The 71,390-nt window shown below is 41.3% G+C and overlaps 5 protein-coding genes and 3 long non-coding RNA genes across 10 annotated transcripts in view; 2 read left to right on the forward strand and 6 right to left on the reverse strand.

Moving 5' to 3' along the window:
- Positions 1 to 16,749: 16,749 nt before the first annotated feature.
- On the forward strand, positions 16,750 to 19,885 carry LOC131016494 (uncharacterized). The gene is made up of 3 exons (XR_009099024.1): positions 16,750 to 16,989; positions 18,943 to 19,006; positions 19,542 to 19,885. It is a non-coding gene; the product is annotated as an uncharacterized LOC131016494 (long non-coding RNA).
- Positions 19,886 to 27,041: 7,156 nt separating this feature from the next.
- On the reverse strand, positions 27,042 to 27,521 carry LOC131018721 (uncharacterized). The gene has a single exon (XM_057947429.1). The coding sequence runs from the start codon at positions 27,519 to 27,521 to the stop codon at positions 27,042 to 27,044; it is 480 nt and encodes a 159-aa protein (XP_057803412.1).
- A 3,290-nt stretch (positions 27,522 to 30,811) lies between these two features.
- Positions 30,812 to 32,155, reverse strand: LOC131018722 (uncharacterized). The gene is made up of 2 exons (XM_057947430.1): positions 31,517 to 32,155; positions 30,812 to 31,426 (listed from the first exon to the last, which is right to left on the reverse strand). Exons 1-2 carry the CDS (start codon positions 32,153 to 32,155, stop codon positions 30,812 to 30,814), a joined length of 1,254 nt encoding a protein of 417 aa, XP_057803413.1.
- A 15,175-nt stretch (positions 32,156 to 47,330) lies between these two features.
- LOC131018723 (protein VACUOLELESS GAMETOPHYTES-like) lies at positions 47,331 to 47,888 on the reverse strand. Its single transcript, XM_057947431.1, has one exon. The coding sequence runs from the start codon at positions 47,886 to 47,888 to the stop codon at positions 47,331 to 47,333; it is 558 nt and encodes a 185-aa protein (XP_057803414.1).
- A 2,864-nt stretch (positions 47,889 to 50,752) lies between these two features.
- Positions 50,753 to 52,831, forward strand: LOC131016495 (uncharacterized). Its single transcript, XR_009099025.1, has 3 exons — positions 50,753 to 51,083; positions 51,152 to 51,387; positions 51,461 to 52,831. It is a non-coding gene; the product is annotated as an uncharacterized LOC131016495 (long non-coding RNA).
- A 6,476-nt stretch (positions 52,832 to 59,307) lies between these two features.
- LOC131016496 (uncharacterized) lies at positions 59,308 to 60,551 on the reverse strand. The gene is made up of 3 exons (XR_009099026.1): positions 60,463 to 60,551; positions 60,211 to 60,298; positions 59,308 to 59,789 (listed from the first exon to the last, which is right to left on the reverse strand). It is a non-coding gene; the product is annotated as an uncharacterized LOC131016496 (long non-coding RNA).
- Positions 60,552 to 61,893: 1,342 nt separating this feature from the next.
- LOC131016497 (uncharacterized) lies at positions 61,894 to 64,900 on the reverse strand. Of its 3 annotated transcripts, XM_057945197.1 has the most exons (4): positions 64,314 to 64,852; positions 63,881 to 63,977; positions 63,200 to 63,792; positions 61,894 to 63,126 (listed from the first exon to the last, which is right to left on the reverse strand). In XM_057945197.1, the coding sequence occupies exons 3-4, from the start codon at positions 63,639 to 63,641 to the stop codon at positions 61,997 to 61,999; spliced, it is 1,572 nt and encodes a 523-aa protein (XP_057801180.1). In that variant the 5' UTR covers positions 63,642 to 63,792; positions 63,881 to 63,977; positions 64,314 to 64,852; the 3' UTR covers positions 61,894 to 61,996. The 3 variants fall into 3 exon arrangements, with proteins under 3 accessions (XP_057801180.1, XP_057801179.1, XP_057801178.1); XM_057945196.1 differs by having other exon boundaries at positions 63,200 to 64,012; positions 64,314 to 64,900; XM_057945195.1 differs by having other exon boundaries at positions 63,200 to 63,977; positions 64,314 to 64,856.
- Positions 64,901 to 71,377: 6,477 nt separating this feature from the next.
- Positions 71,378 to 71,390, reverse strand: part of LOC131016498 (receptor-like protein 48) — a 5,040-nt gene continuing 5,027 nt past the window's right edge. The window contains exon 2 of the mRNA XM_057945198.1: positions 71,378 to 71,390. This exon is cut by the window's right edge and continues 946 nt beyond it. The gene's annotated coding sequence lies outside the window, so the exon portion shown is untranslated.

Raw genomic sequence — 71,390 nt, forward strand, 5'->3', positions numbered from 1 at the left:
CCACCTCAAATGAGAGCTGAGCCAAATGCTGCATCGATGGAACTTATCAAAGATCAACTTTACAAAGTTTGGGAGGCTGGAGGAACACCCCGTGATTTTGTGATTACTAATGATGGATCGTCGAGTGCCAAAATGATGACAAAGGTTGCAGTGAAAACTTGGGCTGAAGAAGTGGAGAGGGAGGAATCCCTAGCCACAAAAAACTAATTGGTCTTATGAATATTCTGGTTTGGAACATCCGCGGCATCACGGATGAATGTAAACTTATTTTAAGGGAGCACTGTTGCTCCTTCTCGCCTCTTTTGCTGGGTATCATTGAGCCCAAAGCAGCTTTTCATAAAACTCCCAGCAGTTTCTGGAAATCTCTCAATTTGATCTCTTGTTTTCAAAACTCGCGTGTTAATATGTGTTCTAACATATGGATTTTTTCACAGCCTGATGTTCGTATTAATGTGATTTTTGCTTCGGATCAAGTGGTTATTATTGATTGTGACTGGCAGAACAAGACCTTTCCTGTGGCAGTTGTGCATGGTGCTTCAACGTACTTGTTGAGACGTTCTCTTTGGATTGATATCCTGAATCATGTAGTGAGCAACTATGTGGTTCTGGGAGATTTCAACGCTGTTAAGGGAGCACATGAAAGGAGCAGCAATTGCAGGCCTAATGTCACTGCTTGTGAGGAATTTGGCAGTTTTATTAATGCTTTGGGTTGCATTGAGTCGCCCACAATTGGTTTGAAATACACGTGGTCGGGAAGGCGTTTCATGCCCTCCCACGTGGAATCCAAGCTGGATAGAGCTTTCTTCTCTGACAGTTTTGCTAATTACTGGCACACGACTTTCACTCAGATACTCCCAAGGAATACTTCAGATCATTCTCCTCTTGTGTTGTGCTGCCAGTCGACACCTTCAAACAGCAGGAGGTTTTTCCATTTTCTAAATATGTGGACGTTGCACCCGGACTTCTTGAATTTGGTGAAGGCTTCTTGGTCAAAGACGGTGAATAACTCTTGCCCGATTTATACTGTTATGGCCAAGCTGAAGAGATTGAGAATGGAGATTCACAACTGGAATAAAAGCACGTTTGGCAATGTGGATACGCTGATTATGGAGAAACAACAAGAGCTTTCGGAGATTCAGGAGAAAATCGCTGTTGAGGGCTACACCGAGGAGCTGTTGGATAAAGAGATTGTGGCACAAGCTAGCATTAATGCTACGCTTTCCCGGAAGAACTCCCTGCTGCAACAGAAAAGTCGTGTAACTTGGCTGCAAGATGGGGATCGAAATTCTAACTTTTTCCACAGTATGCTCAGGTACAAGAAAAAACCTCACATCATTTCTCACCTGATGATTGATGGGGATACGTACGTCGATCAGAATAGAATTGGGAATCACATTGTGGATTTTTTCACTAATCTTTTCACTGAGAATTCTCATTCCCAGGCGGATATTGTGGATGTTGAGGCGGTTTTGGACCATGTTATGTCGGATCAGAATAACTCTATGTTGTCCGCCATTCCTAATGAAGAAGAGATCACGGCTGCTGTCTTTCAAATGGACTCTAATAGTTCGCCAGGACCTGATGGTTTCTCTGGAAAGTTTTTCCAACACTGCTGGGATATTATTAAGAAAGATATTTGGCGCACTGTCATTACTTTCTTTTCAAAGTCTTATCTTCCGCTTGGGTGCAATGCTAATACTCTCATTTTGATTCCTAAAAAGGAGATTGTTGCCTCGGTTGCTGATTTAAGGCCAATTGTGCTTTCGAATTTCTTTTTCAAGATTATTTTGAAAGTCTTGGCGGTTCGTCTGAGTGTTGTGGCTGCTCAACATGTGTCGAGTAATCAATTCGGTTTCATTAGCGGAAGATCGATTCACGATTGTATCTTGCTTGGTTCTGAGGGAATCAACTGTTTGAGACGTTCTAGCGATGGTCAAAATATGGCGTGTAAAGTTGATATTTCCAAGGCGTTTGACACTCTGAGGTGGGATTTCCTTCTTAACGTTCTTAAAGTCTTTGGTTACAATCATCGGTTTATTAGGTGGATTGAGGTTATTCTTTCGTCGGCTCGGCTCTCTATTCTGTATAATGGTGAGCTCCGTGGTTTCTTTGGATGTTCGAGAGGTGTTCGACAAGGAGATCCGTTGTATCATATTCTGTTTGGAATCGCAGAAGATGCTCTTAGTGCCCTCTTCCATAATTGTGTTCGCTCGGGTCATCTTGCTCCTATGAATTTCAGTAGAGGCGTGCTTTTCCCCGCGCATCTGCTCTATGCTGATGACATTCTTATCTTCTGCAAGGCCACTAAAGCTAATGCAAGAACTCTGCTTAAAATCCTGAATTACTATGGGGATATTTCTGGTCAGGTTTTCAGCCCTTCTAAATCTCAGATCATTTTCTCTGACCGAATTGCTGAGAGAACTAAGAGACAGATGACTCGGATTTTGGCTCTTTCTACTGGTGATCTGCCTTTCACTTATTTGGGAGTCCCGATGTTTCGTGGCAAGCCCAAAGCTTCCCATCTTCAGGCGATTCATGATCTTATTGTTAATAAATTTGCTCGCTGGAAAGGTCTTCAGCTCTCCATGGCGGGTAGATTGTGTTTAATTAACTCGGTGATTAGTAGTTCGCTCACACATTCTATGATGGTGTTTAGATGGCCCAGCTCTCTTCTGAAAAAATTTGGATGCCAAATGCAGAAATTTTCTTTGGAATGGTGATGTTAGTAAGCATCCTTCTTGCTCGGTTAACTGGAATAGAGTTTGTGCTATAAAGGCCGAAGAGGCCTTGGAATTCGGTCATTTGTGACTATGAATAAGAGTTTCCTTATGAAAATGGCTTGGAGGGTGATAGAAGGGAATAGCTTTGGTTATGATATCATTAAACGCAGATATCTTACTCCATACTGCAAAGTGAAAACTGTGGCTCCTTCTTCAGTGTGGAGTGGCTTGCGTGAGGAAGCGAGTGATCTTATCTGGGATTCTTTCAGCTATATTGGTAAAGGTGACTCAACTCTCTTCTGGTTAGATGACTGGCTTGGGTATCGCCTTGCGGATAGATGTGGAGTTCCTTTCTATATGGAAGATTCTCTCAATCAGACTATTGCGGATTATTTCTTTTATGGCGTTTGGCATTTCACTCAGGAGTTTGTGAATTCTTATCCGATGGTGGTCTGTGACATTCTGTTGTTACTTATTGGTGATTCGGACACGCGGTATTGGAAGCCTTCGTTGCAAGGCAAAGTGACGGCTGCCCTTGCTTTTTCGCATCATGGGCATAAATTTCCTAAGGTTTCTTGGGGAACTTGGATTTGGGAGCCCTACATTCCGGTTCGTCGGTCCTTGGTTTGCTGGCGACTGCTTCATGATAGAATGCCGACTTATGATAGACTTATTAGACATGGCATGATTATGCCGAACTGGTGTCCCATTTGTGATAGAGATTCTGAGACGTCGGAGCACATTTTCTGGGATTGTGAGCTTGTGCGACCTATCTGGAATAATTTCTTCAATTGGTTTTGCTTCCCGGAGGCTCTGTATTTGGCTGATATTCACAGCTTTTTGGTTATTGCATGGGGTAGAAAGCCGAGCTCTCAGATAAGTAATTACTGGAAAGCTGAGATTATTGTTATGATCTGAGCTATTTGGAGTCAACGCAACAAGTGTGTTTTTGACAATTATAAGTTTTGTCAGAGGTGCATCCTTCATGTGGTGAGAGTGGCTTTCCTGAAGATGGAGATGAACTTTAAGAAGCTTGGTCATATGGACAATAGTTGGGCGGACTATATAGTTTTACGGAATATTGGTATTCAAGGTCGAGCTGCGCCACCGCCTACTTATATTTCGGTCAGTTGGTGGCCACCTACGGCGCCATGGATGAAAATCAATACAGATGGGTCGGCTCTGGGCGCGCCGGGTGCTATAAGCTATGGAGGCGTTTTCCGGGACCACTGGGGATGGGTTCGTGGATGTTTTCACTACAAATATAGCATGGGCTATGCTTTCGAGGCTGAATTGCTGGCCGTTATTATGGCCATTCGCATTGCTTGGGCGAGACACTGGACTATGCTCTGGATCGAATCGGACTCCACTTATGTTGTTGGTCTTCTTCGTGAAAATTCTAAAAACGTGCCTTGGCGGTTTAAAGCTTCTTGGGAAGACATCTTGAACTCTCTGTCCTCGTTCTAACTGCACATTACACATATCTTTCGGGAAGGAAATAAGGTTGCGGACTTAATGGCGAATCCTTCACGTGATGAGGGATGGTGGCCTCATGAGATTGAAGAAATAAAAAATGCTGCTTGACAGGATATAGCTGTACATTCTTTTGTTCGCATTTCCCGTTAATACCGGGGATGGCAGCTGGGTTGTGGTGTCCTTCTTGGAGGATTTTGAGGGAGTGGCGGATGTTACTTTGTTCTGGCAGATGAGTTCTGTTGGAGTGGAGCTGGTTGATCGGCGTTGGTGACTCAGCACTTTGATCGAAAATATGGTAGGCATTCTTCGCTGTTCTGCTCAGTCAAACACTTGGGGTTCGGTGGCTGCTGTTCTTGTCCATTTTTTGTCGAACACATGGTGGGCAAGTGGTGCTGGTTCTCGGTTCTCTGATACGCTGGCGTTTCCGTATAATTTTGACAGATCCGGTGCTTGCTTCTGGTATCACGGCTGCTGCTTGCTTGGCAGCGCGTTTAGACGAAGTTCCTCAAGGCGATTTAGTTTTCGGCAACGGCATCTCACCGGCCGAAACTATTAGCTTCTCATCCTTGGTTTTTGTTTGTGTGGTAATCTCGGCGACGGAGTATAACCGGCCGATTTTTTACCCCTTTAGTTTTGAGTTTGGTTTCGTGGTAAGCTCACGGCGACGGCGTATAACCGGCTATGTTGCTTTCTTTCGTTTGTTTATTTTGTTCGAGCTAACGGCGACGGCGTATAACCGGCCGTGTAGCTTCTTCTTTTTGGCAATTTGGCGACGGCGCTTCACCGGCCTTTTGCCTCCGTTCTGTCATTTTTGTTCGGTGAGAGCCGGGTTGGTTTGGGGACGATGGTTAGGCCGGAGTTCCGGAAACTTTCCCTTCCGCTCTCATCCCCTTTTTTACCTTTGTTTAGACGGGTACTCTTTTTCCTTTTTACGGTTTTTCCCTCTAGGTTTTCCGTAAAAAGATTTTAACGAGGCTCGGCCCTTAGTCTGCTTTCTTGTGCTTTCAAGGGTTTCTTAGGTTTTTCTTCTCATTTTTTAATAAAATCGCAATTTAATAAATAAAAAAAATTGGTGATGATTTTGATGTAGTGGAGAAAGGGTCCCACCACTTTTTGAGATGAGTGGTTGAGATTGAATTTTGAGTGGTGTTTTTGTAAATAAAGAGTGTTAGTAAGTATTAAAGAGGATGGTGGGGCCATTGCCATAAAAGGAAAGTGACATAATCTTGGCGGACGCCCAATATAGTAATTGTGACATAATCTTGGCGGACGGAAGGAGTAATAATTTACTATTTTATTCAATAGTCCATAATCCCCAAATTAAATACCTTATATCCTATTGATGCAACCCAAGGTTCGTTGTTAGTGCCAGAACCGGTGCATGTTCTTGTCGGACCAATTACAAGAGCACGAGCCAAGAAGTTTAAGGAGAGCTTGATGAGCTTCGTCCGAGAAGTGTGGGATCAAGAGTTGATGAAAAAGCCCATTGGAAATGGTGGAGTTGGCGAATTGGATAGCCCACGTTTGATTAATCTTATTACGTGCGAGTGGGCCCAAGCTTCAAGACTTTATTTGTTTTTAAGACTTTATTTATTTTGTTATAAGCCCATTAGTTTTTCAGCCTTGTTATTTTCGAAATTATGGGCTTGTTAGCTGATTAGTTAAGTTAGGGTTTTATTTAAGTTGTTTCCTTTTTAGACTAGGTTTAGTTTTCGCCTATATATAGGCTTGTGATGGACGAATTTCAGTAGCTTATCAATTACGAATTTTGTGAGTTTATTCTCTCTTGACTTTTTCGAGTTCTTCTTGGTTTTTCTAAGACGAGTTCAATTATTGACGTAATGGCGAGTCAACCTACACTCGTCGGGTGTCAATCATCGTCCTCGAGTTGCTGCGTCAACATCACGCTGCGGTATAGAGAATCAGTTCGCCTACATCATTCTGTGGGTTAGATTCAGAGGTTTTGGAATATTCCATTTATCGTTCGTTTTAAGTCTTCCGTTTGCGTGTTCGATTGAACAGTCAACAAGGATCGTATCACCTATAGCCCTCAAACAATTTATTATTTCAGCAATTTCTGCGAAGATTACATCATTCACTCATCCCCAATCATGTCTCGAGAGTTCCAAAACTTGAAATTTCATGATGTTGAACGCTCCCTTCTTCAGAGTAAATCAACAAATAGGAAATTTTGAAAATGTTCCTAGCGGCATAAATCAACATGTTTGGATTAAGTAATTAATTTACTCGATCTTTTTCATTTCTGGCCCTCAATTTGCGTTCTCGTGCACTCGATGGTATTGTCTTAGGTTTTTTGTTCATTTTCTTTTCGTTAATAAAATTCCAATTCAGCAGTCAATCTTTTTCGTTTTTCTTTATTGTTTTATTCTTTTTCCTTTTCCATATGATAATGTACTGCAGATTTACCGAAATGCTTTCTGATGAACAAATTTCTATAATCGAAATCACTGCAGATAAACTAGAGGGGACCTTATGATGATATATGTTGATGATATGTATTAATTATTCTCGATTCTATATATATATATATATATATATATATATATATATATGAAGATTTATATTATCTTTTGGGTCAAAATTTAAAATACCCACCTCTATAACTTATCTATCAAAAATACCCACTTTCATAACACGTCTTATAAAACTACCCATCTCACAATTAATGAAAAAACTACCCTTTAACAAATCCTCTAATAAATCATCATAATACAATTCCATGTTCAAATCGGAAATTGTCGGTGAAGACTTATCAGGCCCAACATGCTTCCGTAACACTTCAAAATTAATCTTAACATAAACCAACATTATACCTTTAGTCGACTGGTCTTCTTCAGGAGTCAGTGCTGGTTACGTTTTACGGACCGTCTGCCCCCAAGGCTCCGTCCAACCACGCACTCGCAAGGGATGGTTGCAACCTTCCTCCTTCACTAAGTGCCGACGTATAATACTATGTTGATAAATGAAAGAAAATTTTCTACAAAACCGGAAAGTTGAGCAAAAACAAAACGTTTATAGAGGAATTATAAAATATTTAATTTATTTCATAAAATCTCCCTCAGGGAGGAGACAAACTTGTCTAGCTACTCATTAGTAGCTAATACTTGTGTACATAAAATTAAAAGAACTGAAACTTATAAAACTAAAACTTTGAAAACTAAAATATAAATATTACAAAGATAATTTTCTAGAGAGAGAGAGTGTGTTGTGTGAAGTTGTGATGATTTTCGATGATTTCTTCCTCTCCAGAGCTCGGGGTTTTATAGAGGTTTGCTGCCCTCTATAATTGTTTGGTAGTTAGCCTTGGATTCCTTCTTCGTGGCCAGCTAACTTGGATAGTGACAGCCACCTTCTTTTGTCGGCAATAATTGCCGACACCAACTATGCCTTCACATGCCTCCGTGGTCCCCTACTCCATTATTCACTTGATAATGTTGTAGGAGGGGCCTGCTGCTTTTATCCTCCACTCACTTCTGCTTTTGGTGAGTTGTCCGCCTGCATGATAACCCACTCACCTTTGTCATTTTCTTTTTGGTGAGTGGGATTCCTGTTGTGAGTCACATGACTCCCTTTTCTCTGTCGGGCATCTTACTTTTTTGGTGCCCGAGAGGTGCTCGTCCACGTGGAGTTTTGTGCTCCTCATGTTCATCAGATCGGAATCTCCTTCGATTGGGTTTTGGAAGAAAACCCTTTTCGAACTCCGGTTCGTTCTGCGTCGGACATTCCGTGCAGATATGATCGTTCCAATGACCCAAGTGAGCCATATTGCAGAACTTGCAACGAGTCTCCTTGTTCCCCGCAATCTTATTTTGCCAGAGCGTTTGCCTTTTTTCTTCAAAGGCCTTCTTAGCAAATTTGGTGGTGGTTCCTGTCATAGTGTTTAACAAGAACGATCCCAGACTTGAATTCTGGAAGAACTTAAATCTGGACTTGACATTGTCCATCTCCGTGAGACAGACCCACAGTCCCCATGCTCGTCTGGTGGAGATTTGATCCTCCTTGTATGTGGCGGCGATTGAGGACTGATAATCCGGTGCCTTGATTCGGTTCAGGGCCTGGTTGTCGGGTCTTCGAAGCTTTATGAAATGGAAAGCTTCGTGGTTCCCCTTCCCTGCTGGTTCTGGTGCTGCACTGAAGAAGTATAGCTCCAAAACATCCCCCCGTTTGAGGGACTCATTGTTTGCCCAAGCATCATACACCGTCTATTGGATCCATTTTGGTAGACCCTTAATTTCGGTAAATGCTGGAGATATGGTATAAACTGAAGCCAGAGCTCCAAACTCATACCATTCCCTAACGTCCTGCGGATGGGCGTCGGTGGTCATCCACACCCTCGGATATTTTTCTCCGACATCAACCTGGCAGTTTCCCAGGTTAATGCCTTTCCTTGTGTTGAGTTTCTCCCATCTGCTCTGGTACAGCTGCCAAGAAGGAGACATTCCAACAAAATTAGTATCAACCTTAGATTTGTCCGTCACCGGCCTAAGGCTGATCTCTCCCTTTTTTTCCCCAGAAGTGGAGGGTTGACATGTTGGTTCGGGCGGTGAAGCCTTAGCAACATCTTTTCCTTGAGGATCTGGTTTTGACACCTTAGCCTCAGAACTTGTGCTAGGGGTACTCGAATCCCCTGCTACCGATAATCCGTCCAGTACGGTAATGCCTGCTTCGATCAGGGGAGCCCTAATCCCGCGCAGGAGCGGCATGTGGATTGCCTCATGAAGATGTATCATCTCCTTGAGACATTCTCGTATACGGTCAGACACTTTGGCTTCATCAGCCGACTGTATCCGTCCAGCTTGTTTGGCATGAAGTACGCACTCTTGCCATTCTTGTTGTAGCATCTCCATGTTTTCTAGGAGCTGCCTCTGGTTTATGATGATGGCGTCAACCTCAGTTGGCTCCATCCCTTGTTAAGAAATCTGCAAGAACATTATCATCAGATTTCAGAATGACAATATCAAAATCATAATATTGGCATTCATCTTGCCATCTAAGTAATCTAGCCTTTTCAGGTTTAGATTCTATTTTCTTGGTTAAGAAAGCCTTAACGTTAGTGTTATCGACTTTCAAAACAAATTTCTTTGCAAGTAAGAATAGCGGCCATTTTTTGAACGCCTTTCGGACTACATAGAACTCCTTCTCGTTGATGTGCCATCGCACAGCCTCGTTATCGAAAAAGAGACCACTACAGTATCTGCACGGTTCCTCTCCATAAGGGGTGATTTTAGTAAGCACGGCTGCCCACCAAGAATCACTCGCGTCAGTGTATAGGACTAATTCGTCCTCGTCTTGTGGTATTGAAAGCTTTGGGAGATTTTTGCAAATCTCTTCTAGCTTTATCATGCCCTCGCGATGCTCCTCCTTCCATATGAATGGAACATCTTTCTTCAGTAGTGGACTGAAGATTTTCCTTTGTTCTACAAGGTTTTTGATGAACATCCCTGCAAAGTTTACAACTCCCAGAAAGCTTTGAAGCTGCTTCTTTTCCTTGAGATTTTCTGGAAAGTTCTGGACCTTTTCCACAATATGATCTTGTAGAATTATTCCAGACTCATCGATCTCAATTTCCAGAAACTCCATCTTCTGGGTTGCAATGACTGCCTTCTTTTCAGACAGCACTAATCCTTCCTGCTGACAGACCTCCGCAAAGATCTCCAGATGCCTGACATGTTCATGAATGGTTTTTGATGCAATAAGTATATCATCAATATAAACAAACATGAATGAAGAATAATCTTTGAAAAGATTATCTATCTTCCTTTGGAATATCTGAGGCGCGTTGCCTAGCCCCATTGGCATGACATTCCAGACATAGTGTCCTTGTGGAGTTGAGAAAGCTGTGAACTTCTTACTCCCTTCCTCTATGCGAATCTAGTAAAACTCTGATTTGCAATCAAACTTTGAGAATTTCTGATGCAATTGATGAGGTGTTCTCTGCTTGGGATGAAATATCCATCGAACTCAAGAATGTCATTAATCCCTTTGTAATTAATGACCAATCTTGGTTTTCCTCGTTTGATCTCCCCATGATTTCTCACCAGAAATCCAGGACTATTGTAAGGCGAGTTCCCTGGTTCGATCAACTTCAAATCAAGGTGTTCCTTGATTATACTCCTCATATCCTGCTGATCTTGAGCGTTCATCAGGATAGGTCTGAACCTTACGAACTCATGCTCCTTTCCAGTTTTGACTTTCAAGGTAGCTTTGAGCTGGTTCTTGTTCCACCACGCCAAAGGATCCTCATGATAACACTTCTGGATTCTCCTTTTGACATCGGCTATGGACACATGTTCTTCTTCCTTAATATCTTTATGTGATATCAAAGAAACTTTGAGGATATGTGTTTCTTCCTCGGAGAGATCTGAGAATCCCTCGGTTCTGCATTTGAGCAGAATATCTCTGAATCTCCGTTGATCCTTCATTTGTGGTCTCCGGAGTCTGCTATCATCACCACGCTTGCTGCAGAATTTGACTGGCATCGAACGATTAAAAGCTCCTTCGAGCCTTTGCACAATGATTTTGTGGTCACAATTGATTGTGAACACAAGCCGTCTGGCTTCATTGTCCTGTGTATACCTTTTGAAGGTTTGCAGAAAATTGTTGCCGAACAAAATATCTGCTCCTGTATCATGGAAATAGATAGGTGGATTCTTAACCTTGTACCAAGGTGTTTGTCCTGCTCCGCCTATCAATATTTCTGTCTGTTTTACTCCTTTTGATAAGAGCAAAATCTTCTTTGAGAAATCCCGTCCTGCAATTCGAGGTAGTTCTTCTTCCACTTCTGTTGGAAAGACTCCTCGTTTTGCTGTACAGATTCCTACTCCTGAATCAATACAAGCAGCAAAATATTCTGCTTTGACTTTCTCGTATAACATCCCTACAGAGATGTAGATCGAGAATGGGCTTGTCATTGGATCAGCAACCGCCTTTCGCCAATTGTGATCTCCACTCCACTTGCTTCCTTGACCATGGTTGATAATTGTCAAGGAAATTTCATCCTAAGATTACGACGTCTGCTTCTTGTCCAGCTTTGCCTTCGATCTTGATCTCAAAGGCTCCAATTTCCAGAATTTCAATATATCGATTGCTTTTTGGATTATCCAAATAATACAACGTATTGCAAGGAAATTAATTTTTCCTTTCGGTTGTATCAATTTCTGTGGAAACATTTCTCCATCCTTCGGGGCATTTGAGTTTCACTCTTATGCCTAGAGCTGATGTTTCCTGGATCGCCCTTCTTTCATAGGAATGAGAGAAACTTCTTTCTAATGGCCTTGAGGTCAGCCTATCTCCTTGGAACGATAGCTTTGGTGCTCCCAATCTGAGATTTTGATTATGTTTCAACACCTGCTTATCTCCAACTTGGATGTCGATTTCCCTTATTATGGGAATTTCGACTCGGTCAAGGCTTACTGTGGTAAAGCATAAATGAACGGTGATCGTTTGTTTGGTGAATTGTTGTAGAACTATGAATTATACCTAGTGTTGCTCGAGAGTTGAGAGAGAAAAATAAAGTTGAGAGCACGAAGGCCGATTGCTGTTGTATTGCGAGTGAAGATAACGTAGATTGACAAGGTACACGTCGGTAGCTATTTATAGATTACACGTAAAGGATAAAATGGTAACTTCATTGCCGGAGCATGCGCCTTGCGTGGTCAGGGGCATAATAGTAAGATTTCCCTCAGGCGGGAGATTTTCCCGCTCTTCTGGTGGTTCCTCTGGCGAAGACCGTTGCTCTGGCGAGAATGGCTTCTCTGGCGTAAGTGACTTCTCTGGCAAGAGCCATTTCTCTGATCAGGAATGATTTCCTTGACATATCCGCTCCTTTGGTAAGGTCCATTCCTCTGATAAGACGTTTCCTTTGCTCTGCATATATTACTCCTCATCAGCTACTCCCCCCTCTGGTCTGACTAGTTCGCTCTGGAGCAGAGTAAACTAGTCAGAGTAATCACTCGCGTGGCTGACGTCATTCGCATTAACTGCCCGTCCCCTCACAGTGTACTTTCCCGTGTTTCGAGGTTACGTTTTACCCTTCGCGTCCTTTCGTCTCTCCGTATGGATCCTTGACCGTTGATTATTTCCCTGATGCCACGTGTCATTCATCCCGCGTGTTGGTAGTTGCCCGCGTATGTCACACTTAGGCGATTCAAATCCTCACTATTCATCTTCTTCCATTTCACTTCTTCGCGACTCTCTCTCAATTTTCGGCGATCCTCTCCTTGTTCCGGCGTATTTCCTACGACCTTTTCGTTCCAGTCTTTACCGTCGATCTTTCTTTGACTTAGGTAACTCGCGTATCCTCCTCTCCCGATATTTGTGTTTAGTGTAGAGTGATTTTGAGATTTGTTGGTGCTCTGATTGAGCGTGCAAACCCTAGGATTCTTAAGTTTTTTTTTCGATCATGGCCTCTACCTCCATCGCCCAGCCTGACTTCTCCCCTTCCCCTTCTCCTCCCCTGTAGCTTCTCCGACTAACTCTCCTCCTCCTTCTAACCCTAGCCTTTCTCAGGATTCCCCAGCATCGTCTGAGCCTCCTGCTTCTGCCCCTAAATCACCCAAGATCATTCCTCCATCGCGCCTAGGTGTGGCGGTGATGCAGAAAATGTTTGATAGATGTAAGCGCCCGGAGGGCCTAACCTTCGAGCCTTATTCTAAGGCTTCGGAGCCCTTTACCAAGCTCCACATGAATAAAATCCCCCTCTTCCAAGCCCAGGTGGATGCTGGCCTTAGGCTTCCGTCTCCTCCCCTCCTAGTGCAAGTCTGCAATCACTTCCACATCCCCTTCTTCCAAGTGGTCCCCTCCGCTCTTCGGAGGTTATTTGCATTTTATATTCTTTGCACGGCCCATGGTGTCCAAGACACCACTAAATTGTTTCTTCAGACCCAAACTATTAGGTGGCAGGGTCACCCCCTGTATAGTTTTGCCGCCCGCAAAACCTACCCCACTACCTTCCTCAACTCCCTCAATTCTCATGACAAGGGATTAATATCCCGTTATTGTTATGTGAAAACCAATCAAGGCTCCTAGCGTCAGTATGATGCCCAAGAGCTGTAGTGGCACGAGTCCCGAACCACGTATAAGCCTCCTGCTCTCGGAAAGCCCTCCGATTTTGATCTGAATGTACTCAACTTCCTTAATTCCCTCAATGAAGATGCTCCCTTCCCCTGTAAGAAGCTAACCGAGGATAACTCAGCCTTAGCTGCCACCGGACTGTTTCCCTTGTATCCTCCTGGATCTATAGGTAAAATAGGTGTTAGCATATATGTGAAAATTACTTATTACCTTGTCTTTGTTGGTAAAGTTCTATTTATTTGCAGGGATGTCGTGGAGGAGCAAGTGCAGGGCTGTTCTCTCATCTGACCGTCCCTCTAGCGAGGAGGGACAGGGCTCTGGGCAGCCCGTGGATCCTGGGGTGGACATCTCCCGGCTGGTACCTGTGGTCCCCGAGGAGACCGCTTCTGTGCAGCACTTCCCCCCTGGTAAGGGGAAGGACATGGATGTGCTATCTATGTTCAGCCCGGACAGTCAGAGGGCAGGGGGATCTGGTTCTGGCCAGGCTGGGGGGCAATCTGCCATTCAAGTGGTGGACATTGACGATGATGTGCCCCTCTCTCAAGCACTTCACACCATCCCTACTCCCGACTCCCGCCTAGTCCAAAGGAAAAAGAAGGCTGCCACGTTGGCCCTTGCAGAGAAACGGCGCAAGGAGAGCCTGCAGAAGGGCAGCAAGTTCGCGCGGAGGCGACCTCCGTAGATGCTGGAAGGGGCAAGGCATTGGCCTTGCCTGCAGGGGAATCAGAGGCCTCGGGTCCCAAGCCGATCTCGTCCCTAAGGGGGTGTGATTTTGTCCACACCCTACTCTCCCACATTCATCCCAAGGATAGGGAGGCCATACAGAAGATAAAAAAGGCTGCGTTGGCTAACTCACTCAGCCGCCTGGTGCTTCAGGTGCCCTGCATTATTCAATATGTTCGAATGATTTTATTACTAACCTCTTAATTTCTCTGCCCTGACATTTTGACTTCTCTGCCCTGACATTTTTCCTTCCTTTCTTTGCAGCTGGAATCCCAGGTCGGAGAGGTGATCCAGTGCATCGATGACTACGGTGCACTGGAAAATGATTTGGAGGTTGAGAAAAAATGGACAGCGGAGCGCGACGAGGAGGTCGCTGGTTCTGTGGAGCGGTTTAGCAAGGCAGAGGCAGACGTGGCTGAGCTGCAAGCTAAACTGGCTCAGGTGGAGGTGGAGAAGGCCTCCTTGATCTCCGAACTGGCGAGAGCCAAGAAGGAGGGCCACGAGAGCCTCGCCAAGTTCAAGGCGAGGTATGATGAGGAGTACAAGGAGGTCAAGCGTGGCTGGAAGAGGATTTGCATGGGTGCCCAGAACCGTGGCTACATTCTGGGGGCCCGGGACCAGCGCCTGGAGTTCTTCTTGTCTCCCCAGGGCCAGCATTTCCTGGGTATGATGCTGGAAGGTACACTGGAAGCCTTCCAGCGGACTCCAGATTATTTGGAGGGTTTTGGCTCCATCTTCGCCTACGTGATAAAGCAATAAGCGATCAAGGCGTTGGAGATGGCAGGCGTGTCCGCGAAGCAGATCGCGGCTCTGGACATGATGGCCCTGATGGAGAACATCAAGGACGAGGACTTGAACCAACTGCTGGGGATCACTGATGATTCCCCCAAGAAGCCGGATTGGTGGTATCCGATTTTGAAGAGGGCCCTTCCCTACTTCGCTTTTGGGGTCGGCTCTACATCGGTGCCTGCTACTCCGGTATACAAGCCTCGCTTCTGCGCCTCCCTGGTGAACTTCGTGAATCAGCTGCGGGGTCCAGCTAGTGACAGCACTCTGGGGTTTTCGCAGTACAGCATGGAGCCTCCCCTGCCTTCCGGCTTCCAAGCCTCAGCCTTCGAGGATCCTGCTTCTTCCTCCTCTGCGGTGGATCAGCTTTTTGCCCTGTACAGAGATGAAACAACATATGTGCAAGAAGCTTTGAAGCTGCTGGACGTGGAAGTGCGTCTTCTCGAGGTGAAGGACACTGGCACGTTGCCGGTGTTTGAGGCAGGAGGGTCCTCTAGCCAGGCCCCTGCAGCTGCTGTCCCTGCTCCGGCCTCCTCTGTCCCTGCTCTAGACTCCTCTGCTCCTGCTTCTGAATCCGTTATCCCTGCTCCTCCCTCATGATTGCCCTGTTGTACCCTCTTTTTGTCTTTACCAAAGTTTTTGTAATTTCTAGTTTGTAAATACTTGTATCTGTTTTGACCTTGATGTACAATCCGGCCATGTTGGCATCATGAATGAAATTTATTCATAACTCTTCTCTTCTTCTTAATTTCAATGCTGGCTCTGCATTCATTCGTCCCTTACGTTATTTTGTTGTGATTGGTGTGAGCTTGCATTCCAGGGTCTTGAGCTGTGATGTATGTTTTTGTTGAATAGGGTAGAATTCTTATTTTTTGTTGAAGTGTTTGTGGTTTCTTTGGTCGGCTTTCCTCTAAGCAGCTTTCCTGGTTATGCTTTCTGAATGGTCCTTCTGAGTGATTCTTCTGATTTCCCCTTTCGGGAGCGTCTGTAACACCCCGTACTTTTCCTATGTTGAGAGATAGTGTCTTAACACTATTGAGAGTACTGAGATGTCGAATTACGAGACTACTTTTTTTTATGAGCAGATAAGACAGATTGTCTTTCAAATAGAGATACGAGTGAATAAACCGATGATGGAATTAGAGTGATGAGATTTGAGAAATGAGTTGAGATAGAGATGCTGATTGATTTGAGCTGAGATTTTATTTTATTTCCAACTACCGGGAATAGAGTTACCGGATACTGAATTATTAGAGATTGACTGTCCTATTAAGAAAAATAGGAATAATGAGTTGGAAATAGAGTCGAGGAAGAAAGAGTGAGAAACCTTGATAAATAGAGTCGGTCAGAGAGACGTCTAGCTTATTTGAGTCTGCCGACTGTTTTGATGTGATGTTATGTGAATTTACGTGACTGAATGATTATGTGATTTTGTGACGTGTGTCAATATGACCATATTATTATGATTTTATTCGAGACCTTAGCACTTGGAATTTTTATTAAGTTTCCAAAGAAAGTGCGGTTTATTTTTACCGAGAAATCGAATGATGCCGGTTTATGGAAATTTTTCCAAGCATAATTTTTTTTTAAATTATTTTTTTCCTATGATGAGGAATATTATAATTGAGTGAGTGCACTAATATTAGTGCTATAATTATTTTATTTTGGTCACATGAATAATTATACTATGGTACTTTATTAATGAGTAATATTTCCATAGTTATTGTGATTATTAATTGATCACCCTTCTCACACTTTATTTTAATTTCTCTACCATATGATTAATTCCCACATTTTTGCCAAGTGTAGAGATTGAGAGAGTAGAGATTTAGAGAGTAGAGATTAAGAGAGTGTAGAGATTTAGAGAGAGAGAGATCAAGGCATTAATGCCAAATATTCTATAAGATTCACAAATCTTCCAAAGATTAGCCAAATCCAAGCATATCTTGCAAAATCCTCTCTCACTCCTCACTCCCTCATTTTCGATCACCACCATCTCTCCTTCATCTCTCTACTTTCCACCATTTTTCCTCCATTGATGCACCTTCGGAGCTTCACAAATTCATACCAAAACTCAAATCACCCTCTAAATCCACCTTAAACACCTTCCATCTCCTTAGATTCAAGAAGATCCATGGAGATTCAATCTTGAAGTTAGTGAGAGAAAATTTGATTTTTGGTGTAAACTTGGGTAAGTGATCTCCATATTCATAGATTAGACTTGTATGAGTTTGTACATGAATATTCTTGAAAGATTGAAGCAAGAAAATCACCCCTTTTCTTTTCCTCAAATTTTCGAAAAAATGGGTATCTTACCCTTCAAAAATATTTCTTTTTCTTTCCTTGAATTGGGGTGAGAAAAGTGATCTATGATATGTTTGGTGATGATTGATGTGTGTTTTGAAAAGCTATGCTTTGAGATTCAAACTTTGATAAAGTTTAGTTTACCCAAAAATGGGAAATTTTGAGTCAATGAGTTAATAGATAAATTGATGGTGTAAATGAGTCTATGAGATGTATATGATGATGATTGATGGAGTAATTTGAGTATATGATGTCCATTGAAGTTTTTGATATGAGTTAGTTTACTAAAATTAGGGATATGTGTATATATGCCCTTATTTGTAAATTGATGGTTTATATGTGAGTTAAATGGGTTAAGATTAATAGATATATGATGAGATTAAAGATCCATGTGAGTTTATAAAATGTCAAAGAGTTTAGTTTGGTAAAAATTGGGATTTTCTTGTCTATGTGTTTAATAAATGATTTGGCTTAAGATATGTGTAATTGAGCATGATGTTGGTGTTTTAATATGTTTGATTAAGTCTATTGGGAGCTAAGTAAAATTTTGACTTGAGTTAGTTTATGAGAGTTTTTGAGTTTTTATATTTTGAGAAGTCAATAATTGATAAAATGAGGTCTAATTTGCTTTATGACCATTTTGTGAAGTTGTCATGTTTTTGTTGAGAGTTTATGTGAATATATGAGTTTTTATTAAAGTTTGGTTGGTATGATTATAGGGGATTTATATGTATAAAATGAGTTATATGGAGTATGAGGTCATTTTGAATGATTGAGTGTTTTTAAGCATGAAATTGAGAAGAGGATTGACTTGATACGTTTGTAGAAACGTTTTCCTTGAGATTTGAGTTAAGATGTAAAAGAGGAGAGTTAATTTGAGTATGATGAGTATTTTAAATGTTTTTGAATGTTTTTGAGTGTTATATGTGTTTAAAATGAACTTTGATTGGTTTTCTTTGAAGAAATGTTGAATTGAGCATTTAAGAGTTTGAGATGAGTTTTGGTGATTTTTCGTAGGCTACTGACCTACTGTGATCGACGGGTTGTCGATGTCTAATGGCTTTGAACATTTTACAGCATGTCCCTACATGAGTCTTGAACATACCGGTAAAATTTCAAGTCATTTGGACTTGATTTACTATTTTTACAAAATGCAAAACCAAATCTGCACATTTCTACCGGGAATTTCTGAGAACAGGGGACAAAGTCATTCATTTCAGTAGCTTCCTGTGTGATCTAGCTTTCCAAAGTTTTATGGTATCAACCTTACTGTATGGGCTAGATATCCACCAAATTTGAGCTCAGTTTGACAATGTTTACTAATTTGCAAAAATCAATGTTTCCGATTGCTCAAAACTGCCGAATATGGTAGACTGTGGTAAAAACACCATATCTCCCAAACCACTTGTAGTTTCTGACTCTACTTTTTTTTAAATGAAACTAGACTCAAATACCTTTCTTTTGGTATGAGTCTGGAGTCCAGGAGAGGTCGGAGTCAGAACGTGTTAAATTTTGAAGTTGAGTCAGTGGGAAAACGGAACATGATTTGTTGATGTTTGATTGTATTTTCTTATGTGCCTTATGTGTTTATGTTGCCTAAGTGTTTTAATGAGATTAGACGAGTCTTATATGAGAGATAAATTGAGACTTAGAACCATGATTTTCTTGAAACCTATCCTTGGACTTAAGGTCTTGAAATGAGTGAAGAAGTTTATGTAGAGTCGATTAAGAGATAGAATATAAGATAGAGCATGAGTTAAGGCATGAGTTTTTGTCGTTGAGTTCTAATCGAGATTCATTTTATGACATGAACCTTCGATGATGACGATGATCCCTGAAGACACGAGCAGAGCAGGGAAGTAAGTAACTCCGCTTTGACGGGAGTTTTTGAGTAAGGTCTTCAGGTGGGCAATATTTTGAGTATACGTATATCGTATGAGTTTTCTGAAATGATTTAATGATGTTATGAGATTATCAAATGATTTGAGATAAATGATGTTTGAGAACTGTTTGACTTGCCAATTTTTGATGTTGAGCTTGTATGTTACCCTCTACTGATGAGATGAGACGAATTCGGGTCCTGGGCAGTTGATAGCTATCCTGCCAGGGCTAGTGTACACTGAGGTGACTGTGAGCCGTTGAGCGAATCGGCCGGTCACGGTACTTGAGAGGGAGGCCTACTTCTCAGTACCTTTGATGATGATGAGTTGTAGATGTGGTACATGCATGATGAGTACTTTGATAGCGCTATCGTTTCTTTATGATATCATGATTATGAAAACTACATGCACAGATTCATTTACGCTAACTTTATTTCTGTGTATTGCTGAGATGTGGCAAGTTTCAAACTTATAGCTCTAAGAGCGCCTTTCTTGTTTTTCGGCGTTTGCCCACTGAGTATTATATACTCACGCCCTGCATGTATTTCTAAATGTGCAGGCTAAGCAAGGAGTGAGATTGGTCTGGTGCTGGTGGGGGATCGTTAGATGACGTATTTACTTTATCGTATTTCCTTCTTATCGATAAAGTCTTGATGTGAAGTTACTTTGAATATGAATTAAGTAATATACTCACGGTTATGTGTCTCCATACATGTAACCGGTTCGCCTTTTGCTGCGATACTCTGCATATTATGTTTCCTTATGAAAAATAAGCTATACCTGTTTTGTTTTTGATCATGAAATTCCTGTTAATTAAAAAGTTACAACGACGTTGACGATTTTACCCTTGGGATCATTTATGATGATTTTCCCTTAAGCATTCTTTGATGTAAGCTTCCGCTTGATGTTCGACCTATTCTTCTTATCTTTTATTCTTTAAAAATAGTCGTATCGATACTCGTACCCCACTATCACTAGTGTCGGGAAATCGGGCTGCGACAGCGTCTCTGGTTCGCCCCTCTGTGGTTGCTCTGACTCCTGCTTCGAGGATTTCTCTGACTCCTGCTTCGAGGACTTCTCTAACTCCTGCTTCGAGGATTTCTCTGACTCTTGCTTCGAGGATTTCTCTGACTCCTGCTTCGAGGACTTCTCTGACTCCTGCTTTGAGGATTTCTCTGATTCTTGCTTTGAGGGTTTCTCTGATTCCTGCTTTGAGGATTTCTCTGACTCCTGCTTTGAGGATTTCTCTAATTCCTGCTTTGAGGATTTCTCTGACTCCTGCTTTGAGGATTCTCTGACTATTCCCTCTGGGCCATCTCTTTGCTGCTCCCTCCGCTACTTTCTTTCGTTGCTTCCCCTCGCTGCTTCCCTTTAGAACATTCTGCGCGGAGCATGGAAGACCCGGGGGGTGCAACCTACTTTCGCGGCTTATGATTCAATAGTAACACTCTGCGCGGAGCATGGAGGACCCGGGGGGTGCAACCAACTTTCGCGGCTTACGATTCAATAGTAACACTCTGCGCGGAGCATGGAGGACGCGGGGGGTGCAACCAACTTTCGCGGCTTACGATTCAATAGTAACCCCCTGCACGGAGCATGGAAGACCCTGGGGGTGCAACCAACTTTCGTGGCTTACGGTTCAATAGTAACCCCCTACACGGAGCATGGAAGACCCTGGGGGTGCAACCAACCTTCGTGGCTTAAGGTTCAATAGTAACCCCCTGCACGGAGCATGGAAGACCCTGGGGGTGCAACCAACTTTCGTGGCTTACGGTTTAATAGTAACCCCCTGCACGGAGCATGGAAGACCCTGGGGGTGCAACCAACTTTCGTGGCTTACGGTTCAATGGTAACCCCCTGCACGGAGCATGGAAGACCCTGGGGGTGCAACCAACTTTCGTGGCTTACGGTTCAATAGTACCCCCCTGCACGAAGCATGGAAGACCCTAGGGGTGCAACCAACTTTCGTGGCTTACGGTTAAAATGATTTCTCTGATCTGCCCTTGATGTTTGCTTTTCCCTTGACTTGCTAAGAAGAAATTTTTCCTTTGTTTTCCCTTGTCTTGCTAAGCAGCAATTTTGAATTTGTAAATTGTGGACTATGGGTATACACCCTAGTCCCCCCTCTGGTGACATGTGCAATGCTCTGCATGAACATGTTAAGTAGGATATGCAATTTGAAAAAGCGATAATTTAAAATAAATTAGTCATCATCAGGGAATTCCCTAGAACCACGTATCCGATTTTATTGATATCATGGCCCCGAACCTCGTTAAAACCTCTGTGGGGAAAAAGAGTATTCGGTCTACAATTTGTCGTGTCATCTAAGCAACATTACACATAGAACTTTTTCAAAGTATTGATATTCCACGGTCTGGGGAGAGCTCTGCCGTCTGGATCCGACAAAGTGTATGCTCCGCCGCCCAGGACCTCAGTGATGATGAAGGGACCCTCCCAATTGGGTTCGAATTTACCCACTAGCTTCAGCGCATCGGCTCTCTTGAGGACTAGGTCGCCCTTGGCTAGCTTCCTTGCTCTGACCCTCTTGTCGTATCCCGCCTTGATGATGCTCTTGTACTTCGTTGCTCTGACTTGAGCTTCGTCCCTCTGCGTTTCAACGAGATCGAGCTCTATTCTTCGGAGTTCAGAATTATGCTCTGTGTCGTAGGTAGTGATACGATGTGACTCCAATCTGTCGTTTGAGCTTCGTGCAAATAAATAATCATGTGCCCACAACTAGACTAGCTAGTGGTAAGTCCAGAGTCGAATCCACAGGGAACTGAGCAGTAACTTCTCCTGCAAGGGTGTCACTAAAAAGGTTTTGTTTTCTGCAGTGTTCTGACCAAAACGTGGTTATGGGCAGAACGGGTATCCAACCTAAACTGAAATAACAAAAGAGATAAATCAAATAACAAAATAATTCTGACTTGGGTTTGAATCACTAAACATGAATTAACACTCGATCATTGGTGCAAAGATTAATCACTATGTTCGCATACCAGTGGTTATAGGCATAAGAATTGTTGTGCCCCTATTGTCACTCGTCACGCACACAACAAACCCCTGCCCAATCTATCCTTTCAGTTTATGATCCCTTAGAAGGGTCAGCTAATGGAAATCAACTACCCCGAGCAACATCCACGCTCTCTGCGATGGCCTATCGCTAGTTGTGCTTTGCCCAGAATGCTTTAAGAATTAGATAGACCCACTTGACTCTTACGCCGATATTTCACAGCAGTCACGGCTCCAACACCAGTTGTACTATTTTGGAGGTCGATGGCAACTCGCCTTATGCCCAAATTATTACTTGTGGTCAGAACTTCCTAGTTAACTAGTGATCAATTAATTAACCAAGTTGTTACAACCTTTTTGGAATCAAACCTAGTGTATCAGGAATATGCTCATATAGTTGTTATGCTCAAATTAGACCTCTCGAGTTTATTCATTCATGCTTAGATCATCTTTCCCAAATCAGAATATAAACTTAGCCAACCATAACATAAATAACACAAGCAAAAGATGCAAAGGAAAACATAACTGGAATTGAAATTACTTAAATGAAAATCGAAGTACCTACGGCCGAAAGTGCCGTGCAAAACATAAACAGAAAAGTACGAAGTTACGCCCACAGCCTGGGCTAGCTTCAACTCTCAAACAATGCACAACAGAACGGAATTTCAGCACCCTTAGCTTGTGAAGCTCGTCGGGTATTTATAGGAGTCATTAGGGTACGAAGGCCCAGCCCATTAGGTGTGGCCGGACCCATGCAAGCATGGAGATGCTTATCCCTTTTCAGACCTAATCTTCATGAAGATATGTTTCCTTTTGGATAAGGCGTTGGTTTGGCCTTATCGGTCTCTTTTGGATAGCTGCCGCCTTCCACCTTTCTCGGACTCCCACTTGCATTCCTTCCTCGCCCGTCTGTTGTGCCTCCGTCTTCTCTTGCCTTCCTTCCTTCTCTTGCCTGCCAGCTCTCGTGCGGTACTTATGGGCATAAGGAATGGTTTTACTCCAAAATCCCTTTGCTTCTGGCATATACCTCTTTCACGAGAGATGACAGCGCTTTCGACCCCTGGAGTGCTCGGAGGATTCCTCTGCTCGGCTGATTTCGCTGCTTGGATGATTCCGTGACTGATTTCGCTGCTCGGATGATTCCGCTGCTCGGATGATTCCTCTGGCAAAGCCGAATTCGCTGCTTTGGCATTTTGATTCCGCTGGCAGTTTGATTTCTCTGGCGAAGCCGACTTCGCTGCTCTGGCACTTTGAATCCGCTGGCGGCTTTGATTCCTCTGGCATTTTGAATCCGCTGGCGGCTTTGATTCCTATGGCCCTTTTGAATCCTCTGGCAGCTTGATTTCTCTGGCCTTTTAAATCCTCTGGTATTTTGAATCGGCTGGCGGCTTTGATTCATCTGGCCCTTTTGAATCCTCTGGCAGCTTGATTTCTCTGGCCTTTTGAATCCTCTGGCAACTTGATTTCTCTGGTCTTTTGAATCCTCTGGCACTCCGCTTCTCTGGCATTTTGGCCTCTTTCCCACAAGTTGGTCCTGCCATTGAACTACGCCCTCCCAGGCGACCAAACGACACAAAAATAAGGAAAAAGACTCGATCTAAACTTAAAACAAACACAAAAACAGAGCACAAACCTGGGCTCATCACACGCACACACTTTAAACACGATTGTCCTCAAGCGTGTATGCATGATTTTTGCCCAAGTACAGATGCGGACGAAACATAAAAGAGAAAACGAAAACACACAGCATGCTATACTCTCTCAGTCCAACAGTAAAATGAAGATCAAAAGAAACAACAAGTAGCTTGATCAAACAATCAAAATTGCCATCAGTTGAGTCAAGATCGGGTTCTGGGTATAAGGATGTTCCTCCCCTTTCACTCTTTCTCTCAAGTGTTTAGGCTCGTGTTTACACTCCAGACATCTTGATTGGGTTCTGACCATAAGCTTGCCTATCTTCTATTGTCTTCCCCTTTAGTCAAAGTCCTAGGTGCATCTCATTAGGTCTTTCATGGGTTGTAATGTGGCTTAAGGCATAAGGTGAGAATTTTTGGTACGAGGCTAAGGTCATTCTGAACTTCATTCTAGGCCACAGACTTCCCAGATTCTTTCGATCCTTGCCTATTCTTGCGGGCTTAAGCACATTCTTCCCTTTATTATTCCTATCTCTCTTTTTTTTTCTTTTTCTAATTCTCTTTTTTTTTTTTCTTTTTCTTTTTATGGACTTTTTCTATTTTGGGATTAGACGTCCCATTTTGCAATTTTTGCACTAGTCCTGTCCACAGGCTCCACTACACTATCTCCCTTTCTTTTGCCCTTAAGTTCAGTTTTGACCGGGATGGCTCAAATCTAGGCAAATTTATAAGTGAATGCAAAAGAATTATTAAGCTCAAAAGGGGTTGCAAGTGATAGATGTAGGGTTGGTCAGTTTAGCTCAGTGGGCTAAAGAAAGAATTTGCCTAAATCATTCAACACACCTAGACTATGTACACATGGTTCGACTAAGAATCAAGGCAAGTTCTAGCATCACCCCTAAATCAAGATGTCAAAATTCACACAATGAAAGAAAGAATTGTTTTTGGGCATAAAGCAACAATTTTAAAAGCTCAAATCCTCACAAGGTATGCCCAATTCCCTATCCATCGTCCTCAACTACATACGGCACAAAGTTTGCATAATCTTACTAACAAAATTGCACTTTCAAATCATCACAACTGAGTAACATCGATTGTACAGCATGCTTGACATAAAAAACTTTTAAAAACATAAAAAGATACCGGGTCTTCCCTCCCACTCACATACTTTGCCTTAAGGCAAAGGGTGCGAGAACAAGGATTACCCGGTAAAGCAACAACAGATGCCCTGGCCCCCCACCCACACACACTTTGCTTTGGGAAAAGTGGGTGTGTAGAGGGGGTCAAGGAAAACGCAAACAAAACAAACAGAACAAAAACACAAAGACGCAACAACACAAACAGAACAAAAACACAAAGACGCAACAAAACAAACTAAAAACTAACATCCTAGGGAGGGTAGAATTCAAGGGGCAGGTGCAGGTGGGTACCTGAACCCTTGATACTTAAAGAAGGCCAGAAGGGCCTTCTAGGTCGCTACCAATGCTTTCTGGGTCTCCACAATCAGGGACTCGATTCTGTCCAGCTGACTCTCCTCTTCCTCCTCTGACTCTGACTCCTCCACCTTTTCTTTTCCTTTTCCCACAGCAGGGCTTTGGCCTTCGGCCGCTGAAAATTCCCTCTCATCTGGATTGATAAATTTGGGCACACCCCGATCCATTCTGACATCCTTCATTCGGATCAGGGCTTCGATGTTTAGCTTCTTTGCCTCAATCTTGGTGTTCCCCTCCTCGATCTCAATCTCATTCGCCTTGGCGAAAGCGATGGTGAACTGAATGCAGGAAAGCCTCTGATTAGGCTTGCTGATGATTGAATCGACGTGCTCGATCAGAAAGGCTCCAAAGTTGAGCCTCACCCCGCTGTGCATTGCCCAAAGGATGTAGAGATCGTTTTTGGACATAGCATTTCCGCTGTCAATTTTGCCGAAGAAGGAGTACGATAGAATGCGATGGCAAACCCTCAGGGATGAGTCGCGAATCTTATGCCCTTTTACCTTCTGGGTTCTGAATTGGCCTCCATCACCGATCTCTGCCCACATCATATCCCACTCTTGTGCAGTAAAGGTGGGGATTCCTCTCTTCGCGTCCTTGTATTCCTTCTTTTGCAGGTCTTTCAGTTCCGCCATTCCCAAGTTGAGATTGAGTTCATTTACGGACATATCTCTGACTTCTCCCTTCATGGAAAAGCTCATGCCCAAAGGTCCGCAGGCTTGATTGATGTCCACCTGTACCGATTCAAACACTTCCCTTACCACCTCCTCGTATGCGTGCCCTGGCCACTCCAAAAACACCTTCCAGCCAATGTTCTTGAAGTACTATTTCACCTTATCTACTATGCCCAAGGGTTCCAATGCGTCCATGTCTGGGATCTTGGGCACAGCGATCCCTCTCTTCGCTGTCTTCTTCTTGCTCCTCGATGTTGATGCCGGTTCTCCCTTCATCATTCGGATCGGGGTCGGGTTGATCACTTTCTTCCTTTTCTTCGCCGGATTTTCCTCTTGCTCTTCGCCGGACTCCCCTTCCTCGCTCTGCACATCCGAACCAGAGGGTTCGTTTCTTTCGTTGGATGATCCTTCGGCCGGCGTGGCCGATTTCACGGCCGTCGGTTTCTTCCTCTTCGGAGCAGTGGGGGTGCGCTTCTTTTTGGATGGCTCTTCCTCGCCTTCCTTCGCCTTTTCCGGTGTCGCCTTGCCTTCTCCTTCAGCTGCATGCTGGTCTCTGGCGCCGAGAGTAGGGACGTCTATCTCCGCCGTGAGTTGCTCAATGGCATGTTCGTCCACCGGCGAGGGGCTCTCGGTTTGCGGTAGGGTTTTGGATGAGGGGGTAGTTGTAGTGTCCATCGGAAGTGGTTTTTGGCGTGGGTTCTTTTTCGAAGCTTTTGGTTTTGACGGTGGGGGGCTTTCTCCGGTGAGATCGATTTCGGTTCCTTGGGGTATTCCTCGGAGTTTGTTTTTGGGTCTGGTGGATACCATGGTGGCTGGGTGATTTTGTATTCGAAAGGCCGAGAAAGGGGGTGGTGATTATGGGAAGTTGGATAGTTAGGGTGGTGACGTCGTGGTAGGGGTTTTAGGGTTTTGGGGGTGTAGGGGCTGACAACTGTCACTTGATGTGACGTGCTTCAGGCGGCTTCAGTCGCGTTTTGCCCGAGAGCCCCCTTTTGCCCTGGAATCTATGCTTCTCCAATCGACTGCTCTTTGCCCATAATTGCTCCCCCTGTATCTGCAAAACACATTCAAACTTCCGCGAAGGCAGGAAACTCAAACTCGCCCACAGCTGTGGGCATAACTGGGTTCCTAGGCAAACAAAAAACGAAAGCGAAACAAAACTAAAAGAAAATAAACTAAACAAAAATACCAGGTTACCTCCTGGCCAGTGCCCTATTTATCGTCCTGGGCATGACGTGATACCTTCCAATTAGTCCGAGGTGCTTGTGGCTGGGTCGAGATCCAGTTCCTCCCCAGCGTCGGGCTTATGCCCATAATAGGCTTTCAGCCTTTGTCCATTCACCTTGAACACTTTCCCAGATTTTGGATTTCCGATCTCAACAGCTCCATTTGGGAATTGGGTCTTCACCACAAATAGGCCGGTCCACTTGGTACTCAGCTTCCCTTGTGCAAATTTGAACCGTGTCTGGTACAGGAGAACCTCTTGCCCAAAGCTGAATTGCTTGTTTTTTATCAAGGCATTGTGGCTCTTTTTCATTCTTTCCTTGTAGAGAACAGCATTGTCGTACGCCTCTCTCCTGATTTCTTCGAGCTCTTGGATCTCTAGCTTCCTTGCTTGCCCTGCCTTGTCCCAATCATAGTTCACTCTATTCACTGCCCAGAAAGCCTTGTGCTCTAATTCCACCGGTAAATGACACCTCTTGCCATACACCATTCGATATGGTGACATCTCGAATGGAGTTTTGTATGCAGTCCGATATGCCCATAAGGCATCTTCCAGGTTAAGACTCCAGTCCTTCCCTGTGGGGCCAACGGTCTTTCGCAAAATCGTTTTGATTATGCGATTTGAGAGTTCGGCCTGTCCATTGGCTTATGGGTGATAGGCTGTCGAGACCCGATGCTGGACTCCATACTTTTTGAACAAGTTTTCGACCGAGAAATTGCAGAAGTGGGATCCTTGGTCGCTGATGATTGCTCTGGGCACACCAAACCTGCAGAAAATGTTAGTCTTCAAGAAATTCACCACTACCTTTGAGTCATTCGTCGGGGATGTTTTTGCCTCCACCCACTTGGAGACATAATCCACCAAAAGTAGGATGTACAAGTTTCCTCTTGAGCTGGGAAGGGGTCCCATGAAGTCCATTCCCCAAATGTCAAAAATCTCTACGGACATAATGGGCATCATGGGCATTTCATTCCTCCTGGTTATGTTTCCTTCTCGCTGGCATTGTGGGCAATTCTTGCAGATGGTGTGGCTGTCCTTAAAGATTGTTGGCCAATAAAAACCACACTCCAGAACCTTGGCTGCAGTTCTCTTGTGCCCAAAGTGTCCCCCACACTCATTTGAATGACAAAATTCTAGAATGCTTCTTTGCTCATCTTGTGGGATACATCTCCGAAGTACTTGGTCCCCGCATTGCTTCCACATATACGGTTCGTCCCAAATATATTCTCTGCTTTCTTTGGCCAATTTCTTCTTCTGGGCATAAGTGTATCCAGGGGGTACATATCCAGAGCATAGGTAATTGCTCAAATCTGCGTACCATGGATCTTCCCTCATTCCTTGGGCATAGAACAGTTGTTCATCCGGGAACATCTCCTTGATTGGTTCCCCTTCTTCCTTCCTCACGATCCTGCTTAGATGATCGGCCACTTGGTTTTGTGCTCCAGCCTTGTCCTTTATTTCCACGTCGAATTCTTGTAGAAGTAGAACCCATAGGATCAGCCTGGGCTTAGACTCCTTTTTGGCCAGAAGGTACTTCAGGGCCGCATGATCGGTGTAGACTGTGGTCTTTCCTCCAAGCAGGTAAGACCTGAATTTTTCAAAGGCTAACACCACTGCCAACATCTCCTTCTCAGTCGTTGAATAATTGACTTGGGCTCCATTCAGTGTCTTCGAGGCATAATAGATGACGTGACTCTCCTTCCCCCGCTTTTGCCCAAGAACTGCCCCTATGGCATATCCACTGGCGTCGCACATCACCTCAAAGGGCATTCCCTAGTCAGGGGGTTGTATTATGGGTGCGGAGATCAGATTGTTCTTCAAGATCTGGAAAGCCTCCTTACAATCCTCATCAAAGCTCCACTCCACTTCGTTTTGTAGCAACCTTGTCATAGGTTGGGCAATCTTTGCAAAATCTTTCACGAACCTCCTGTAGAATCTAGCATGCCCAAGGAATCCTCGTAACTGCTTGATGTTCGTTGGGTATGGTAGTTTGGCTATGATTTCAATTTTCGCTTTGTCCACCTCTATTCCTCTGCCTGAGATCACATGTCCGAGCACAATCCCTTCTTTGACCATAAAGTGGCACTTCTCATAGTTCAAAACCAAACTCTTGTCAACGCACCTTTTCAGCACCTTCTCCAGATTAGCTAGGCATGAGTCGAAGGTTTGTCCATACACCGTGAAGTCATCCATGAAGACTTCGATGCACTTCTCAAGGAGATCCGAGAATATGCTCATCATGCATCTCTGGAATGTTCCCGGGGCGTTGCATAGCCCAAATGGCATTCTCCGGTAGGCAAGCGTCCCAAAAGGGCAAGTGAATGTCGTTTTGCCTTGGTCCTCCTCCGCGACCCAAATCTGCATATAGCCCGAGTATCCATCTAGAAAGCAAAAATATTGATTCCCCGCAAGTCTTTCCAGCATCTCATCGATGAAAGGCAAAGGGAAGTGATCCTTCCGTGTCTTCTGGTTGAGCTTGCGGTAATCAATACACACCCTCCAGCCAGTTTGCAACCTTGTAGCAATCAATTCTCGGAATTCATTCTCCACCACTTGTATGCCCGACTTCTTGGGCACAACGTGTACTGGGCTTACCCACCTACTATCGGATACTGGGTATATTATGCCCAAATCCAACAGTTTGAGTATCTCCTTCATCACAACTTCCTTCATGGCTGGATTTAGCTTCCTCTGGGGGTCCCGGACTGGAACTGCATCTTCCTATAGTAATATGCGGTGCATGCATACAGTAGGGCTTATGCCCTTAGTGTCGGCTAGGGTCCATCCAATTGCTTCCTTGTACTTCCCCAAAGTCATCTTGACTTTGTTCTCGTCTTCGAGTGTCAACTCTGAATTGATGATTACGGGCAAAGTGTCGTCCTCGCCCAAGAAGATATACTTGAGGTGTTTGGGCAAAGACTTCAGCTCGAGCTTGGGTGCCTTCTGGATTGATGGAACAAGTCGGTCTTCTTCCTTCAGGGTGGGGATTTTCAGTGCCTCCGTGTGGTTGACCTCTTCGCTCCACGCATTAAGTACTTTCACCGCCTCTTGCAAATGCTCCTCTTGCAAGTCCTCCTCGGTTATGCCATTCTGGATTATAGTGTCATATGGCTCCTTGAATGTTGTTCTAGGCAAAACCTCCTCAACAACCTTCTCGATCATGTCGACACTTTTCACCATCTCTGTATCGGTAGGATGTTTCATGGCATTGTATATGTCGAAGGTCACCGTTTCCCCTTCGAACTGACATGTCAGCTTGCCCGTATCACAATCAATGCGAGTCTTGGCAGTCTTTAGAAACGGTCTGCCCAAAAGCATTACCGGATCTCGTGCTTTTGACTTCCCCATGTCGAGAATGTAAAAATCCGCTGGAAAAATGAGTTCCTCCACTTTGACCAAAACGTCTTCCAATATCCCCTCTGGGTAGACATTTGATCGATCTGCCAGTTGGATCACCACTCGGGTAGGCTTCAGCGGTCCTATCTCCAGGTCCTGGTACATGGATAAGGGCATAACATTGATGGATGCCCCTAAGTCGAGCATCGCCTTCTCCACCTTCATGGTTCCTATTACACAAGGAATGTAGAACATTCCAGGATCTCCACATTTTATGGGCATATCTCGCTGTAAGACTGCGGACACGGATTCGCCCACTTGAAATTTCGCATCATCCGTGTATTTGACCTTCCGAGTGCAGAGTTCTTTGAGAAATTTTGCACATCTGGGCATAGAGCGTAGCGCGACCAAAAGGGGTATATTGACCTCTACCTTCTTGAAGATTTTAACCAGCTCGATTAATTCTTCCTTCTCTTGTTCCTTGGCCATTCTGTCTGGGAAGGGAGTCTGGGCTCAGTCTGGCTTGATTTCTCTTTACCCTTCCCTGTCGCCTTTCGCTTTGCCTCTTTCTCTTGGGCGAATTCTTCCTCATCTGCTGATCCCATTCCGACTTGCTCGTTGATCTCTAGCTTTTCTTTGTTTTTCTCCTTATCAACCTCGGGTAACTCCTTTCCTCCTCTGAGTGTCATGGCATTCACCTTCTTCACCTCCACTTGGGATGGGAGTGTCCCTTGTTTGCTTTCAAGTCTGGCGACTGCTTGGGCAAGATGTGATAGTTGGGAGTTCACATTCTGCATTCCTCCTCTCGTCTCCATTATGAACTTTTCGGTCTCCTGCTGGAACTTCACTTGTTGTTGGGCCATTTGATGCACGAGCTCTGATAGGGAGGATCCTCTTCCCTGTTGAGGTTGTTGCGAGTATTGTGGTGGGTTACTCGTCTGCCCTTGGTTTGGCCCCAGATAGTTGTTGTTGTCGTACCTAAGGTTCTCATGTTGCCTCCATCCTTGATTGTTGTACTGCTGCCTGTAGGGCTCAAAAGGTTTTTGGTTTTGCCCTCCGTTGTTTCCTCCTGGCTGTTGCCCAATAGCATTAAGCTCTTCATCTTCGAAAAGTTGTGGACATTCATCGGTTGCATGTGAATTTGCCATGCAAAGCTGGTATGCCTTCACAGGCTTCCGAATGTTGGGAATCCCTTGATTGGGTGTTCCTTGATTCGTCATAAATTTCTCGAATATGTTGCAAAGCTTATCCAACTTTTCGTCTTGGGCAGAAGGAGCCGGCACCGGAGTAGTTCTGACTATAGTCCCTTCCTCATCTCTCGATTCCTCTGCCATGTCGGCTATGAGCTTGAAAGCTTCCGCTGCAGATTTATTTAAGATCGATCCTCCACATGCAGCGTGTAACCATTGCCTATCTTGTCTTCGGAGTCCTCCCACGAAATACCAAATAAGATCATGATCCGGTATTTGGTGTTGTGGGCATTTGGCCAACATCTGCTTGAACCTTCCCCAGTATTCATAGAGGATTTCTCCCGTCCCCATTTTGATGTTACTTATTCGAGTCCTCAAATTCTGGATTCGGGCGGCTGGGAAGTATCGTTCTAAAAACTTGCTCTGCAGCTCTTGCCAGGTCCGAATGCTTCCTTCGGGCAAATCGTACAACCACTCCCTCGCTCCTTCTAATAGAGAGAACGGAAAAGTGAGGAGTCGGATGTACTCGCCAAGGGCTGGACTTGCGGTGCGCACTGTTCCACACGCCATCTCAAAGTCTTGTAAATGCCTTTGAGGGTCTTCCCCGGGCATATCATTGTATTTGGGCAAAATTTAGATTAGTGTATGCTTCAACTCCCAATTTCCAGTGATCTCGGGTAACACTATTGCTGACGGCCTGAGATTCAAGTTGCTTGGGAACATCATGTCTCGAAGGGTCCTGTTGTTGTTGTTGTCATTCTGTCCTTCCGGATTTTCTGTCGTCTCTCTCTCTGCTTCTAACTGTCTCTCTCTTGCCTGTGCCTCTTGTTCTGCCCTACGTTTGTTAGCGTTGTTCAGTCGGACAAGTCGCTCAATCTCCTCGTTGAACAAAAGGTCTTCGTTCTCTGCGCTCCTAGTATGACGCATACACAAACGTGAAGGCAAAGCTCACACAAAAATTACAAAAGAAATTACTAGCGCTCTCAGTTCCCCGGCAACGGTGCCAATTTGACGGAGCTGTCGTTTGAGCTTCGTGCAAATAAATAATCCTGTGCCCACAACTAGACTAACTAGTGGTAAGTCCAGAGTCGAATCCACAGGGAACTGAGCAGTAACTTCTCCTGCAAGGGTGTCACTAAAAAGGTTTTGTTTTCTGCAGTGTTCTGACCAAAACGTGGTTATGGGCAGAACGAGTATCCAACCTAAACTGAAATAACAAAAGAGATAAATCAAATAACAAAACAATTCTGACTTGGGTTTGAATCACTAAACATGAATTAACACTCGATCATTGGTGCAAAGATTAATCACTATATTCGCATACCAGTGGTTATAGGCATAAGAATTGTTGTGCCCCTATTGTCACTCGTCACGCACACAACAAACCCCTGCCCAATCTATCCTTTCAGTTTATGATCCCTTAGAAGGGTCAGCTAATGGAAATCAACTACCCCGAGCAACATCCACGCTCTCTGCGATGGCCTATCGCTAGTTGTGCTTTGCCCAGAATGCTTTAAGAATTAGATAGACCCACTTGACTCTTACGCCGATATTTCACAGCAGTCACGGCTCCAACACCAGTTGTACTATTTTGGAGGTCGATGGCAACTCGCCTTATGCCCAAATTATTACTTGTGGTCAGAACTTCCTAGTTAACTAGTGATCAATTAATTAACCAAGTTGTTACAACCTTTTTGGAATCAAACCTAGTGTATCGGGAATATGCTCATATAGTTATTATGCTCAAATTAGACCTCTCGAGTTTATTCATTCATGCTTAGATCATCTTTCCCAAATCAGAATATAAACTTAGCCAACCATAACGTAAATAACACAAGTAAAAGATGCAAAGGAAAACATAACTGGAATTGAAATTACTTAAATGAAAATCGAAGTACCTACGGCCGAAAGTTCCGTGCAAAACATAAACAGAAAAGTACGAGGTTACGCCCACAGCCTGGGCTAGCTTCAACTCTCAAACAATGCACAACAGAACGGAATTTCAGCACCCTTAGCTTGTGAAGCTCGTCGGGTATTTATAGGAGTCATTAGGGTACGAAGGCCCAGCCCATTAGGTGCGGCCGAATCCATGCAAGCATGGAGATGCTTATCCCTTTTCAGACCTAATCTTCATGAAGATATGTTTCCTTTTGGATAAGGCGTTGGTTTGGCCTTATCGGTCTCTTTTGGATAGCTGCCGCCTTCTGCCTTTTTCGGACTCCCACTTGCATTCCTTCCTCGCCCGTCTGTTGTGCCTCCGTCTTCTCTTGCCTTCCTTCCTTCTCTTGCCTGCCAGCTCTCGTGCGGTACTTATGGGCATAAGGGATGGTTTTGCTCCAAAATCCCTTTGCTTCTGGCACATACCTCTTTCACGAGAGGTGACAGCACTTTCAACCCCTGGAGTGCTCGGAGGATTCCTCTGCTCGGCTGATTTCGCTGCTCGGATGATTCCGCGACTGATTTCGCTGCTCGGATGATTCCTCTGGCAAAGCCAACTTCGCTGCTCTGGCATTTTGATTCCGCTGGCAGTTTGATTTCTCTGGCGAAGCCGACTTCGCTGCTCTGGCACTTTGAATCCGCTGGCGGCTTTGATTCCTCTGGCATTTTGAATCCGCTGGCGGCTTTGATTCCTCTGGCCCTTTTGAATCCTCTGGCAGCTTGATTTCTCTGGCCTTTTGAATCCTCTGGTATTTTGAATCCGCTGGCGGCTTTGATTCCTCTGGCCCTTTTTGAATCCTCTGGCAGCTTGATTTCTCTGGCCTTTTGAATCCTCTAGCAGCTTGATTTCTCTGGTCTTTTGAATCCTCTGGCACTCCGCTTCTCTGGCATTTTGGCCTCTTTCCCACAAGTTGGTCCTGCCATTGAACTACGCCCTCCCAGGCGACCAAACGACACAAAAACAAGGAAAAAGACTCGATCTAGACTTAAAACAAACACAAAAACAGAGCACAAACCTGGGCTCATCAGTTCCGTTGTCTGAGACGATAATTCTGGGGACTCCGTATCGGCGACAGATGTTTCGCCAGATGAACCGTTCCACTGTGACCTCGTCGATTTTTGCAACAGCCTCAACTTCCACCCACTTGGAGAAGTAGTCTACTACTACAATGAGAAAGTACTTGCCCCCTGGTGCCGTGGGCAGTTTCCCGACTATATCTATGCCCCATTTGTCGAATGGGCATGCAGCATGCATGACGCCCATGGTTTTCCTTGGCACGTTGATTCTCCCGGCGTGTCTCTGGAAAGCCTCGCATTTGCGGACGAATTCCTTAGCATCTTTGTTGATGTTAGGCCAATAGAACCCTGCCCGAATAATTTTTCGTACAAGGTCCCTGAATCCCGTATGTGCACCACAGCAACCTGCATGAATTTCTTTTAGAGCAAAGTCAGCTTCATCAGGAGATAAGCATTTTAATAAAGGGTGGGTAAAAGACCGCTTGTAGAGTTGATCATTGATTAAGCAATAATTCTCGTAGCGAGCCCTCTGATTGGATTCTTTGCTCAACCGTTCCCCTGTCTTGAGAAAATGCATAATTGGGGCCCGCCAGTCATCCCTGATCTCCACCGAAAAGACTTGTGAAGTCCTCATTTCTCTGGTATCACAGAGCAATATGATCTCATCATTCCACGTTTGTTCCACTGCGCTAGCCATGCGCGCCAGTAGGTCTGCTTTTGTGTTTTCTTTCCGGGAAATCTGCTCAATTTTAAATTCCATGAACTTTGCTTTCATTTCGTTGATCTTATTGTAATATGCCCGCATCCGATCTTCTTTGATATGGTATTCTCCCGAGAATTGTTGAGCCACCAACTGGGAGTCGGTTCTGATGATAACACACTCAGCCCGCAATTCTGATAAAATATGTGCTCCTCTGACCACAGCCTCATACTCGGCCTCATTGTTGGACATCCTGCAAGTCAACTTGATAGCAAACTGATATATCCCATAGCTTGGGGAGATGATGTACACCCCAATTCCGCACCCTTCCTTTGTTACCGACCCATCCACAAAAGCGATCCAAAACTCCTACACAGGGCGGCGAGTAGTCTCCTGGATAAAATCTGCCAGAGCTTGTGCCTTGATGGCCGTTCTCGGCTCACACTCCACGTCATATTCTCCCAACTCCACGGCCCACTTGACCATCCTCCCCGACAAATCCGGTCGCCCTAGTACTTGCCTGAAGGGTAAAGTAGTTCGCACAACTACCCGATGTGATAAGAAGAAAGGCCTCAGTTTCCGAGCCGTGACCATGACCGCCAGAGCAGCCTTTTCGATCTTTGAGTAATTCAATTCAGGACCCTGAATGATCTTGCTGACAAAGTAGATTGGCCTCTGATGATTTCCCTCTTCTCTGATGAGCACCGAGCTGACTGATTCTTCCCCCACCGCTATGTACAAGTATAACACCTCCCCCTGGGCTGGCTTGGTCAGGGTTGGGAGTTCTGCTAGGTAAGCTTTGAGATCTTTGAATGCCATTCGGCATTTCGCTGTCCACTGAAATTTGGTCCCTTTTCTCAGAATTTTGAAGAATGGCATGCTGCGTTCCGCTGATCAGGAGATGAACCTGCTCAGAGCAGTGATACGTCCATTTAGAGTCTGCACTTCTTTGATTCCTCTGGGTGGGGTCATATCCATAATGGCCTTGACCTTATCTGTATTAACCTCGATTCCCGCGGGAGTAACTTTGTAGCCCAAGAATTTTTCCGTGGTGACACCGAAGGTGCATTTCGCTGGGTTGAGCATGAGTCGGTGATTTCTTATGACTGTAAAAATTTCCTCCAGGTCAGAGACGTGATCCTCTGCTCTGATACTGCGTACCAACATGTCGTCAACATAAACCGATATGTTTTTTGAAAGTTGTTCTTTGAAGATTTTTCCATCATCCTTTGGTATGTGGCCCCTGTATTCTTTAAGCCAAACGGCATACTCTTCCAACCGTAAACCCCACAACAGACGGCGAAAGCCGTTTTAGCAATGTCCCCTCTATGCATCTTCACCTGATGATAGCCCTGATACGCATCCATCATTGACAAAAGCGCGCAACCAGAGGTTGAGTCTACTAGCTGATTAATCCTGGGCAAAGGATAATGGTCTTTTGGGCAAGCAGCGTTCAGGTCTCTGTAATCAACACACATTCGCCAGGTGTTTGTCTTTTTGGCCACCATTACGGCGTTCGAAATCCACTCTAGGTATTGTACTTCCTCAATATGCCCTGCGTCCAGCAACCCTTGAACTTGTTCCCTGATCGCGGCGTCCTTCTCGGCCCCAAAGTGTCTTGTTCTTTGTTTCACTGGCTTGACCTTAGGGTCCACGTTGAGGCAATGCTCTGCCAGCCCCCTATCTATTCCCTTCAAATCGGCTGTACTGAAGGCAAACACATCCGCATTTCTTCGGAGGCAATTAATTAATTCCTCTGTAATCTGTTCACTCATTGAGGACCCGATCTTGGTTTGAAAACCCTCCTTCCCTGGAAACAATTCAATCATGTTACACGCATCATTAGTGGATATTAAAGCGGATTTTTCTGTACTATCCCGGTCTTTCAGCAACTTTGTCAGTTCCTGCCATTCCTCTGCCAGAGCGGCAACATCGCCCACTTTCCCCCTCTTGTGGGTATCCGATCCCTCTACTGCCCTTTCTCTCTTCTGTCCTGACGAATGCGTGAGCATCCGCACATGGCATTCCTTAGACATTGTCTGATCACCCCATTCTTCTCCCACCCTTCCCCCTTCGACGGGGAATTTCATCATGAGATGGAACATTGAAATGACTGCTCTGAATGCGGTCAGAGCTGGGCGTCCCAGTATTACATTATAAGATGGCTTTGGCATATCCACCACCAAGAACCGGATCACCCTGGTTTTGCACGCATCTGACTTGCCCAACATTATTGGTAATTCTACATACCCTACTGGCATAACCATTTCCCCTCCAAACCCGAACAAAGGAGCATTCGTAGGCTCTATATTGACCCTGATCCCCATATTCTGAAGACATTCTAGATATAAAATGTTCACCGCACTGCCCGAGTCCACAAACACGCGATGTACCATGCAACTGGCTATGTCAGCTTTAATTACTAATGCATCATCATGTGGGTACATAAGCGTTCTCAGATCCTTTGACCCGAAAGTGATGGACGGCTCTTCAATCGTGTTCGTGATCCCCATGACTTGTTTAGGATAGTATCCTGATTTCACTGCCCGCAAAACTTGTTTCTTAGCTCTGTTAGATGTCGGTGTTCCATTTTCCCCGAAAATCATATGGACTTCCCTTTTGGGTGGGTCAGGAAGGGACTGGTCCTCTACCGCGCCTCTGCGGTTATCATGATTGTCCTCTCGCCTGCGATCCTGGTTATTCCCCTGGTCCTGCCTTCGCTCACCTCTATGCTCTGGTCTCTCACCCTGACCCTCGTTGCCTCGGGCTATGAACTGGTCCAGATTGCCCTATCGTACTAAAAGCTCCAACTGGTGCTTAAGGTGTCCACAATGCTTGGTGTAATGTCCGTAAGAATTATGGTATTCACATAGCTTATTATTGGGGCCCTGTTGGGGCAACCCATCCCTGTAACTCCCGGGTGCCCTGAAGAACAGCTGATTTTTGACTAAGTGGAAGATTTCCTCTTGAGGTTTGTTCAGTGGAGTGTACTCGTCAAAGCGAGTGACCTCATTCACCGTGCGCTGCTGGCGAGGTGGGACCTCTGCTTGGGGAGGAGGAACCCTCGGGGGCAATCCTCTGAAAGGTGCTCGATCCTGATGTCTATTGTTTCTTTCTGATGCGTCCTCAGCTTTCTTAGCTTTATTCTTGTCATTTTCGGCCTTCCGCGCCATCCTGGCATCTTCCAACTGTAAATAACCCGGCAGTCTAGCCATAATGTCGTCAAAGTCCTTGGCCGGTCTGATTTGTAACTCATCAAAGAAGATCCCCAGTTTCAATCTCCTGACGTACGTGCAGTTTTTGATCTGCGACTCTGCCTCTGGCACCTCCAGAGCAGCGAGGTTAAATCTGGCGGTGAGTGTTTCGTTCTGGTCTTGCTTGATGTCCATCAATGAAAGGGCTGACTTCCCAACCCTCCGCGAACTTGCAAACTGTCTCAAGAATCGTGTCCATAAATCGTCAAACGAGTGAATAGAATTTGGGGCGAGCGTCCCAAACCATAACTGGGAAGGTCCAGTTAGCGTGGTAGAGACAATCCGGCATTTAATGCCTTCGGTGTACATATGGAGCGTAACTAATCCTTCAAACCGGTTGAGGTGTACATCCGGATCGGTGGTGCCATCGTAATCCAGAGAAATGGGCTTGTATCTTCGTGGCAAAGTGTCTGCCAGGATATCATCGGAGAAAGGACTCCGGTTGTGGATGGGGTGGAACCTTGACGTCTTGGCCCTCTTGTCCTCCTTGTATCTCCCATGTTCCCTTCTTTCCTTCGGCGCGTCATGGGCGTGATGACGCTTGTGTGCCCTGTGTTCCTGCCTCCCAGAGGAGTATTCCTGGTCCCGTCTCTCTGACCCCTGAACCTGATGTGACTTCTCTGACCGGTGCGATTTCTCTGCCCGGTATGATTTCTCTGCCCTGTGAGATCTCTCTGATCTTTGCATCCTCTCGTCCCTCTGAGATTTCTCCCTCAGGCTATCCTCCAGATCTTTGAGTTGATGTTTCAGCTGTGATACTTGATTCTTCAGCTTAGCGGTCTCCCTGGGTCTTTCTTCTTCAAACATAGGGGTAATAGAGTGGCTATCGGATTCGTCTACCCCCTCCCTTCTGACAATGCTCCCTAGACGGGCACGGCTCCCTTCTGGGCGTCTCTCCAGTTCCCTCTCAGCAGGGAGTCTCGGTGTCTCCTTAAGCAGCGGGATTTGTTTAGTTGCGAGTTGATTGTTCACCTCCAGAGCAGCGGGAGGCGGGGCTTCAGTGCCCTGTGGGTTGAGCCCTCCCAGCAGGGAAGCTGTGGTGGGGACGGTGGACATCAGGGGAGTTCCCATCGCCTGACGCACAGCGGCGTAGTTGAGTAGAGCCATCATTTGCTCTGTTAGCATGAAATTTAGTGGTACGCCACCAGATGTGGGAACCAAGTTTGGCATATCAGAGCCCGGGGTCACCAGAGCAGATCTCTGGGTGTTAGCGTTCAGACCCGTCAACGGGGTGGCAGAGATGGCGTGAAAGCCCGGCGGTGTAGTGAAGACGGTGCTGGCTGGCAGACCATTAATCAGTGAGGCGGGGATCTCAATGGTGTGGGCCACGGAACTGAGCCCTGCGTTGTCGAATTCCTTCTCCAGAGTACGGCGAGCATCGGAAGAGTCCATAGTACCTACATGAGGAAAATGTAAGAGACTATTTCAAGTAAAAAAACATATTAGACCGTCCGTTATCAGAAAAATACATAATCGTAGAGTGTCCCGAACAATGGCACGAAGGCCATTAGGAGATCCCAAGAGAAACACCCCCGTGCACTAGGAAATAAACCCAGAGCACGGTTTAAAACGTAAGCAGAGAGAACAATAGAGATTTCCCCATAGATTCGGAATCAAATCCCAAAGAGAAGACGTATTACTCGGTAATTGATCCGTGAAAATCCCAAAAACACAAAAACAGCACACCAGACAACAGATCATTAGCGAAACGCGTTAGGCTCATAAGGAAATAAGAATTAAGCGAGAAAACAGCATAACCACACACAATTATCATGATTGCATGCTAAATAACCACAAATCAACCTTCGATCCTCAATTCCCATACCCTCCCCTTCATGCACATGCAAGGAAAATATAAAAAACTGTCGATCTTAAAGGATCGGAAGTGGATCCGCATGAAAACACGTGTATAGGTCTGGATTTGATTGGGTAATCGAATTATCAGCTCAATCGATTCCTGCGCACGTAAATCCAACCATAATTACGGATCTGCATGCGCCGGCGACTAAAACTCACGTCCTAGCCCAGATTCCCCACAGACGACGCCAGCTGGTAAAGCATAAATGAACGGTGATCGTTTGTTTGGTGAATTGTTGTAGAACTACGAATTATACCTAGTGTTGCTCGAGAGTTGAGAGAGAAAAATAAAGTTGAGAGCACGAAGGCCGATTGCTGTTGTATTGCGAGTGAAGATAACGTAGATTGACAAGGTACACGTCGGTAGCTATTTATAGATTACACGTAAAGGGTAAAATGGTAACTTCATTGCCGGAGCATGCGCCTTGCGTGGTCAGGGGCATAATAGTAAGATTGCCCTCAGGCGGGAGATTTTCCCGCTCTTCTGGTGGTTCCACTGGCGAAGACCGTTGCTCTGGCGAGAATGGCTTCTCTGGCGTAAGTGACTTCTCTGGCGTAAGTGACTTCTCTGGCAAGAGTCATTTCTCTGGCAAGAGCCATTTCTCTGATCAGGAATGATTTCCTTGACATATCCGCTCCTTTGGTAAGGTCCATTCCTCTGATAAGACGTTTTCTCTGCTCTGCATATATTACTCCTCATCATACTGCCTTGGCTACTTCTTTGAATATTTCGGGGACCTCAATAAAATTCCTCCCCAAAAATAAATCTGTGTGGTGGGAATTTGATAGGGCATACGATACTTGATATGTGATCGAGTATGGCCTATTTCCTCCCGTCAATAGATCCTTCCTCTTGTAGTCCTGGTAGAGTGTCAGGGCTCGACTAAAGGATGAATCTTGAAGATTATAAGCGATCTGTGGATATAATTCGGTTATAATCTTCTTGGCGTAGAGATTGCCTGAGAAGGCTCCCAGTACTAAATCTTTCGTATTTGTGACCCTCTTGTCACAAAGTGCAACATCAATTGGTGTATCCGTCCCTGGTTTGAGTCCGGACTTGATTACCAATTGGATTGCTCCAATATGAATCCATTTCATCGTTCTAGAGACTTCTGGCTTCATTTTTCTAAGATCCCTCCGCACATCTTCGGCTGGAACTAATTGGATCTCCACCTGGTTGTTTGTTATCTCTATTGGAAGCGCGAACTCTCGACTTGTGGTGCCGAAGTAGACATGATGCCTCCTTTTAAATGGACTCAAGTTTTGTATAACTTGATTCACCCTTCCGCTTGAAAACCCTTGGAATGTTTGTATATCCATGGTTTTGTCTTTAAGCTTTTTCACGAGCTTATCTACCACCTCTTTTGGGGGAATCAAGAAATGGCTGGTAAATCCTTCTTGATCCTCCTTTTGAGAGTGAAAAGCCTCGTCCTCCTCCTTAGTCTGACTCGTCTCCGGATGATCCATAACTCAGATCCGAATCTTCAGAACTAAAGACTTCTTGTTTGTATATACTCTCATCAGAGGATATATCTTCGAACCGGTATACTGGCACCAGTTGTTGGTTATAGATGGCATCTTCGATATCCGGTGTGGATTCAAATTTCTTCATCCTTCTTTTCTCGTTGTCGGGGCAGTTGGTAGAAATATGCCCCTTTGCACCGCACGTCCAGCAGTTGCAATCTTTGAAACTTTCATTTGATTTGGCTTGGGTACGCCTGAAAGTTTTCCTCGTCGGGATTTGCTTTTGAGATGAAAATCGGCTCCCTGATGGTCCGCCTCGTTGGCCTGATTTGTAGGATCTGGCCTTTTGCTTGGACCACATAGTCCTGGGTCTCCAAGAACCTCGCCTAGTTCTTGGTTCTCTTCCATAGGGCTGGAACCTATGTTTTTTTGTCTTCCTCCTTCGATACAATAATTCTCCACCTATTTCTGTCGGTAGATCAATATTGTCGCAGATCAAAGGAGTTCCTTTGTTGATTTTTCTCAATTTCTTGAGATTCCTCTGGTCTTTTGCCTGCTGACACCATTCTGATAGCTTCTTATGAACATAGGACATTCTCCTTGATGTACTGTCGAGGGGAAATGCTCCGAGTACCTTGTAATCGTTGATGAACATTTCTCTCCATGGACTTGGAAACTTCAGAAAGAAGAGATCCATAGCAATCTGATCATCAACCAGCCCCATATGTGTATATAAGGCATATAAGCGTAAGAATTCGTCAAGAGCTTTTGGCTCCAGAACCACCAACCTCAAGCTGTAGAGTGCTTGTTGGTATTTAATACGCTTTTCTTCTCCTGCACCTTCAAAGAATCCCATTCCAAGAAAGTGAACTTTGAGATATTCCGTTGCCTTTTCAAGAATTTCCCATGGAGAAACTTTGGCAAACAGATCGTTCTTCTCGTTAGTTTTGATGTTATCCCAAAACTATTTTGCCATTCCAGCAAAACTCGCCTCGAAAATTTTGATAAATTCATTTTTATCATACTCCACGGTGGCAACCACGATCTTTATTGCCGATGCCCATTCATCAATAAGTGATTCCCAACTTTTGAAGCTTGCTTCGTCGATATTGAGAACTAACCCATATGGATGGATTGGCTCGAGTATGGCCTTTCCTACAGGAGTTTCCTGTAGTATGCGACGTCTTCTGGTTCGTTGGAGGCTACCTGCTTCATCACGAACTTCAGCCTTCCTGGAAGATGTGGATGGCTCTTCTCGTGGGATTTCGACTTTGGGCTCGAAACCTCCTTGGTTCATTTTTAGATCAACCATTTTTAAATTAGCAAATGATTCTGCTAATTCTTGTACATCTTCTAGTCCGATCCTTTCGAGGTTATTCATGATTTTTCCCTCTCAAGAACCGGGCTATTTCTTCTGTCTGCAGCTTTTTGGGTGCTGCATTAATCGGTAAAGGATACGTCTGATCTTTGGACCATGTATTCCGAATTTTCCCGGAACATGGTTTTCGCCTTTCGATCTCTTCCACCTTTTTCTTGATATCTCGTAAGAGGATTAAGATTTCCTCTTCTTTCATTGATATCCGGCTCATCTCCAGTGGTAGATCATATAGCTTGTTACCATAATATTCCACCGTTCTTTGGATCTCCCGCAAGTTGACGTTGTCGGAAGAGTTTGGCTCGATCTTTTGATAAGCTGGAAAGGCTGTTCCAGCTTTGTCATTCTGCTCCATTAGTTGTGAGACTGATGGGCATCATCTCTTGTTCGTTCAATCGTCGTTCTGATCCCGACGATTTCTAGTAGGTGTTCATGGTAGGATTGAATACCCGTGATGATATCACGAATATTCTCGACATCTTCTCCTCGCCGAATATTTATTACGAGGGCTCGATTGTTCCAGTTAAGCTCGTCTATTAGATGAGTGGTTTCTCTCTCCAAATTTTGAAGAGAATTCTTGTATGGTACACATCTCGGACATTCGTCCGGATCCATAATTTTCAATGGAGTCTCCTTCCACACATAGGTTAATTATAAAATAAAATAAATATAATATAATTCCTCTATAAAAACCCGCTCTCTGATACCAATTTTGAAAGCGCGGATTAATGTATAAGATGAAGGATTAAGAGAGATATAGTATAAGGGTAGGAATGGTATTTCACTATGAAGTGGGTATTTTTCATAAATGTTTTATAAGGGTGGGTAGATTTGATAGTTATATTATGGAAGTGGGTATTAAAAACCATTTGCCCTTATCTTTTTTGCTTATATTTCTTCCAGATTTGATTTCTTTTTTCTCTCTTCTTTTCTTTAAAATTGCCAAGTTTCAAGTTTGATCAATCATGTGACAAACAATCGCATTCAAGTCAAAGTGGAGGGCTTCCTTTTGTCAAGGCAGAAACAAGATATAGAGGTTGCTCAAGGATTCTGGTGAAGTTGTAGCAATGATGACTGAGAATGGAGTTAATGAGCCGTTGAAATTGTTGAAATTACATTATTTGAGGGCTATGAGTTATAAAATATTAAATTTAGGGGTTATGGGTTATAGAGTATTTAATTTGGGGGCTATGAACTATTGGATAAAATAGTAAATTTGTAATTATTTATATTATTATTTTAGATAGGGACTATACTGAATAAAACGGGGACTGCGAATAGAATTACCCTTAACATTTAAGATATTTGGATCCAATAAAAAGGATTGTTAAAGCCGAATATACGTTAATAATTAATGTTGAAATTTATAAATTTTTCAACATTAATTATAAGTTAATTAACTTTAACTTTAAAGTTAATTATCTTTAACTTTAATTTAAATCTTATGCAACATATTACAAATCATATTAAATAATTATATGTTATATATTTCACTTATATAGATGATCAAATTAAATTAACATGTGTTACATGGGGTAAAGGTTCGGTTAAAAGGACAATAGTATTGGACTTAGCAAACAACATTTTGATATTTTTTTTTGTCTTTCAAGTAAATATTGTTTCTCTAATTGGATGATGTATAGTTGAATAAAAAGTTATCCTTAATTGCTTAAAGAAGAAGCCGTTGTTAGTTGTTTACAAATTTTATAGTTTGAATCTAAATAAATACTACTAAACAACATATTACTAAAGAAAATTAAAAAAATAATAAAATATATATTATATAAAACAGGAGTTTAATGGTAACAAATTCCTGGCAAATCTTTTGACAGTTTTTTTCAATTCAAAATTGTAGATGTGTTCAAAAAAACGTGGTGTTGATCTACAAAAAAAGAAGTGGAGTTCAGCATCCACAAACAATTTCATTCTAACATCTTCAAATCAAGAATTTTGTTCAAATTTCGGATCTCATTTTTTTATTATTATTAGAAGATGCTTGATTTCCATAATATTTTCCTAATTATGCACAATATTTAACAGCAATCCACACGGATATTACACAAAAAGGCAAATTTTTTATTAAAATAAAAAAGAACTATGCACCGATGACTGTAAAAATCACGAACGAAGACGGCTCGATCACTGGCGACACCTTTTCGGTACGGAATCTCCTCCAGCCGTTAGATCGGCTCTTCTTGATCGTCAATCCGGTGAGACGCGGCGACAATTTCTATAGTGTGGTTGCTGGCAGATCTTGCTTATTCTTTCTACTGTTGTTGCTCTCCTTGACGCAGAAACAAAAGAAGAAGAAGAACGCAAGATGATGAAAAAAGAACAACACAAGATGATGACCGAATGGGTGAAGTATAATTGTATTAGGGTTTTCATTATTTTGCATTTTATATTCTGTTTCTGTATTTGCATTTTAAGAATCGTGGGTTTTTTTTTTCTAAGGCTAGAATTGTGGGCTTCTATGTATAAGTATATTTTTCTTTTCTTTTTTTTTTGAGGAATGACCACAAATATTTTAGTTGGGTTAAAAATAACTTCGTATGCGCAAATAAAACTACAAAAATGTTAAGTAAATACTAATTATAGCTTATTACACTGTATATTTTATTTAAATTTGACCATATTAATTTTAATTATATTTTTTACTATTTTTACTTTTGAAATTAATTTTAGACTATTTAAATATGAACTTTTAATAAAAATATATTTGTATGTGTACTTATTTTAATTTTTTTCTAAATGAATTTGGGATATTTAATCATGAGCTTTAAAACAATAATATATTTAAACTTTTAAGAAACGATTTTTTTTAACGGTTGACAATTAATTTAATTTAATTATGGATCCAAAAATCTATATATATATAAAAGAGTACAACAACTACTTTTTCCTATCAAAATTTCTCTCTCATCACTTTTCTTTTTTTGTTTTGATTCTTTTATAAAAATTGTCAACTTTGATTAGTAAAAAGATATTCAACGTAGATGTTAATTAAAGATAACAAAAATATCATTAATTTGATGTAAAAATTATTAAAAATAAATTTAAAATGAATAAGTTATTATCAATTAAAGTTACAAAAAAAAAATTTCTCTCTCTCATCTTTGATCTCTCCTTTCTCTTTTCTAATTTCTTTTAATTATATGGTTCTTTCTCCTTCATTCATTTTTCATATTTTGTATTGTATAGGAACTTTATTTTAGAATTTGTATTTAAACAAAATGACCACATAAATATGGTTAAACATGCAGTCCAAAAATATATTATTAAACAATATGCAAATAAATAGTTTTAAACATCTTAGAATATTATATGATAATATGATATATAATGATACTTATTATCATTTATACTTACTTTTGATGGCTAATTTATATATGAGATACTTATTATCATTCATATAATGATAAATATATCTTTATATATTTATACACATTATCAATGAAAATTAATTAATTGGTAATTGAAAATACAAAATTGAAAATTTATATATTTTCGAATTCATATTTTTTATTAAAATTATATCGTGGATAATTTCAATTTTTTATTTAAATTTATATTTCAATTATATATACTATATATATTTATTTTATTTAAATATCGTTCCGTTTTGATATTGATCGTGCATCGCACGAGTGGGCGTGTGCTAGTTATGGATTATTACACAGTTCAAATTAAAATTTATAGTTTGTAGATAATTTAGATCGCTGAAAAAGAAAATGAGTTTTAACTTTTTTGATAGATAACTTTTGTTTAATCATAATTAATAAATTGTGATGGTTATTTTAAATAAAAAAGTAATAATCACATAGCCCCTCTAATTTTTTGTTTAAGCTGTAAATCTTGATTATTATAAATTCCTTAATTTGTCTTGTTTTCATTTCCCCCGTGGATTAGTAGCACATATTTATAGTTCCTATGGATTGTGAAAGATGTATGTGGGGATATATATAAACAGAGGCAATAGTACACTTTTGACATGGACACTATATATGATCTAGATGTTTTGTTACAATCATGTTCACATCATTGTACTAACAAAACTAGAACCAATTTAGTCACCAATGAAGCCTTCGTCATCATCGTCAGCCATCACTAATTTCCTGAGCTGAGCTGCCTGATTATCAGCCCATCATCAATTTCCGAGTAAAGCTTCAATGGATTGGAAGTTTAAAGAGCAAGGGAATTCCTGGCACAGGAAAAGTGAAGCCAAAAATGACAGTGAGAGCAAAACAAGGCCATCTCATCTTGCAAGCCTTGGATGGTTTGTTTGCAATGGCCGCACCTCTGAGATGGCAGAGTAAGCATCCGAGTAAGAATGAGATCATGAATGTGACAGTCAGGAATACTGATTGTTCCTCCAAACTTGACTTTGGATAGATACCCAAGTGATGGAATGCAGTTTATGTGAAACCATTGCTTGCACTCAGCACACCCATACATCCAATACTTGAGGTCTATGTCTTTCTCGCAGAAGTACTCACGAGTAGTAGTAGCAGTGAAGAGCAAATGAAGAGGATGCTGGTGGTATTCATGGAATACAATCCTTTTGGGAAGCATTGCGCAGCTTATGTGTATGTAGTAGTCGCAGACAATGCATCTGTAGACATCGTAAAGTAAGGAGTCATTGGGACAGTAGGTGAGAGGAGTCGCAGCCGACAGCCGGTTGGTTCGGAAAAGAAGATGTTGGCCGTGTGAGGCATGGTTGGTGGTGCTGGGTGCAGCCATGCACTCTAGATCAATACAGAAAGGAACACTATCTTCTGTTACCTTACAAAGGTAGTAACAAAGTCCATTGCAAGGACGATCGATGGCAGAAATAACAGTGAAATACTGAGTTAAAAAAGCATGTGCTCTGGTCTCGATAAAGTATCGTCACTTCCTCTAGGATAATCGGAATGAAGAGGTTGGGAATGGGAAGAATATCAGCACAGATTTTGTGGGCAACAAAATGGCAATCGTCACATTTGTAAAAGGGAGATGAGATAGTATTAATAGGTCGTGTGCACATATCGCAAGCTAGATTGCATGGTTTAGTGGTGAGTTGAGTTGGGATGATTTTTCGATCGTCAACTCATCACTATCGTAAGCATGTGGGCCTAACGGCTTGTATCTGCGGATAGCCAAACTTGGGAAAGTGTCCCACTCATCATCCGAGGTTGGATCAACTCCAGTCCTGTTTCTGCATATATCATGATGTCGAGTGTAATGAATATCTTAATCACAATTGAATTTAATTTTATTCTTGACTTATGCTATGAGACTGCAGCAACAAAAATTACTTACGGGATGCAACACATTTATCCTTTCCGCAGGCTACGTGAGCAAAATTTCCGGATTGGGGGCTGAAATATATCCCACTATGCCAAACAATCTGCCGGTCTCCACAAATTAGGCAACCCGTGTCGTTAATTTGGAAAGAAGGGAGAGAGGAGTATGCAAGAATAAAAGGCTGAGGATGATTGAGTAATGTGATAATGTTTTGGGGTGTAACAAACCAAGCCGCTCGCGAACTATTCGAAGCTCGGCTCGAAAAAAGCTCGTTAAAGTTTGTTTAGAGAAGCTCGATAAATATACAAACCATGTCAAACTTGAGTTTAGTAGTATTCGGCTCGTTAGCTCGTGAACATGTTCGTCAAGTGATTCAGCTTGAAAAATATAAATTATTAATAGATACAACTTATATTTATCCATGAAAATTAATAATAATTGTGTTAAATCTCTAATTAATTTTATTTGTCATAAGAAAATAATTAATATATTTATAAAATAATTTATTTTTAAAATAAAATAATCAATATTTTGAATATAAATATAAATTTAGAAATTTCGTATAGGCTCGATTAGGCTCGTGAGCCGCTCGTGAGCCTCAAAGTATTCGGTAAGTAAAGTTCGAGATTCGATTCGATATTAAACAAACCAAACTTGAGCACATCACTATTCGGTTCGGCTCGGTTCGATTACACCCTTAATAATGTTAGGCAATATGGTACAATCTTGATTAGGGATGTCAATTGGGCAAGTTCACTCGATTTCGGGCCAGCTCATTCGGTTTCGGGTCATTTTCGGTTCGAACTAGTCGATTTTTTATTTTTCGGGGTAAAAATTTTCGACCCTAACCCTAACCCACTCGGTTTCGGGTTAGCCCATTCAGGCCCGCAAGCTTACGATTTTTTTATGTGTTTAATTTTTCTTATAGATAATTATATTTTTGTAATAAAAATATGTCGTATTTTTTAAATCAATACATTTTTGTCTTATTTTAAATACAAAAATTAGTGTTATTTTAAGGTAAGTTTATATAATACTCCCTTCTTCCCATTCTACAATAACATTTTTGCCTTATTTCAAATTCGCATTTCTCACATGCGTAGGTGAAATTGGGAGATGATGGTCGCTTCTTCATGTAAAGGTTAGTGTGCCCGTCGAAGTCGACGCCATGAGTGGGACGGATGAATTTGAGTTTGTGGAGGAAGAATTGGCAAGAGTTGGTACAGGTGTAGGAGGGAATAGAAAGAATTGGAAGCCCACAAATGCTGCACATACCATCATTCTCAACATAGTCATCATCTTCATAACAGGACATGGTGACTAACAGTGGATGATGATGACTAAAATGTTTACCATCCTTCCTGAATTTCTCAACTGAGTATCCCTGCTTCATCTTTATCTACCTCCCATTCATCCATTTTTATCTCTTTAGAGAGGCTCTCTCTCATCTGAATTAATTGCAAAAATCTATTACTCCTCTAACCTATTTATTTAGACGAAAAAAACACATAACGGAGATAAACATTTAGTATATATTCCCAATTTGTCACACAATATTTTGTTTCAAACTACTGTTTCATTTTTAATCCCTCATATAGTACCACTCTTCTAGATGTAGAATATTTAAATAATTATTAGTTCAATAAATTTTTCAAACAAGGTACTATGACTCTCAACCTAATTAAAAGGGAGTGAGGAGGCAAAATTTTCTTAACTCTTCCTAAGATTTAATTCGTTCTATCTAAATCACATGAAAATCAACATATACCTCTTCGTGAAGATGCTAAAACCGGTGGACTTTTTAGTTTCTCTGCTGCGAATTGAGGAGGTCTTGGGTGCTCAGACGAAGGTGAAAAATATGGTGTTCGTGGTGGTAGATCGGGCACCTTTGCCTTGCCTTTTCTCCTGTCGGATTTTGAATGACAAGATGAGCTTGCCATTTTTTGCAAGATATATAGAACTAAAATACTTAAAAGTTATCTATATAATAGATTACATTTTTGAGAGCCCACAACCATTCTCTATTCATTCTCTTTTTTCTAATTTCTACATTCTATCATTTTTAATAATAATTAAATATACATATATTATTTGATCCATCATCATTAATTCCCCATCTTGCATTTTTACGCATCTTGCATTTGGAATGATATAAAATTATGCTCGTTCCTTATATAATGGTGTGCATTACTTTTCATAATTTATACAATATTAATTATATTCTAATTTAAAACGCATCATGTTCAAGAATTTATGCTCTAATATCTTATTGCTTATTTATACGCAAATCTTTGTATATATATTTCACCACCACAGTGACAGAATAAAACAAGTGAAGAAAGGTACCTCTTAATTGTTTTTCTTTGAACATGGGTATGCTTTGGAATCCATAGTCGTAAATAATGTTCTAACTTGCTTTTTGTGTCCATATTTATTCACATGTTTAGTTCTTTGTTTATCATGAAAATGTCTATTAATGAAACTGTGCAGTTATTATTGCCAGTCTTATTATCGATCTGTTATTGAAAGTCTATAGTGGGGCAGAGATCGTGGTTCGACCCACCAACGAAGAGTTGGTGCACAACCTCCCTTTTCTCGTCATCATTATCTCCCACGTTGATCTCGAAATGTTTGATCCGTAAGATCTCCCAGGTAAATTATTACTATATTATTTTTTAAAAATTGGTGAAAACTAATAAGATTCTGACCTAACAATACAGCCATGCTATATTTGGAGACGGAGGGAAAGGCCGAACCGGGCGGCAAAATCTGGCCTCTGGAAGGCGACGGGGACAGACATGGCCGATGGCGGAACACAGAGAGAGGGGTGAAAAGCCTTTGTTTTCTTCGTAGGAAAGCAACAAAAGGGAATAAAATGAAGTGGATCATGAATGACAACAAGCCCAGCTGCAAGCTTCCAGGTTCTGATTTCGTCACCAAGAAAGGCTCTATCACGGTAACTGCCTATCACCACGTATATAGTATATAATAGTATATGTGGAAAATCTATGATGATAACTGTTGGACAGCTAGACGACTGGGTCCTACAACGTATATACAAGAACAACCACAGCAACGGCCGTTGAATCAAGATGGCGACTGCATATAGACGACCTTCCAATTGTAAAGTACAAATGAAATCCAATCCGACCTTTACCAAAATATAAGAAATATTTTCCATGTCTTTGAACTATTCCTATGTTTAATATGTATAGATTGTTATGTTGCAAGAAATTTCCTCCCTTTGCGTTGATGAGAGTGGGTGTACCCCACTCCCATTCACTATTCCACGGGTATAGTATAAGTGAATTGGATAAAAAATGTGTAGAAGAATAGAAATAGTTGAATTGTGGCTGCAGATTATAGTGAAATTAGAGCAAAGGAATTAAGCGGATGAGTTTAGCCGTAAAAAAAAAATGGATTGGGAACATGTGTTGTCAATCCTAAGAGGAGGAGAGGGATGTCTTGACCTCTATTCTTCAGTGTCTGAATTCAAACAGCATTTGAACGAAGACGAGGCCGCTTTGATACATGATAAGCGACATTTTGGATATGTATTTTGGAGGGCAAAATAGCAACAACAAATCATTACTCTGCTCATGCGCATAGCATCCGACTGTTGGTTTTGGGGTTGTTATATGGTGCAGTTTTGGGGAGTAGTGAAAGTAGAGGGGAACCATCACCACCTCTCTACCTCACACCATCCTTTTCTTGTTGGCGCACTCAGCAAGGGGCTGTGTTGGTACAGGAAGCAAAGTAGGGATCATGTGTATGTTGTGGACGACGTCGTAGCAGCGGATGATCAAGAGCTTCTTGGAGGCGTAGGACGGGTGTTCCCGAACAAGCACCCTGAATAATCCTCACCAGACTTGAGGCTCTACTCTACCAATGAGTATCCAATGCGCGATGAAGCCGTACGTTGCGGTCAAAGAGCTTACTTGGCACTCCCTCTATTTGATTCCAACACAAATCAATTCTATGGTGTGTTGGAGCTCTTGTATCCTGATATTAGAGAGATCAGGAGATATCTACTTTCTATATTGGGTGGAGAACTGCAGGTTTGTCTCATACAGTATAACAAACATAAATAGAGCATATACACCTGATCAAGTACTGTGTTTTTACTCCATAAGATCATGTCCTTAACTTTATTCATACTAAACACATATCATCACATTCAGATTGCAGGGTTGAGGTCCACTCACAATTTCACAAAAAACTTGGTAACCTTGTCATTATATCATTTATAAACTTGATACTCATGTGTGAATGAATTATAAACCATGCTTCTTCTTTTCTTGCTTTTGTCCCCTAATATAAGCAGCAGCAACCTGAGAGTGAAATCACAAAGATACTTGAATTAGCTATGGCGACAGTCCCAAGACTATCTCTGGCACAAGTTTGGGTCCCTTGCCAGCAGTGTGCCAACATCAACACCAGTTTATGTTGCATGCAAATGGAATCTTTCATAGATTCTCAAAATAACAGAGTCAATTTCTGGGATGGTATTAATCATGATATGCATGACTATCTTGAAGCTTGTGAATTTTACAATCCACAAATAGATGTTAGCAGCTGCCATTCAAATTTATATGATCTGAATATATCTAAGAATCAGTTGGCGCACTGTGCCCAGAGAGCTAGGGTGTCCCATTGTTTTGCAATTACTCTGCAAAGTGTGAACAATAGCAACCACTGGTACATCATTCAATTTTTTCTTCAACCAAAATTTAGAAAAGATGAGTATAGTGATTATTATCCGTAGATGCGCTCTTAAGGATAATTGGAGATGAATCTCAAAAGTTTTAAGTTTGTAGAAGAATCTCCAAAGCCTAATGCAATTGAATGTGGCTTAATTGATGGTTTAAATGTGATGAAGTCCTACAAGGAACACTTTTCAGAGTCGATGAACTTCACAACTTACTTGGATACAGTAGACTCATGTTGCCTGCTATCATCCTATGAGGATAGTGACAGACAATTGGTTTCTCGCTTGCCAGATAGAGAACGATTATGTCAAAATGCTACTAACTCAGTACTTGTGCCCATAGGGATCAAGAAAAAGATTAAAAATTTTATGGAGACCATAGCAGTCAAGCTTGGGAAAGACGACTATTGGATCGTACAGTTTTGGGCACCCAAAATAGTGGAGAACAAATGGTATCTACAATCTTTAGATGTGCCTTATGTTGTTGGTAGTCTTACCAAAGGCATAGCTTCTTTCAGGAAGAAATGTATGACACTTCACTATTTTGTGGACGACCAGGTCAAAGAAGAGGGACGTGTCTTTAGGAACAAGCACCCTGAAATCACCCCTGATATCTTCCATTACACTACGAAAGAATTTCCAATCAGAAACTATGCAATGCACATTGTTGTAGTCAACGAGAATATTTTGCTTTACCCATGTTTGATGATGAACACAATCACAACTGTGTCGGTGTGCTGGAGTTCCTAGGACTTTCTCATTATTTTCTTAAATACATCGGAGGAGCACTAGAGGTAATATCTCTCAATGCGGACATGTGATTACATAAATTCAATCTGAAAACAGTTCATATTCATTTCCATGCAGGCTGTAAAACTGTCGTCGACTAACATTTACTTCCACCAACAATTCTTAGCAAATGAACGACCACACAGTGTAAACCTCTTATCTTGTTTATCTTTATACCAGCTGACTTGTATCAATATGATTCTGACATAATATGTTCAATTTGGACCAGACTATCTCTTGTAGGAGAGACGCACTGATTGAAGTCGACAATGCCCTTGAATTGATTCATGGGAACATTCCCCAACTTCATATGGCAAATGTTTGGGTCCCTAATGGAAAATGTGTTATAGTATTAATATAGTAATATAAGTTGCATGAAACTCGCATTGTCTACTCAATCTTTAGGGAAATTTATGCCTACAAACGGGGTCTGTTGGATTCACGTAAAAACCAGAAAAGGGATCGTTGGGATGGTATTGGCATCTGAAAATAAATCCTGCTTTTGCCAAAATATATGTGAATTTAGCATAGTTGATCAGCCCCTGTCACACTTTGAAATGAGTGAGAAATGTGACATCTGTTTTGCAATATGTTTGCAAAGTTCATACACTGGTGACCTTCTTTATGTTATGGAGTTCTTTCTCTACCCAGGTCCTGCAACATATGAATATGTTCAGTCCTTCTTGAAGTTTCTACTACCAATAATGAAGCATCAACTCAAATCATTTAAGATGGCATGTGGGAAACAACTTGGAGAAGAATTGTTGATTGAAGTTATTGAATTTTCTGAAACGAAGAAACTTGATTCCTCTGAACCAGAGGAGGCAGATGTGTTTCCAATCAAATTCAGAAGGCCAAGGAGAAAGAAGCAAGTGAGATGATGAAGATGTTCCAGAAAGTGGAACTGAGCATACCATTGTTCGACGCCATCAGACAAATTCCAAAGTATGCAAAATTCTTGAAGGACCTTTGTTCAAGAAAAGTGAAGATGGATGAAGAAGTCCGATATGTGATGGGCGAAAGTATTTCAGCTGTGATCCAATGGAAGTTACCCACAAAGCGGAACGATCTGGGAATGTTTACCATTCCGTGCAACATTGGTGGAACAAACATGGATAAAGCGATGATGGACTCGGGAGCTTCCATAAATGTGATGCCACTGGCCGTTTATAAGAGGTTGAACATTGGGGCAATGAGAAATACCCATGTGGTCATACAGTTGGACGACAGATCCAACGCCTATCCTGAAGGTGTGGTGGAGGACGTACTGATTAAAGTCGGGGATTTGATTTTCCCAGCCAACTTTTATGTCCTGGATACCGGTCCAGAAACTAGAGAGAATGTTATATTATTGGGAAGGTCGTTCATGATGATCGCTGGAACCAAAATTGATATGAAGACCGGAATTTTAACATGTGAGTTTGATGGAGTTTAGGAAGAGTTCAACATCTATGAAACCATGAAGAGGAAGCAAGAAATGGAAACGGTGGACATGATCGATGTGTTTGAACCCCTAGTACAAGAACATGGAATTGATTTTGGTTCAGGGGATACGACAAAGAAAGTAATTCAGTATGGCCTACTAATCGAGATGCAGAACGTATGGAGGATGAGGATATCAAAGAAGCTATCATGGAGCTTTACTCTCTTCGAGAAAGTACCTTGGAAGCTGAGATGGAAGTAGATCAGAGAATCAAGGATGTGATCCATGAGGTCTATTCAGTTGGAGGAACAGCAGCAGGCAAAGTAGAGTTATTGGCTCAGTATGGGCAGAACGAAAAGCTGTTGCCTTCAATAGTAAAGGCACTTGTGTTGGAACTGAAGAAATTACCCAAGCACTTGCAATATGCTTATTTGGGTAATGACGAAACACTTCAGTCATCATCAGTGCAGATCTAACTCTTGCACAGGAAGAACGTTTGGTCAGAGTTCTACAGGAGAACAGGGAAGCCATCGATTGGACCTTGGCTGATATCAAGGGGATCAGTCCAACGGAGTGCATGCACCACATCTATTTGGAGGAAGGAACCAAACTTGTCCGAGATTCACAAAGAAAGATGAACCCAGTTATGAAGGAGGTGGTACTTAAAGAAATCCTGAAGCTTTTGGAATTGGGAATTATCTATCCCATCTCCGATAGCTAATGGGTGAGCCCCGTCCATGTCGTACCGAAGAATGACCAAGGCGAACTGGTTCCAACCCGACTACAGACTAGATGGAAGGTCTGCATAGACTATAGGAAGCTGAATATGGTTACACGCAAAGATCACTTTCCATTACCGTTCATCGATCAGATGCTGGAACGCCTAGCTGGTAATGCCTATTACTGTTTTTTAGATGGGTATTCTGGTTATATGAAAATCTTTGTGGCTCATGAAGACCAAGAGAAAACCATTTTCACTTGCGTATTTGGAACATTTGCATATCGAAGAATGCCATTTGGACTATGCAATGCACCGAGAACTTTTCAACGGTGTATGATGAGCATCTTCTCCGACTTGCTTGAAAATTGTATTGAAGTTTTCATGGATGACTTCACCGTGTACGAAGACTCGTTCGACACTTGTCTCAATCATCTAGAGCTCGTGTTGAAAAGGTGTGTGGAGAAAAGCCTAGTTCTTAACTATGAAAAGTGCCATTTTATGGTAAAAGAATGAATCGTGGTGGGCCACGTGATCTCAGAGAGGGGAATCGAAGTGGATAAGGCAAAAATTAACTCTATCGCCAAACTGCCCTACCCGACAACAGTAAAGTACATACGGGCATTCCTTGGTCATGTAGGGTTCTACCGACGATTCATCAAGGATTTTGCCAAGATTGCTCAGCTCATAACCAGACTTTTGCAACAAGATGTACCGTTCGAGTTTGATGATGATTGCAAGGAGGCATTCACAATTTTGAGAAACAAGCTAGTGTCGGTCTGGGACCTACCGTTTGAAATTATGTGTGATGCCAGCAACCATGTAGTTGGGGCAGTACTGGGGCAGAAGAAAGGAAAAGAGAGTTATGTAATCTACTACGCCTCCAAGACTTTGAACCCAGCACAGTGCAGTTATACCACTACCGAGAAAGAACTTTTGGCAGTTGTATTTGCCATATAAAAATTTCATTCTTATCTTTTGGGAACGAAAGCAATTGTCTATACGGACCATGCAACTTTGAAATATTTGATGGCCAAGAAGGAGTCAAAACCTCGACTTATCAGATGGATCTTGTTGTTACAAGAGTTCACATTGAGATAAGGGATAAGAAGGGGGCAGCTAATCTAGTAGCAGATCACTTGAGCCGATTGCAACTGGAAGAAGATGATGGTATGCCTATTACCGATACCTTTCCAGACAAGAATCTATACTCTGTATACACCCATACAAAAAAAGAAAAGCTGTATACCCTAACCAACCAGGAGCCCCGGTATGCTGATATAGCTAATTACCTGATCATGAAGGAGTTACCCTCAGGATTATCAAGTTTCGAGCAGAGGAAGCTACTGGTACAAGTCCATTTTTACTATTGGAAAGATCCATATCTATGGAAGATCGGAGCAGACCAGGTCATACGGAGATGCATACCAAAGGATGAGCATGCCCAAATTTTTTATATGTGTCACAGAACAGTTTGCAGTTGACATTTTGGAGGGAAGCCACAACCCACAAGATTTTAGAGAGTGGATTTTATTGGCCAACTATATTTGCGGATGCAAGGAAGTGGGTACAGAGCTGTCCAATGTGCCAGATGACTGGAGGTATTACCGCGAGAGACGAAATGCCACAAATCCCAATCATGCCTTTTGAAGTTTTTGATGTGTGGAGAATTGACTTTATGGGACCCTTCCCAAAGTCAAAGAACTACGAGTACATCCTGGTAGCAGTGGACTACGTGTCAAAGTGGGTCGAAGCCAAAGCAACTATAAGCAATGATGCTCACACAGTGGACTATGCATTCCTCATACAATAGCTTATCTTGATGCCTTATCTAGGTTAACTCACTTGTTTTCATGAAAACTATGCATAAAACATGTTTTAAACTCATCATGCACATATACTTAATATTTCATAAATATCCCTTTTTAAAATCAACTTTCATACTTAGAAAATAATTCAACAACTTGAGCTCTTAAGGGGCTGTTTTGCAATAGACACCAAACCTGCCTCAGATCTCCAAATGAGGCTCCAAAGGAAATTCTGGAAACTAGGCATTTCAAGGATCATTCTACAATTTGAATCGAATGAAACAGACTTCAAACGAGCAAGTTATCCCCTTTCAAAGATGGGCGTTCATCAAGCAAAAATCTGAAAATTTTAGATTTTTCAGATTAGAATCAAGTCAGTGGGCATTCTTTAAAAATTCATATCTTCCATCACAAAAGTCCACTGGAAACTCCAAAGGTCAATCCGAAAACTAAGAAGAGAGTGTAACACTATCCAGTTGGATTTACCCCAAAAAGGTTCATGGTTTAGGAGATATGAGTGTCTAACGTTCAGTGCACAACTAGGGTTCAAGCTCAGCAGATTCATAACATAAATCGAAAAAATCATTTTAGACTTCGCTAAAAATCATAAAAATGAACATAAAAGTTCTCAACATGTCATTGAATATTCAGTACAAAAATAGGTTTAAAATTCAAAGATTTATGTTGGCCTTTGCCACCTCAAAGTTGTAGGTTTGTAAAACCTACTGGAGGATACAAGGAATAAGAACTAGACTTCAAAGATTTATACCGGGAGTTTCCCTCACCCAAAAATGGTGAGGTTGGTGCCAAAAGAAAGATACGGGAGTCTAGAGTAACATATTCAAGTTTCACAGGTTTTCACCGATTGAAATGTGACTTATGGCCTCCCAAATATTGTTTACCAAAAATGCATTCCAGACGGACAGTGATGTTTAAAAATTCATAAATAAACCATAAAAGCTCCAAATATTTTGAAAATTTACCATAGTATAGAAAACATACGAAAGATGATACAAAAATATTTTGGAAATTTTTGAGCACCCTTTGGATGGCTGGAATCGCCATGCAAAACACTGCCAGAGCAGTATGCTTATGGTAGATTCACTGCCTTACCTCATGCATGGTTTTTCACCCATAAACTTCACCAAAATAAACATCCAAAATCATAAAACATATCCTCACACAATATAGCACACATATGTGTAAAAATCCATGGTCATAAAGCATTTTCAGTTGAGAAAACCAAAGAAAACTCACCCTCGAAGCACAATCTTCACTCTATCTTTACGCCCTAGGTTTTCCACGCTCTCCCTTGCTTTGATACTTCTCTTGGGGCTTCAAGGGGTTCTATGGAGTGTGATAATGGTGGGAGAAAAGTTGTGGGAGTGGGGGAAGAGAGGAGGGACAAAAATGGAGAGGAGAGGCAGGGCCGGTCCTGGCAAAAATGGGTCCCTGGGCGAAACTAAAAAAATGGGCCCTCAATATATTATTGTGCGCAATATATTAAAAAATACAAATATTTTATTACTTATAAAAATGACTTCGTCTAGCGTTTTTACTTGCAAAATCATCTACAACATCGTCCAAATCTATGTTATCTAAACTCTCTTTTTCTATCAATAATATTGCCAAGCCATTCAATCTCTTTTGACACATCGACGATCTCAAATATGTTTTCAACAACTTTAACTTTGAGAAGCTCACGCAACAGTAACCGGCATTGTCAACATGATTCTATAAGCAATTGCAGATTGAGAGTTTGAGATGCCAATCGACGATCTCAAATATGTTTTCAACAACTTTAACTTTGAGAAGCTCACGCAATAGTAACCGGCATTGTCAACATGATTCTATAAGCAATTGCAGATTGAGAGTTTGAGAGTTTGTAATAGGTAGCCCCAAACTTGATAGTCTGCAAATTATAAAAATACAATTAGAAAAAGACATCCTTATATCTATCGAATCAATACCAAATTAGCATTAAAAAAATTAATTTGCAGACTACATCCTATGATCCTAAATTAGTTTGCAGAATACATGCTTATTTCTTATGATAGTCTGCCTGTTGCGGCTATATCATAAATTCCTAATGCCAATTGCCAAACTAGCATTAAAATAATAGAATAATTTGACTTGAATTAGATAATGCCAATTAACTACTAACTTATTGCGGTTATATGACTATATTCACATATTTTTCGTGATGTAATTTACCAGAATTTTTCCGTGATGACTATATCCTAATATTTGCCGAGGCGGCGAAGCCGAAGATATTAAAAAATGCAAATCAACATTAAAAATTTAAAAGGAACGGAACAATCGAACAAACTTACCAATTACCAGAATCCAGATTCCAAAAGACAAATAGACAATGAGGGTACAATAACAATCTTCCCCGCTACGAACCCAAACGAAGACAATCTGTAAATTGCAGTGTGAATTTTTTTGCTCAAGAACAAGAAGGACAATAATCAAAGAGTAAATTGGTGAGAAGAATTAATTGACCTCATTCTATTTATACAACTATATATGTGACTGATTCTGATTCAACGGTAAAAATTGAGAAAATTTGAAAAGATTAATACCTTCCCCATGAAATAAAATTGGCGTCTGCAACGGCTTGAAGCAAAAGACGAAGCATTTTTTTTCCCCTGAGAATTACGCCTGGAATTTGAAACAGATGAGATTTAATGTTTGATTTTAGATATCTAACGATTTGGTATTTACCGATAACAGATTTTGGGCTCAATTAACAAGATTAATATTTTTATTTAATTAGGGGCCTATAATAACTAATGAAATATAATAAAAAGTTTGGGCCCTCAGATTTTTGGGGCCCTGGGCCTTCGCCCAGGCCCGCCCACCCCCAGGGCGGCCCTGAGGAGAGGAGAGAGTGAGAGCTTCTTTTTGCCTTAACACTTTTCTTGGAGTGAAATTGAGTGAGTGGGAATAGTTATCAACCAACTCTTGGCTTTAGGGAGCGGTGGGGCACGAAATTTAGGATAGGGTAGAGGGGGGATGGCTTCCACCAATGCATGGATGCATTGGAGGTCGCATTCTACTAGTTCTCATGCACTTTTAATCATTATGTTAGCAAAAATAATAAAATAAAGGTGGCTGATCATATGTAGGCTTGGGCTTCAAAATTGGGCTGATATTTAACTAAATAATAGGGCCTAAAATAGGCTCAAGACTTGTCCAAAAATCGGCCCACCCTTCGGTCCTTTCCACGGGTCCGTTTTCGCTCAAACCCGTTTTAAAATCAAACTCGTATTGAAATAAATATGCACTTTGATATTCATACTTTGAAATGAAAAATATACATATATATATATATACACACATTTTTATTTAAATCAATATCATATGTAAAAACAAAAATAATAATAATCTTATCAATAAGATCTATTTTCCGTTTTTCTTAAAAGAAAACCTAGGCATCAAGTCTTATTAAGTTACCGCGAGAATTATTATTCTTATTAACCGGGAATTAAGGACCTATCACATCCTAATAATATCAATAAGACCATATGAATCCTATGATCGAAAATCTGGGGTATTACAAGTTTTTTGTTTAAGCAGTAAATTTTGATTATTATGAATTTCTTATTTTTTCTTGTTTCATTTCCCCCAATGGATTAGTAGCACATATATAACAAGTTTATAGTTGCAGGGTGCATTCACTTTGAAGTATAAGGGAGAGATAAACTACATTTATCATCTTATACCTCGTTTGTTTTTATGTATGAAAAAATTCGGGCAGGTGGTATAATTTTTCGGACATCCTCTTATTCCTTGGAAAAAGGATAATTTTATACCTAAGAAATTGTGGTATAATTTTATATCACATATAAAGGGGGGGATAAATATATTATCATTCAAACCAAATAAGATATAAAATATATGATCCCCACTTGAAGGGATTAATTTATACCTACTTATATTATCCCTCTATGTAGAGGGATAAAAAACAAACACACCCCCAGCAGCAGCGGATTGAAATATGTACGTGAGAATATATAAACAGAGACAATATTATTATATATACACAGTCTTGATGACATGGACACTATATATGATCTAGATGTTTTGTTACAATCATGTTCACGTCTTCCAATATCAATCTTCGTCATCTTCAGCGAGCTCTTCCCTGATCTCCCTGATTAACAATGCATCATCAATTTCCGAGTAAAGCTTCAATGGATTGTAAGTTTTAAGAGCGAGGGAATTCCTAGCACATGAAAAGTGAAGTCTAAACTGACAATGAGAGCAAAACAAGGCCATCTCATCTTGCAAGCCTTGGATGGTTTGTTTGCAATGGCCGCACCTCTGAGATGGCAGAGTAAGCATCCGAGTAAGAATGAGATCATGAATGTGACAGTCAGGAATACTGATTGTTCCTCCAAACTTGACTTTGGATAAATACCCAACTGATGGAATGCAGTTTATGTGAAACCATTGCTTACACACAGCACACCCATACATCCAATACTTGAGGTCTATATCTTTCTCGCAGACCTCGCAGAAGTCATCACGAGTAGTAGTAGCAGTGAAGAGCAAATGAAGAGGATGGTGGTGGTATTCTTGGAATACAATCCTTTCCGGAAGCATTGCGCAGCTTACGTGTATGCAGTAGTCGCAGACAATGCATCTGTAGACATCGTAAAGTAAGGAGTCATTGGGACAACATGTGAGAGGAGCCGCGGTCCACAGCCGGGAGGTTCGGAAAAGAAGATGTTGGCCGTGTGAAGCGTGTTTGACAATGCTGGGTGCAGCCATGCACTCTAGATCAATGCAGTAATCAACATCTACCTGATGAATGTAGTAACAAAGTCCATTGCAAGGACGATGGCAGAAATTGCAGTGAAATACTGAGTTAAAAAAGCATGTGCTCAGGTCTCGATAAAGTTCCGCCACAGCAGGTCTGGCTAAACCCGGAATGGAGAATTTGAGAATAGGAAGAATATCAGCACAGATTTTGTGGGCAACAAAATGGCAATCATCACATTTGTAAAACGGAGATGAGATAGTATTAATAGGTCGTGTGCACATATCGCAAGCTAGATTGCATGGTTTAGTGGTGAGTTGAGTTAGGATGAGCGGATGGTTGTGATATTTTTCGATCGTCAACTCATCACCACTATCGTATGCATGTGGTTGTGGGCCTAATTTGTATCTGCGAATAGCCAAACTTGGGAAAGCGTCGTCCCACTCATCATCCGGCAGTTGGATCAACTCCAGTCCTGTTTCTGCATATATCAATGAATAATCTTAATCACAATTGGACTTAAATTTTATACGACGGCAAAAAAATTTACTTACTGGACACAGCAGATTTATCCATTCCGCAGGTTACGTGAGTAAAAATTCCGGACTGGGGGTAGAAATATATGCCATTATGCCTAACAAGCAGCTCTTTCTGGCAAATTAGGCAGCCGTCTTGAATTAGGAAAGGAGGGAGAGAATATGCAAGAATAAAAGGCTGAGGATGATTGAGTAATGTGATGATGTTGGGCAATAAGGTACAATCTCGATGAATCCAGAAATTGCAGTCTTGGCACGAGAAGAAGAAGCCGTCTTGCTTCTTCCCACACGCGTCGCACTCACACGAAATCTGCTTGCCCAGGGCCACGAGCGGGTGCAATGGGTGGCTCTTGTGTTTGACTTTGATCTCAACACCACCCACTGCAACCAAAGGGTGGATTTCAAATTCGCAATCCTCACATTTGTAGGTGAAATTGTGGGAAGATGATCGTTTCTGCATGTAAAGGGTGTGCTTGCCGTCGAAGTCAGGACCATGAGTGGGATGGATGAATTTTGGGGGCAATTTGAGTGCACATTGTTCGTGGAGGAAGAATTGGCAAGCATTGGTACAGGAGTAGGAGGGGATAGAAAGAATTGGAAGCCCACAAATGCTGCACACATCATTATTCTCATCAACATCTTCATCTTCATCACAGGACATGATGCGTGACAGGGGATGATCATGACTAAAATGTTTACCATTCTTCTTGAATTTCTCAACTGAGTAACTCTCTAGTTCATCGTCATCTACCTCCCATTCATCCATTTCTATCAATGTAGAGAGGCTCTCTCTCATCTGAATTAATTGCAAAAATCTATTACTCCTCTAACCTATTTATTTATACGAAAAAAACATATACCGGAAATAAACATTTAGTATATATTCTCAATTTCGCACACTAGCTAGATTAATCTTTTCTTTCAAATTATTTTTTCATTTTTAATTCCCCATATATAGTACCACTCCTCGAGATGCAGAATGTTTAAATAATTATTAGTTCAATAATTTTTTCAAACAAGGAACTATATATGACTCTCTACCAAATTAAAAGGAAGTGAGGAGGCAAAATTTACTAAACTTTTCCTAACATTTAATTGGTTGTATCTAAATCACATGAAAATCAACATGTACCTCTTCCTGAAGATGCTGCTAAGGATGGGCTTTTAGTTTATTTACTGCTCTCTTGTGTTGCCAATTGATGAAGACGTTCATGTCGTGCCTTTTCCCTTATCGGATTCTGAATGACAAGATGAACTTGCCATTTTTTGCAAGATATATAGAACTAAAATACTTCAAAATTATAAGATGAATGAACTAGAATATATACAAATAGATAAAGATAATAATAAATTTAAAGTGTGGAAATTATAAAATACTAATGTAGACGATAGGAACGAGACTGAGACAGTTAAATGATCGGTAAGAGAATTGAGTCTATTGCATAATTAAAATTGATACAATACGGTTGGGTAGTTATAGATGACGAGTGGAGAGAAAAGATTTGCATTCAAGCATGGAAAAAAAAAGTATGGAATAAGACAAAGTTTAAAGAAAAAAGAAGCAAAGGATAAATGAAATATCATGTCATCTACAAAGCTTATTAGCATTTCGTCAAGTTGAATAAATGAATGGTTTGAATATAAGATTGTTTTCACCACAAAAATGCTACAACTCATCGACGAATTTCTCTTGAGAGGAAACAAATTAAAAAAAAAAAAATCAAATTTCACCTTAAATTTAAAGTATGAACGACGTTGCAATAATGAAAGAGAGGTCGGAACATGCCCGATTGCCACATATAAGGGCCAAGACAGATTAATTTTGGGTGAATTTAAAATTGTACAAAATTTGAGCAAAATCAAAAATTGATAATTTTACTGGAAAAAATCAAAAGTCGTGTACAAAATAAAATAAAGGACCAAAGTTCATGTATTTAAATACATGTTTCCCTTTAATTAATCCAAATTCTACTTTTCCTCGTCCAGTTAATTTTTTTTAGAGCCCCCTTCAGTTAACTTATGTAGCCTAATTCTAAACGTTCAAGTTATTGTGTCGTTATAAGAGCATCAGTAGTGGGGGTGACCTCATAGCTAACCTGATAGAGGAGGGACCACATTAGATCAGTGAGGCTGCAGTGGGATGACATGATAGCTGACCTGATCTTTTTAGTTTTGATTATTGTATTTTTTTTATTTAATTTTAATTGCAGAAATTTAAATAACATAATTTACTTCAAATTAAACTTCATTAATTTTAAAAATCCTAAAGATTACATTAAAATAAAATAAAAATAAAATCAAACGGTCGAATGGCCGTGAATATGAAACAAAAGCACCAACGGTCAAATGGCAATGGCCCAATTCATTCAAATTTGATTTTATTTGATTTTAAAATTGGCGCGTGTAAAACACGCGCCTGGCCAAAACACCTATCGGAGTTGCCCTATTCTATCGGGACCCCATCGAGGCGCTTTCGCTTGTAGTGGGCAACCAGATAGGCTGGGTGACTCGAGACCCACCTATCGGGGCACCACTACGGGTGCTCTAATGTATTAATTTTTAATTTATTTTATTGATTTTGAGGGGATCATAATGTATTAACTTGAGCAAGAAAGATCCCCAAATTTTTGTGAAAGCAACACTATTTTGAAGCTAGGAATCCAAGCATGTGAACTCCCTTACACATCAATCATAGCACAATTACACGTACTTCTTACTTTCGAAAGAACACGTAATACATATCATGCATATTATAAACTTTTTTTTATATAAATTAATAATTAAATAAATAAATTTAAAGATCGTGATCACAGTAAATTTAAACTCAAAAAATTTAATATTAAGTATTAATCGTTCTACCGTTAAGCGAATACACAATACACTAAGGGCTTGTTTGGTATGTGGTATGGGATAAGGTGTGATATGTTTGACTGTGATGTCTTTTACTATATGACATATTAATATCATGTTTATTAAAATATCTGTAAAATAATATGTTGTTTGGTACGATGTATTAAGATTATACAAAGTTAATAATAATTATAATTAAGATTTGTATTACGTATACCACCTCCGTAGGTGGTATACAGAATCTCTCAAATCAATATAATATTTTTGGGCTTTTAATTTATAAAAGATTGTGTGTTTCGTATTACTTCTTACCAAATAAGATATTAGAATGTCATAAATATATTATACACCTTAATCACTCGTACCAAATGAGCCAATATTATTGACTACTGTTGTCCCTTTATATTTGCACTCAAACTTATAGCCAAGCTCAAAGTAAGCATAAACTTTGCACTTTTAATCTAGAGTGAAAGAGAAACATTTAATGATCCGATTTTTAAATAACAAAATTACTTTAGTTCCTTTTGTAAAGCATTTATTGATTAATCTTGAAGATGCTATCAGGCTGAATTAGCCCATTTGCTTCAAAGGTTAGGTAGGTATATAATTTTTGTAAGAGTGTGGGGACCATTAAATTTTTTTACATTTATTATAAAAATTAATGCATTCGCTACTAAATTTATTGAACTCGAAAAAAAATCGCTCTTTTTAGGATTCAAACCTAAGTGTTGCTTTCATTCATTAAGATGATGCATCCACCGTAAATTTTAATGATCGAAGGACTGGAAATGGTTTTCCATTCTTATTTTATCTAGTGATTTTTACTTGAACATCTTCCTATATATAGGAAAGCTGATCAACAGAGAATGCTAAATGTAGAGAAAATGGAGAATGAAATGTCGGTTCCAATAAGTCAATAACTTTTCCTGACTTAATTATCCTTTATTAAGTCAGATCATGACAGAGTGGTATCAGAGCAATTCGTTTACTCTAAATCCAAGAGTTATCCAATTAGCCTTAGTTTGAATATTAGTATTAAAGAGTCAGTCGACCAAAGCTCAGTATTTCATCACATCGTCATGCTCAACAAGAAAGAAAGTGATAATGATTTTTTTTCAAGCATTGAAAAGTTCACGTTTCATGTGAATGACTGATGCTTACATTCAAGTTTTATGCTTTATTGATTGATTACATATCTCAATGAACTTGCATGATCACGATTACAAGAAGAACAATAGAAGCTAGAAACTCAGTTATTTTTCACTATAGCCATAGTGAAGAGCCAAGAAAGAAGAAAAAAAATTAAATGTCACTTGAAGAAACACGAGCTACAATGAGAGAAATGTAATGAGGTGAAAAGAAAAGTGTCATGCACGAGTCAGTGTCACGGACATAGCTCTTCATTCAACTTGTCCACGTGAGAAGGGAAATCGAATCGACTATTGCCTTATTCGATGATAGGTCACGTGAGTCATTGTCCGTAGCAACAAGTGCGACTTATGTAATCAGTAAGTTAATGTGTAATGAGCTAAGACTCATTTCTAGCCCTCAATTATCATCAGTTGGAAATGAAGAGAACCTTCGTGGAGCATTTGATCTTTAGAGTTAGACTTATGTAGGGTCATAACGCTTTGTATATGATTGTAGAGGCTAAAATCTACAATTGAGGAAGACGTCTGTACGTCCGGATCGATCGGGCACTAGCAACCTGTCAACACAAGAACACGTAAGAGCCTTAGATTGAGCACCGGGAGGGGGTGCCGACCGTAGAGCCTCCGACGCTCAAGTCAGTAACGGAATAGCAAAGTGAAATAAAGAACATGATGAAATAAGAGAGAAAGACAGGCTGGAATGCGCGGTTATTCCATGCTATAGGCGACGTCGGAGGGTGGAAACGGTGACGGTGTGTTGTGATAATGGAATGTGAAAGGCGGAGATAGGCCAAGTTGGCTATTTTCGGCTTGGAAGATCAACTAGCGTGGCGGCGGAGTAGAGAGAATTCAAGGAGTAGCGAGCAAGTCAGATTTTTCGTGTCCTTTTGATGACCTAGTCGGGCTGTTTATATAGTGGACATCCAGCCGCTAGGGTTTCTACAGTTTGGCCTCGTCAAGGCCCTTATTTCCCGGGTTGTTGCGATTTGGACGGGATCACAAAGATTTACCCGTCTGATCGCGTCAGCTTGGTGGGAAACGTGTTTTAGGGTTGACGGTTGGGCTTTGTAACTTTGTCTTTCTAGGTTGTCAATAACTATTGGGCCGTATGCAATATATCCAGCTTAGTTGTGGACTCAAGTCGGTCTATAGCTTTTCGGGCTAGATGGACCAATCTGTTGGGCCAATTTGACTTTTTAGGGCTATGCCAGGTTGGCGAACTAACTTGATGGGTTTGGGCTAAGTGTGAATTATTCAACTGAACTGTTGAGACAAGTTGGACTTAAAGTTGGATAGTCATCCTGGGTCGGTCCAGGTTGATCTCGAGATAAGTATAACTTGACTTATCAGGCTGGGCGAACAAGTTTTCTTAAGTAAATGGGTCAACTTCGTTATTGATCCAAGTTGGTTCGATATTTGTCGGGCTAGGCTGACCGAGCTGTTTAGTGAATGAATATTAAATTGAATTAATACTCTAATGCCCGATGATCGTTTCTTGGATTATTATTAATTCATCATACAACGATTAATCCCTAACATGCTCCTATGAATTTAACAGCTGCACGTTGGAGTTCAGAAATACCTGAAGAATTCAGAAGAATTCGTCAAACTCGCAGCTGAATAGACCAGTCAGCTTCAAGCCTTCATTTGAAGCCTCAAACGTCCTCAAATCGTATTTTTCCCAGAAATACAACTTCTTCGTCTTCGAGAGAGATTTCCGTGGCCGCCTGTTTCCCCTGAATCGAAGTTCTGTGGAGGAAGTTATGGCCGTTCTCCCGAAACTGCCAAAACTTGATTTCCTGCGAAAATCTGACTCCAGCTCAGATCTTCTGAACTGTATCCCGCTCAGCTTTCACCGTTGGATGGACAACGATCTATGAAAGTCCCAAGAGAGAAATCTGCCTTACACGTCTGGCGCCTCTCACTGCTCTCAAAAACCCTAATTTTATCTGTGTATTTTTCCTGAGAGCAGACAGTTGTATTTAAATAAAATAAATACTGTGAGGCGCCTGATCTCTGTGCTGGGCGATTTCTTCTCCTTCTAGGGCTAGGAGACTTTGGGCCAGTCCAGGGACCAGATACAAGGAATAAAGATGGGCCTCAAATAAATTAATTATCCATGGTCAGCCCAGACCATGATTAATTTATAAATATTAGTTCATTCCACTAGAGAACCAATATTGACTTACCCCTTTATTGCCCGTGATGAGTCGGGGCTTGTATTTAGACTTATTAAATCCCCGTATTTAAAATATCTGACATCCATTAATTAATTAGAGCTCTGACAGCTTAAATTAATTAATCTCTTTGTAATCCTTAAGAAGTACCACTCAAACTTTATTATTGCGCCTGAACTTAATCAACCTGCAGGGTTTAGCGCAATAAACATTATTGAGCTCCTTAAGGGGATGTCACTATCCTATATCGGATACGAGTACTAATATAAATAACCAAATATCATATATTAACCGCTATCACCCAAGATACAGAGTACTCAAGTTACTATATAACTCTCACTCATAGTAAATCAAAGTGATACACGAATTAACATATATATCTGAAATCTTATTAGTATTAAGATTTCATTAAGTCACCGAGATCTTGATTCTTCACTTAAGTCAGATAGAAGAATGCATCTCACTGTGGTCCTATCAATACGTTATGACGTACCAGTATAGACAAGTAGTCAAGACAAACTACTTCTATCTATACCGCAGCCTAAACCGATGACTCGTCCTAAAGTCTTCTCGGCTGTGATCATTTTATATCTCTTAAGGTTATTCCAATTATATGGTCTTCTGTGATCTACAACACACCATATAATCTACTTATATAGAAATAGAGAACATACATATGCAATCATGAACACAATCAGATAGGAGATTAAAACAGTGAAAACATGAATCATTGTATACAAGCATAAAAGGTTCTTGCTTTCAGTATACAAATCCAACATTTAGCTCATTGGTCCAGCTTGGAAGGTTAATTGGGCTTGAGCCAAGTTGACGAATTTTGCCCACTACAATGATGTTATAATATTGCAATAGGACCTGTCAGCTTACAGTTTTAGATATTCATAACCTTTTTTGCTTACTGTTACCTATTCCATTACACATGAGCATGATTGAGAACCCCTATTGATTACGATCACCTACTACAAATCGGAAAGATGAGTTGTGGTATGGGTAATTAGCAATTATCAACCATTATGATTTAAGATAGCTAAAAATGATAAATGTAGAAGATGCCACATAGAATTTAGAGTGAATATATAGGGTGTTTCCAATATATATTCTTTTATATAATTAATAAATATTATTTTACATAAAGAGATTAAAACATAATTCAAACAAATCAATATAACAAAAATGAAAAGAATAATACTCCCTCAATCCACAAAAAGTAGCTCTAATAAAGGACGATGCAAGTTTTATAAAAATAGTTAGTAGTATATTGTAAGTGCAGAAGGGGTTCCATGCCACTTTAAAAAAATATTAATATTAATAATAATTAATTATAGGTGTTATGGCAAAAAAAATACACACACTTTGAAAAAAGTTACAATTTTCACATGAACTTTCAATTAAGCCAAAAAAATACATGAATTTATATTTTTATTGCAATTTTCACATGAGTTTGACTTTCGGTGAAATTAGAGCTTAGTTAGCCGTCGGAAATTCACCTGATGTTGGCCTAACTTATGATGAGATGCGTATTTAAATGCTCGGAGGTCTAAAAAGATAAAAAAAAAATAATATATTTAACATAATTTCGACTGTCAATTAAACTCTAATTTCATTGAAAGTCAAACTTAGGTGAAAATTGCAATAAATATATAAATTCATGTATTTTTTTGTTTAACTGAAAGTTTAGGTGAAAATTGTAACTTTTTTTAAAATTCGTGTATTTTTTTGCTATAATTCCTTAATTATTTTGTGAGTTTTTTTTTTTTGAGCCACTTAATTATATTGTGAGTTGAGAAAGAACATATGATAGAAAATTTTCAAAAATAGAAATACATGAATAATTGTGGACGTTCCAAAATGATTAAAGTGGATGGATGGAATAATAAAAGAAAGAATAGCAGGATTGTGGTGCACCATTCGAGTTCATTTTTGCGCCAAAATGGCGTTCAACGGCATTCACCAGGGTCTGCCGGATATGTTCTGGCGTTTGTGTGACTGTCGATTGAATCTTTATTTTTTATT

The sequence above is a fragment of the Salvia miltiorrhiza genome, chromosome 3 (genome assembly GCF_028751815.1).
Source record: "Salvia miltiorrhiza cultivar Shanhuang (shh) chromosome 3, IMPLAD_Smil_shh, whole genome shotgun sequence".
NCBI classification, from domain to species: Eukaryota; Viridiplantae; Streptophyta; class Magnoliopsida; order Lamiales; family Lamiaceae; genus Salvia; species Salvia miltiorrhiza.

What these genes read in the sequence shown, in the direction of transcription:
- LOC131018721 (XM_057947429.1), bottom strand. Translation starts at nt 27,521, where the DNA reads ATGTCACCATATCGAATGGTGTATGGCAAGAGGTGTCATTTACCGGTG.
- LOC131018722 (XM_057947430.1), bottom strand. Translation starts at nt 32,155, where the DNA reads ATGCCCGGGGAAGACCCTCAAAGGCATTTACAAGACTTTGAGATGGCG. An exon ending in ACATTCGGAAGCCTGTGAAG is followed by an intron (nt 31,427 to 31,516) that starts GCATACCAGCTT and finishes ATTGGGCAACAG; the next exon opens with CCAGGAGGAAACAACGGAGG.
- LOC131018723 (XM_057947431.1), bottom strand. Translation starts at nt 47,888, where the DNA reads ATGGCTGCACCCAGCACCACCAACCATGCCTCACACGGCCAACATCTT.
- LOC131016497 (XM_057945196.1), bottom strand. Translation starts at nt 63,977, where the DNA reads ATGAGAGAGAGCCTCTCTACATTGATAGAAATGGATGAATGGGAGGTA. An exon ending in GGATAAATCTGCTGTGTCCA is followed by an intron (nt 63,127 to 63,199) that starts GTAAGTAAATTT and finishes TGATATATGCAG; the next exon opens with AAACAGGACTGGAGTTGATC.